Source organism: Peromyscus leucopus, chromosome 4 (assembly GCF_004664715.2).
Source record: "Peromyscus leucopus breed LL Stock chromosome 4, UCI_PerLeu_2.1, whole genome shotgun sequence".
NCBI classification, from domain to species: Eukaryota; Metazoa; Chordata; class Mammalia; order Rodentia; family Cricetidae; genus Peromyscus; species Peromyscus leucopus.
The window spans coordinates 147,968,732-148,039,763 of NC_051066.1; the positions used below are offsets into that span (position 1 = coordinate 147,968,732).

Here is a 71,032-nt window from a genome sequence, read left to right on the forward strand (position 1 = left end):
GGCTCCAGCCCTTGCTCTGTGGCTCTGTGACTCTGTGCCCCAACAGTCCAGGAGGAAACTCTGGACACGAGCCAGTCATGTTCCCTCCCGGAGGCCATCAGTGGCCGGGCTGTACCCACAGTGCATGCTGTGGAGGAAAGATCTCTGACTCTCTGGTCTGGGCCAATCCAAGCTGAGGTTTTCTGACTCTCTGGCCTACTAGGGAGAGGGGTGCACTTGCTTGGAGTCTTTTACAATCTCTTAGCAAAGTTATGTGAATTCTAGAACCTCCCTTTTCCCAGGGGCGGGAGATTGGAAATTGGGAGTTTTCTAGGCTGCTTTCCTGTTGCTGAGATTAACACAGACTAAAAGCAGCTGAGGGAGGGTCTAGTTTTGCTCACAGGTTACAGTCCATTATGGAAGGAAGCCAAGGCAGGACGCTGGAGGACGGAAACTGAAGCAGAGACCATGGAGGACACTGCTTACTGGCTTGGTTCCTCTGGCTGGCTCACTTTCCTTATACACCCCAGAGTCACCTATCCAGAGGGGGTACTGTGCACAGTGCTCTAGGCCTCCCACCATCTGAAATCCAGAAAGTTCCCTGTAGGTGTGTTCGTAAGCTAATCTGAAGGAGACAGTTCTTCAACTGAGGTTACTCATTCCCAGCTGACAACCAGGATCATCACCACAGACAGTACCCTAGTCCGTTGTCTTCAGGATTTCACTTTTCTCCTGCATGCCAAATCCTCATCTTATTTTTCTGTTTCTCTCCTTTCCCCTCTCCCCTCCCTTTGTTTCTTCTTTCCTTCCTTCCATCCTTCTCCCTCTCTCCTCTCTCCTTTTGAAACAGGATCCCATCTATCCCAGGCTGGTCTCAAACTTGCTATGGAGTGGGAGACTTCTGCTCCTTCTGCATCCACCTCCCCAGTGCTGGGATTACAGACCTGCATCACCTCCCCGGGCTCACCTGGGACTGGAGTGGGCATGGGGCTTAAGGCGTGCTGGCAAACACTAGACCAGTCAGCTGCACCCTGCCTTGGCTGTGTCTTGTCCTCATCTCTGGACTATTATCTGTGTTTACCCTGTGCCTCCTTTTTCTCCTTTTCAGCGACTCTGCCGAGTCTCCGTCCCCTACCCTCCAGCTCCCTTTGCCTTTTCTCTCTCGTCTTGTCCACTCGTCTCCTTTTGTCACCAGCCAAGAGCAAAGACGGTCAGGTGGGCACGAACCTAAGGTTCCTGGTGAGCATCCGGACAGGTGGTGGCATCTCAAAGACAGGAAAGCAGTGGCCTGAGGGTTCCTGTCACAAGAGCAGGTTAGCAGAGGCTGCGGGACACAAGGGCTCAGAGTCAGCTGCAGGAGGGACCAAGTGGCTCTCCCATGGTTCTGGAACATTCCCTCAACTCAAATCTTGGAGCATTAGTAAGGGAGCAGATGCAGTGTGGACACACGAGAGCAATGCAAGGGGAAACTGAGGCAGGAACTGCTGGCTGCAGCCGGATACACTTGACTCACCTAAGACTTCATCTGAAACTGCAAGAGACGTTTCCATGGCTTGTATTTCGAAAAACTGTGGTAGAATTCCTCCAGATAAAAGCGACCATTTTTAGGTCAACAATATGGAATCCATCTTCTTCTTTTCTTAGTATATGTATATGATTGTGGGTCGTGTTTACTGGTTCCAAAATGTTTCTATCACTCCAACTATAAACTCCGTTTCAAGAGCAATCACTCTCAAGCCTCCAGTCCACTCCAGCCCCTGAGACTGCTTCCCATCTTATAGAATTTCCTGCTGTCTTTTCTTTGCCTGGGGTGGTTTTCAGCCCAGGGCCTCACACAAACAAATGCTCTACCTCTGAGTTACAGTCCTAGCCTTCTTTTTCCTTTTTTAAAAAGAATTACACAGGGTTTTACTAACTTGCCCGGCAGGTCTTGAACCTGTAATCCTCCTGCCTTCGCTTCCTGAGTATCTGTGAATACAGGCCTGAAACATCATGTCCGACTCCTGTTCTAGATACTTCTTGTAAATGGAATTTATACAGTTGTGTGTGTGTGTGTGTGTGTGTGTGTGTGTGTGTGTGTGCAGGTTTCCATGACCCATGTGTGGAGGTCAGAGGACAATCTCTGATGTGGGATTTCCTCTTCTACCTTGTTTGACACAGGGTCTCATAGTCACCCCGCCTAGCCTCCCCCCACCCCCCCACCCCCCACCCCTCTTCATATCAGTATCATCCAGGCTAGCTGGCCCACAAGCTTCTGGAATTCTTCTGTCTTTTCTGTTCATCTTAATAGAAGCGCTGTAATTACAGGTATGTGCTACCCCGCCTGGCTTTATATGGGTTCTGGGGATCTGAATTCGGGTCCTCTCACCTGTGAGGCAAAGCTCTTTACTCCTTAGCTGTGTCCCCAGTCACCCGTGTATGCTCATCCACGACAGAACCCTGTATTGGTTTCCTTGCTTGTGGTGGAATTGCCTCCTGTCACGTTCCAAAGTTTTACTTTACTTTCTGCCCCACTTTTTTTTCTTTTTTGGAGCCTACTCAGTTTGAGTGTGGAACATTCCGGGATGTGCATGAGAGGTTTAATATCTCGGGCATCCAAGAAACACCGGACCAGAATCTCCACTTCCCTGTTGCTGGAGGTAGATGTAGAAAATTTGGAGGCATGTTTTATTGGTTCATATGACTCTCTAAACTATAATTAGTGGGAGTATGTTACAGTTTCCCAGCAGCAACTAACTAAAAAAATCACTGCAATTAAAACAAATTTGATTGAAAAAACAAAAACAAAAACAAACAAACAAACAAAAACACCAGTGTGCTCTGGAACTCATTCTTGCTGTTGCAGGCAGTTGAGTGGAAATCAAGTTTTTTGTTTTTTTTGGGGTTTTTTTTTTTTTTTGTATGTTTTTTGGGTTTTTTTTTTTTTTTTTTTTTTTGGTTTTTTGAGACAGGGTTTCTCTGTGTAGTTTTGTGCCTTTCCTGGGACTCACTTGGTAGCCCAGGCTGGCCTCGAACTCACAGAGATCAGCCTGGCTCTGCCTCCTGAGTGCTGGGATTAAAGGCGTGCGCCCCACCGCCCGGCTGAAATCAAGTATGTTGAGGTGCAGCAGCAGCGGTCCCTGCCACAGTCTGCATCTCCTCTCCCGGGGAATCACTTGTCACAGTCCCCATCTCATATTTCTTAGGGGAATTTCCCAAAGGAAGCCACTCAACCCCTTCCCTTGTCCCAGAGTGAGTTTCTGTGACATACAAACCAAGGCATTATCCACAGGCCTTAGACAGAGGAGAGAGAAAAAAAAGTCCCTGAACGTCCCAGTTGTCAAGGATGTGGCGCCCACATGCCCTTGAGTGATGCCACAGAAGCTTCACCACCGCCTCACTCTCCCCACACTGAAGATGTGTGAATTACCCAGTCTCAGAGGCACAGGGTGAAGCCAAATCCTTTACTGAATAAAGCTGAGAGCCACGTGGAAATGAACAGGGAGCCCCTGACAGCGGGGCTGAGCAGACAAGGCACTGTTAGTGATGGGATCCTAAGAGGAGGGATTATGACCAGGAACTGGACATGGTTCGAGGGAAGGCATCCCAGGATTCACAGTTGGGAAGACCTAAGGCCTTGGAGTGCTCGCTCAGAGCAGTGACCAGAAGCCATTCTGGAGGATCCAGCGGGTACACAGAGCTTGGAGCAGAAGCCGAATCCTGACGGTTTTCCCAGCATGTCCTCTGTTCAGGTGGAAGATCCTGTTGAGAACACAGATACAAGTTAGAGCTGAGAATCTTGGGTTCAGTTTACCTCTGGAGCCCGAGTTATGTCTCTACATCCTTTCATGAGAGGAGATTCAAAGCAGGGTTTGTTGATGGGAGTTGGTTGGATGTGAGCAAGCATCTAGGGATGAAAATATGATGAAACCTGTTATTTTGTATGCCCACTCAAAAGAATATTAAAACAAAAGTCAGTTTGTTCTTTCAAGGAAAGATGGACAGAGTCAGATCACCGGCGAAAGAAAGTGAAGAAGAAGGTGATGGCCCGGGACGGTTCCCTGGTCACCGTGCCCAGGTGGGGCTGGACACGCTGGTCATTTTGCAGTTGATCTTTGGGACCCTTCTCCATTCCCCTTCACCCCTCCTAAATCCCTTCTTGTTTGCTAGCTCCCCATGCCTTCTTCAGTTTCCAGAGGGCCACAGTCTCGGGTCCATTTGCCCCCTACCCCCCCCCCCCACTGCTCCGGATCAGATCAGTTACGTCAGGTCTGAGAAGGACAGGCCAGCCCACACCCACACCTCCCAGGACAGCTCTGGTGAGGATTTTAGATGGGGCCCCCAAGACTCACTTCTTTTTTTGCAGACGTTCTGGCATATTCTTTGGGATTGGAAGTTGTTATTGTTTCCCTGACAGCCACCATAGATGAAGAGTTGGCACGTGCTGTTTTCCTTATTATACCACCAACGGGGGAAATAAGCCAAACAGTAGCCAGAGTCTTTTGGCAGGCTACATATATCTGCAGAGAGAGCCCAGGGTTGAGAACTCAAGAGTGCAATCCGGAACAAAACAATGTCATCCCTTTCTCCGAAAGCCACTTGCATGAATTTAGAACAGAATTCTTTTCCCTCTCACACTCTAGGGGTTCGGCATCATGAACATATTGCATGTACTTGCTGGGAGATGCTGTGGTGAGTATCTGCATCCCTGGAGGTAGGATCTTTTCCGGTGGCTATGGTTTGAACATGAAATGTCCCTCACAGGCTTGCATTTTGAGTGCTTGTCACCAACTAGGGATGATATTTTGGGAGGCTGTGGGACCTGTTAGGAGGTGAAGTCTAGCTGGAGGAAGTAGGTTGCTAGGGGAGGGCTTTTTAAGGTTATAGCTTAGCCCTGCTTCCTTGTCTGAAGCCACCACGCACTTCTGACACCACAAACTCCGCCATGCTGTTTTCATAGTGATGTACCGAGGCCCTTCAAAGCCACAAGCCAAAAGAAACCATTTGGACATTGGTTGTTTCTGTTGGGCATTTTGTCATAGCAAGGCAAAAGAATTACTACACAGGTGACATCCTCCCCTGTCCTGTTTCTGGGGGTACTAAGAATGGACTGGGGACTTCATGCATGCTAGGCAAGCACTCTGTTATTGAACTGGACCTTCAGTCTACAGATACAATCAACTAAGGTGGTTGCATATTGGAGCACCAAGGGCCTCTGATCCAATATGGCTGGGGCTCTTTGAAAAAGGAGTAAGTTTGGACAGAGATGCACACACCAGGGGGGAGGCTGTGTGCACTTGAGAGTAGAGATCAGAATGCTGTATCTACAGACCAAGGGATGCCACAGATTGCCAGCAAGCCACCAGATATTAGTAGAGACATGTGTAATCAAGTTCTCATTCATGAGCCAGGGAGACGGCTCAACAAATGAAGGCACTTCCTGTGTAAGCCCGAGGACCTGAGTTCAGTCTCAGAACCCATGAAAAGGTGGAAGGAGACAAGAGACTCCACAAAAGTTTCCTCTGACCTCCCTGGAACCCCACAGTCACCTAACCTCTTCCTTTGAGCCTGGGGAACTGTCAGAAAACACATTACGATCACTGAAGCCAGCGGTCCATGACACTTTCTTCCAGGGGTGCTAACAGACTCACACAGGCTCCAGATGACCCACAGGCTCCTTGACCATGAGGCCCCACAGCAGCTGCTTCCCACCTCCTCACAGTTCACCTCTCTGCCGGGCTCTTCAAGCCCCAGTCTCCATTGAGGCAGCCTCTGATTCCTCCTCCTGCCTTCATCCCTGGCTCCTCCAATCCATCTGCCATGGAGACCACCAGGGAGGAAGAGCTAATGGATTTGAAGACAAACCGATCATGTCATTCCACAGGGTAGACCTCAGCTTCATTACAAGGTCCTTCCGTGACTCACAGTGTCCTTCATCTCCTGGCTCCTATGCCTGGCTCTGGTCTCTTCTGCCATGGAATCCTTTTAAGCCCCATGCTATGGCGATTTTCAGTTCGGCACACCATGCTACACAACACCACCCTACCAGTGCACAGCCAGACACACCATTGCTTGCTAGCAGAATGCCTATTCTTTGTTCAAAACCTTTCTCAAAAATCAGTTCCCTGTGATGTCTCTCTTAACTCCACTCTGTATCCCACATCATGGCCATTGCCTGAATCAAAGCCTGCATTTCCCTACCTTATTTCTGAAGCTTGTGTGTTCATTTATCATCTTTAAAAAAACACCTCCAGTCTTGTTCCTGGGATGGTGGATTTTCAGTGTGCAGGGATTGTGCCTGACTTCATTTTGGGGTTCAGATGTCTAGCAGGTGGCCTGGCATGGTACAGAGCTTTATGGTGTGTTAAAGGGGAAGGAGGACGTACCCTGACATGAACCGAATAACTCATTCCCTGAGCACTTACCATTTGCTGAATGCTTTCAGAGACTAAGAAGACACTTGATCACCCTTGTTCAGTTCTCAGGCCAGTTAAACTAATGGGCCTCAGGTGACTCTGCCCTGTGCCTGGCCTTGCTCTGAGCACTCTAAGGGAGTGAACAGAGCCATTAACCCAGGTCCTTTTGTCGTGTGAAGAAGTGGAAGCACAGAGAAAGAATGTTAATTTGTTCAAGATTTTTAAAAAGAGGTAGCGGGTACCTGTTCCATCCACGACCTCGAGGTACTAGGCCCTAGCACATGGCCTCAGGGCTAGCTTAAGACCCAAGAGGCACATACTCCTCACTCTCTTCTCCCCCTCATGGGCTTGCATGGTGTAGGTTGACTCAAGCAGCAGAAGCAGCATGGGACTAGCCATCACCCTTCCAGGATTCTGCGACGATTTCACCTATCCTGTTTAGTGAGTTGTTCTCCCCAGTTTATGTCATAATAAACTCCCTAACACCCTTACCCAGACTCCCTTGGATTTCTCATTATGCTAAAAACCGGACCTGAGATCCGAATTTAGGAAGTCTGGAGTCAGACCCCTGACATGTCATCTTGTCTGTCAGCTCTGTTGTCCTGTCACATCCCACATTCCTCAATACTTTTCAAGTGCCACCCACTCCTTCCTTCACTGAGCTATGTCCAGGTGAATCCATCACTTCCCTTCTCCTGGAAATCCTCTCACACATTCAGTCCCCCTAGTAACCCCCTTGCACTCTGGAGGGTCACACATGTGGGTCATTTCATCGCCTGCTTCTAAAGGTCTTCAAGTCCATGGTTCTTAGGATTAAGATGAGAGTCTTTCTTCGGGCCCATCAGACTATATGATCTGAGCACACTGAGGGCCTTTTCCAATGACTGGCATCATGCTCACTCTCTACCTCCCTGGGATCCCCCACTGAGGTCTTTGCAAGACATTCCCTCCCTGGTGAGCCTTTCCAGCCTCCCTTCCACTCTGACCCTTTATTCTGAACTCAGCTCTGAGTGTGGTTACCTCGAGACTTCACGGTGCCCTGACCACAGTGAACAGGCTGGGTGCTAGAACAGGCACTGAGGTCTGGATATGGCTGACATGTGTTCCCCTCAAGGCTCATGTTTTGGAGTCTTGGTCCACAAGGTTGTGGTACCTTCAAGAGATGAGATCTGTTGGGAGACTCCTAGATCAACTGGAACATGTCCTCCAAAATGGATGGTAGGACCCTAAGCCCCTCTTGGTTTCTGGTGATCATGTGACCCCTCCCGCCCATCATCTCCTATGGGGTCCATGCTGGTACCTACCCATGATGTGTGGTCCCAGCCTCAAAAACTGACCTAAATAAGCCCTTCTCCTTCATAATTAACCTCTCTCATATATTTTATTAGCACAAAATGAACTTTAAAAATGGATATCAGAAACACTTAGTAACTCTTTCTAAATAAATGAAGAATCTCGGATAGCCTTTTGGGAGTTCAGAGAGGCAGGGACGGAGATGAGATTGCAGCTCTGATCTGGAATGTCAGGGCAGGTTTCCTAATACAAAGTCAGATTCATCTGGGCAGAGAGGCAATTGCTCAGCAGTGAAAAGCTAAGAAAGATAAATCACCTTGCTTGTCACAGACAATGTGAGCATATGTTAGGATGAGGACGGCCACTTGGGGACTCAGAAAATCATGGTGGTGAAAAACAGTCAAGAAATGGTCTGATTCAATCCCACCCATGCACTCGTCATTTATTTGGGGGAAACTGAGGCTCATATATTACCCACTAGGATAAGGACATTACTACCACACACCTTTTCAGGAGCTGTACTAACTCTAAGGTGCAGGAGCCCAAATCCAGCAGTCTCACCTAAACAGCACCCCTCAGTGAGCCGGGGCAATGGCAGCCCAGGTGGGCAGGGGAGGAGACGGGCAGAAGGCGTGTGGTGTTCCGAAGCCTTTCATATTACCTTGTTGGGGGTCTAAACATTTCTTCCCACAGTTGAAAAGGCAGCACTTCTGTTTCCCCTGGCAATCTCTGTCCCTGGTACACAGGTTCATTTCTTTGTGTTCACAGTGTTCTCTGAATCGGGGGCATCTCCCTAAGGAAGAAGCAGTCTTTGAGTCTTGGGGGCCTTCAGTTTAGGGAGTCAAGGGAAGCGTGTGTTCAAGTTTGTTCACCCTGAAGGAATCCTTTTCCTCACTCCTGTTTCCCACACTACCCTGTCCTCTAAGCTCTTCAGCCACCCCCAACTCTCTACCTTCTTATCTCCATCCTTGGTCTACCCCCAGCTGCTGAAGCAACAGTTTTCAGTCACTGGAGACACCTGTTGGCCATGGGAACTGTCTTGTGCTTTGTGGGACCCTTAGCAGCAACCTTAGCTTCTAGGCACTAGATATCCTCAGCATCTCCTTCATATGGTAACAACCTGAACTGTCTCAAGACACTGGGAAGGCCGCTTTGGGATCCAAAGCCTAGAGCCTGGTTTAGGCTGCTCTATAGTCAGTCTTGCGGTAGCCTTGTTTGTGATTTCCTCTGGAGGGCGACATTGTACAGTGATTCCTCTCCCAGCCACAGCTGGGTTTCGGAATCAAGTTTCAGAGAGGCTACATGAAATTTAAATATTTTGCTCAAGATCACCAGGCTACCCTTATTCGACCCACCAACTCTGACCCCAGAGCTCCCGACAAAGGGGCCTGCCTCACTTGAGGGGTGAGGGGTCTTCCTATAAATGCTGGATCTATGATTCTTCTCTACCTCCCCCAGGAAGATAGTTCTTCAAAGGGACTTCAAGGAGTGTTTCCCTAGACCCTTGTCCTTGTAGTAACACAAAGGACATCAGACCTAAGTGTCTCCCTCCTCGCTCAAACCACATCCAGGGAGAAGACACAGAAAGGCAACCTAAACCTGAGGAACTGTTCCTTGTCTCTTCCTCCCAGCAAACTTCCCTTTCTCCCAGACAAAAGCAGAAAACCAGTACTTACTGGGAAACAGAAAGTCAGTTAGACTAGGTCCCCGGACATTTGCAAACAGGCCAAATAACACGAGGATGCTCACAAATCCAGAAAACTTCATTCTGGTGAGGGGCTAGACTGGCTGGTGGTTCTAGAACAAGGAAATGTCTGGCTGCCTTAGCCCAGCTGATTCTCTCAACCTTGGCTGTAGCGCTGGAGGAGAGCCAGTCACCTACTATCTTGCTGGGCACACCAAGTTCCTGAGATCATAAGCGGAGCTAATGACATTCACAGCCCACATCTATGGAGAAAGCTCACATCTTACTATGCCCTTGCTGCCTGGACTACACAGGGCTAGCCTTCTGGTCAACCAGAGTACTGAGCAAAGAGTACTCTATACTGTCCCATGCCGCATTAAGAGTAAATGCCACCCTCTTATGTCTTCATGTTGGTGACTCAAAGTTAATGTGGAATGCCCTCTATCCCATTCATTTACCCCTTTCTAAAACATCCGTACCAATAAGCACACCCTTCTGTTCGTCTCTGACAGTGTCTATTGTCTTGGTATCTCTTCATGTCAGTATCTAACATTTACTCCTATGGGAGACCCACAGTCTCTGTGTTCCCTTCTCCCTCTCCTACAGTTTCTTCCCACCATTTTCTCCTTTATCATCTCTTTGGGCCTTTTTTTTTAACTAAGGCCAAAGAGTAAAGATGTTGCCACAGAGAGCAGGGCATTGGGGGAAATCAGGCTGATATCAGAGGCTTTTGATAGTATTTGCCACAGTGTTGTTGAATGTTACAGACCACAGGGGGCCTCCACTGTGTGACACAGACTCTGTTGCCTGAGAAGACACTGAAATGAAGTCACAGATCTGAGTGACAACAGCTGAATCAAGGTCAACAACACTTCAGAGCTGCTGGGTTCAAAGTGTGCCATCAGAAAAAGAAGGGTGCAGACCTGAGCAGCCCTCTCAGAAGGCATGAATCCATAGCACCAGATGTTCAACCCAGGCTAGAAGGGAGAGAGACATTCTGCAAAGGGCAATGTTAACAAAAAGGGTTTCTGCTTTCTTTGGCTGGGTTGTTAACATATTGTGTAGGTCATTGTCCTGAACTTGTTTCACATGACAGACCTGTTGTATGGATGACCCCTATATCATTCCTAGTGCACCTAACGGAATTCCTAACTTGCACATCTGTTCTCCCAAATAGGTTCTGAGATTCATGAACCAGGTCAATGTCCAGCAACTGGTCCTTAACATGAGGAGGTTCAGAATAAACTCTCAGCATGTTTTTCTGTTTGAGCAAGACAGGCAGGGCAAGGTAGGTATGGAAGTCAACATATGGGTGGGTGGTGTCTAGTAGAGTGATAGATGGGAGGAGATAGTTGGATGAGTAGAAAGAGAGGTGAGAGAAACGTTCGGGTATTTGGATGCCTGAGTGCATGGATTATGGATGGCTGGTTGGATGAAAAGTTCAGTGAAGTAGATTGAACAGAATATAAAGTTGGTCAGCTTTTTGTTGCTGTGACAAAATAGTTAACATACTCAACTTAAGAGAAGGGAAATTTGAGTTTGTGAGATGGCTCAGTGAATAAAAGTCCTTGCTGCTAGGCCTGATGACATGAAATTGATCCCCAGGACCCATGTGGTAGAAAGAAAGAACTGATTCTTGAATATTGCCCTCTGGATTCCACATGTATCTGTGGGATGTGTGCACACACACGCACAAACACACATTCTAAATAAGGCATTTGTCATTTTAAAAAAAGAACATTTTATGTTGACTGTTTCAGTTTATAGTTGTTTAGACTCATTCTTTTGGACCTGTCTGGAGGCAGACCATCATGGTGGGGAATGTGTGGTAGACCTTCACCCCCACTTCCTTTTCATGGCAGCTGGGAAGCAGGAAGAAAGGAACAATAGCCTGAGTATGTCCCTACAGGGAATGCTTCCAGTAGACTTATTCCTCCGACTAGAGTCCCATCTCCTAAGGCTTCCCAATAGTGTCAAGTGACCAAAGCTTCCTTCAGCATGCTAGCTTGTAGGAGACATTTAAGGTCCTACACATAATAGTTAGTAGTAGGATGGGTAGGACTGCTGATAGAGATGATTTGATTGGAAGTTTGGCTTGTGGGTTGATAAAAGGATTGAGAATGGGTGGATGTAAAAATTGATGAATAACTAGGCTGATGTATGAGAGAGTTGGGGGGGGAGGAAAATAATAGGTAGATGATTAAAGGTTGAGCTTGGGGACCTGGGTAGATGGTGGCCAAGTGAGAAAGAGGATGGAATGGGTAGTGGGCAGATGAGTGGTTGGAAGCATGACTGTATGAGTCAAAACATTAACCAAAGTTCAAGATGTGAATTTATATGATGCTGTTCGAATCTTAGATGATCTTATAATAAAAAACCTAGAGCCAGATATATGAGTGAAAGCTGAAAGGTCAGAGAAGCAGAGCAAGCCACAGCCAGCCTCACATCGACAACTCCTCAGCCAATCCTGTTTCCTTAGACTGAGTCCTCACCCAAAAGGGTCTCAGCTGAACTACCTTAGTTTCTGTCTCCTCATGCCTTATATACTGTTCTCTGCCCAGCAATGTCACTTGTGGAATTAAAGGTGTGTGCCACCACTGCCTCATGCTGACAGATCTCTGCCTGACCTCTATGTCTAATCCAGTGGCTGGCTTTGTCCTCTGATCCTCAGGCAAGCTTTATTAAGGTACACAATAGATCTCCACAATATGTAGTAATAATATATTTGGAATATACAGAAAAACGGGTCAATTTTAGGAAAACATGCAAGATTGAAATTCACAAATGAAGAGGCAGAGAAAATGGACAGATTATAAGATGAAGAATTGAGCAGCAGGAAGCCAGACCCAGTGGCATGGGAGCACGGACACGACAAGCATCAAGTTCATGTGTCAGACAGTGATAGGGGCAGAATCCACGAGGAAGCTTCGGGGCTTTGGGTGCAGGAGGTAGTGGGCTCCACAGTGAAGTGTAAGGAGAGTTAGAACATCCAGAAAATGCAGGGTCTCCATCTCTCAGGCAGCTGTTAGGAGACATGTCTCTGCACTGCTGCTGATGTGAGACTAGGAGCCCAGTGTGGCTGTTTCTGTGCATTCAGAACCTTTTTAAAGCTTCCTCAGGTCTTATGTGAATCCACACCAGACAATGGGCGCCATATATAAATGAAGCTTTTCTATGTCCTGCCCCACCTGCAGATGCTTCCAAATAACCACTCCGAGGCTTATAGTATTGTAAATGTTGGGCCAGTAGCTCAGACTTATTACTAACTAGCTCTTGCACTTAAGTTAACCCATAATTTTTATTTATGTTTAGCCACATGGGTTGGTACCTGTTCTCAGTACGACATTCTCATCTTGCTTCCTCTGTGTCTGGCAACTCCAACTCTGCCCTTCTCCTTCCCAGCATTCTTAGTTTGGTTGCCCCACCTATACTTCCTGCCTGGCTACTGGCCAATCAGCGTTTTATTAAACCAATTCGAGTGACAAATCTTTATAGTGTTCAAGAGGATTATTCCACAGCAGTGACCAGTGAGTTGGAAAGTCCCAGGGCCACTTGGACAGGCACACCCTGCGTGGCAGTGACAAAGCCTAAGATGTCACATCCACAGTCGAAGGAACGTCAAGAGAAGTGGCTGCCAGACAGTTGTGTGCCAACTGTGTGGATGACCATCAGCACCTCATGCCAAGGGTGATTCAAAAGATGAAAGGGTTTCTCTTATCCATTAGGGAAGTAATTCTTCCTGGTTGCTGTCCAGGCTGAGAGCGGAAATCTGAAGAAGAAAAAAAAAAAAGAGGGAATTCAGTCTTTTAAGTAAATTTTCTCTCTGTCCCCCTCTCTCGACTTTTGTTTGTTTTGTGTTTTGAGACAAGATCTCACTATGTATCTCCAGCTGGGCTGGATCTTGCTATGTAGACCAGGCTGTCCTGGAACTCATAGAGATTGAGTCTTGGACTAAAGGCGCACGCCGCCACACTGTGTTTAAGTGACGTTTCTTGTATTAGTGTCGTTAGTGTTATGACTGAATGCCGGACAGAAAGCCTCAGTGTGGAGAGGTTTGCTCTGGCTCACTGTGGGAGGCTTTCTTTCCATCAGTACAGGGAGCATGGTGGAACGGGTCAGTCTGTGGTGGCCAGCCAGGGTGACAGAGACTGTTCACTGGGCAGGTCGGGAAGCAGAGATCAAGGCCAGAACCAAAAGCTGGACTATTCTCCTCCCTGAGGGACCCTACTTCCACAGTCTCCCAAGACAGCGCCACCAAGTGAGGAACAAGCATTCAAAACACCAGCCTTTGGGGGTGTACTGGCTAGTTTTATGTCAGCTGGACAATTCTAGAGCCATTTGGGGAGAGGGATTCTCACTGAGAAAATGCCTCCATAAGGAGGGCCTGGAGGCAAGCTGTAGTGCATTTCTTAATTAGTGGTTGATGTAGGAGGGCCCAGCCCACTGTGGGTGATGCCACCCCCAGGCAGGTTTTCTGGGCATATAGAAGAAAACAGGCTGATCAAGCCAGTGAGCAGCACTCAGCCATGGCCAATGCTTCAGCTCCTGCCTCCAGGTTTCTTCATTGAGTTCCTGCCCCTGACTTCTCTTTGATGATGGACTGTGATGTGGAACTCTAGTAGAAAAAAACCATTCCTCCCTGACTTGCTTTTGGTCATGCTGTTTTATCATGGCAGAGGAAACACAGGACAGGAGTTCATTTCCAGTTCAAACTCTGTCATCTGTGAATGAAGAAACGAGGAGTGGCCAGCTTATGGCAGATTTTACTTGCCTCTGGATCCTGCTTCTTTTATGTTTTACTTCCAGAAAGTGAAATGGAAAGAAAATACCATAGCAGAGTGTTTTAGACCCAAAGTCCACATGCTTAGTATTTGTCCTGTCTTCCTTGGACCAAGCCAGGGCCGCTAGGCATCAGAGTCTTCATACTGCATGGGTATCTACAGGCTGGCAGAATCCAGAAAGGTTTCAGGGTCTTTATTTTCCTCGGGTTTATTTTACATGCAAGGGCATAGGTTAGATTTTAAGACATGGCATTGAGTGAGAGATAGATAGATAGATAGATAGATAGATAGATAGATAGATAGATAGATGATAGATAACTTTGTATAAGAACTTTGAAAAAATCCTATTTTTATTTGTTTTCTATTTTTAATTACATTTGTTTATTTATTTACTGTGTGTGTGTGTCCCATTCTATGTGTGTGGAGGTCAGAAAACAGCCATCAGGAGTTGGTTCTCTCCTTCCATCCTGTGGGTCCCAGGGATCAATCTCAGGTCATCCTGGAATCAGGCACCTTTACACTGAGCCATCTTTCCCCAGCCTGGTTTCTGTTTTGTTTTGAAACAAGGTCTCCCTGGATTCTCAGTCTTCCTAGATGGCCTGGAACTTGCAATGCACACCAGGCTGGCCCAGTCTTGTATCAATCCTCCTGCCTCAGCCTTCTGAGTGTCAGGATGTGTGTGCCATCAAGCCCAGTATGGAAGGCTCTTGTGTGTATTTTTTCCTGGTAACTAGGATATGGTTGTGTATTTCATGTATATGTGCTTGTGAGCATGTATGTGTGCACGTACATGTACATGCAAGAACATGTGTGTGCAGGTACAGCTATGTGTGCTGGTGCTTATGTACATGTGTGCACACATGTATGGAGGCCAGATGTAAAGTTTGGGTGTTTGTTCCTCAGGTACATCTGCCTTGTTTTTGAGACAGGGTCTTTCATTGACCTGGATCTCAATGATTAGGCCAGCCACTGATCCCCATAGATCCTTCTCTGTCTCCCCAGCTCTGGGATCATAAGAACATTCTTCCACACCCAGAAATTTTACATAGGTTCTGGGGATCAAGTGTAGGACCTGATGCTTGCAGAGCATGTTTGGTCCCCACCACCCACAGCAGGCAGCTCGCACCCAGGGAATCTGATGCCCTCTGCTGCACACACACACACACACACACACACACACACACACACACCCCTATACACTCACATATCCTTACACATAAATAAAAGTAAAACTTAAATTAAATATATATGTATTTAAATCACAGCAAGCCTATCAGTATTGCCATAATTGACAACATCATTTGTCAGGGTAGTTGGACAAGACAGAAGCGACAGCTTTATATTACGCTACTCATAATTCATCATTCTGACAATGGTACTTTGTCCCACTCACCGTTCAGAATTTGGGTTCCAAGCACTTCAGTCCACAGCGTGTGCAGCACTTCTCATTCAGGGGACAGTCATTGTCCTTTAAACACTTGGGCTTATCAATCTTCGAACACGTCATGGGCTTACTTGGGCAAAAGCCTGTTTTGACTTTGTGAAGTAAAAGAGAACACTTGACTTTGAAATATTTGAAATAATCTGACACAAATTTAGAAACCCAGATAATGTTTTATTCTTTCCTTACTTGTGTGTGTGTGTGTGTGTGTGTGTGTGTGTGTGTGTGTGTGGTGTGTGTGTGTGCATGCACAGATGTGCTTGCCTGTGCAGGTATGAGTGGAGGTCAGATGTTGACATTAAAATGTCTTTCCTCAATCAACCAATTCACTACCTTTTTTTTTTTAAGATAAAATCTCTCACTGAACCTGAAACTTCTCACTTCAGTTCTACTGGCTGGCCACTGAGCTCCTGGGATGCCCCTGTCTCCATCTGGCAGCATCAGATCACAGCTTTTACAAGGGTTTGGGGGACCCACACTCAGGTCCTTATGCTTGCACAGGTCCCCTCAACCCAGGTTTTATTCTAACTAAACCTCTCCCCTTTACAGTTAAGAAGAGAGGGCTGGGCGGGGGTTGCACACGCCTTTAATCCCAGCACTCGGGAGGCAGAGCCAGGAGATCTCTGTGAGTTTGAGGCCAACCTGGTCTACAGAGGTCCAGGACAGGCTCCAAAACTACACAGAGAAATCCTGTTTTGAAAAACCAAAAGAAGAAGGAGGAGGAGAAGAAGGAGGAGGAGGAGGAGGAGGAGGAGGAGGAGGAGGAGAAGGAGAAGGAGAAGGAGAAGGAGAAGGAGAAGGAGAAAGAGAAGGAGAAGGGAGAAGGGAGAAGGGAGAAGGAGGAGGAGGAGGAGGAGAAGAAGAAGAAAAAGAAGAAGAAGAAGAAGAAGAAGAAGAAGAAGAAGAAGAAGAAGAAGAAGAAGAAGAAGAAGAAGAAGAAGAAGAAGAAGAAGAAGGGGAGAATGGACAAGGCAGAGTGTCAACTCTCTGGGACTAATAACTTCAAGATCAAAAAAGGTCTTGTGCAATTAAGTAGACGGATAAGATTTCCCCCTCCCCTGTATAATGAGTGGACTTGAGTTACAGATCCCAGAGCAGTAGAGGTGGAGGGAGTCTCAGAACTCCTTTATCTTATGAACAGTGGGGATGGGGCACTATCCAGCACTCAAAGCCTTGCAGAAAGGCAGGGGAACAGTCGAAGTCAGTCAAAGCCTCCTGGCTCTTGCCAGTGACTTTAATGCACCCCCAGACTTAGAAGTCAGGGGCAGGCATCCACTTCAAAAGTGTTTACAATCTTCCTCTCCTACAGGATGCAGGTTTTTAGGGGGAATATACCTAAAGGATTTGTGGTGTGTGTGTGTGTGTGTGTGTGTGTGTGTGTGTGTACACCTGTGCACACATGCTCACACTTACCACTGGACCATCAATTTGCAGTCACCAAAGGATGAAGACTCAGAATAAGCAAGTTTTTTTTTTTTTTTTTTTTTTTTTTTTGAGGAAAAACAGAATAATTGCACTCACAAGAGGTCTGGAAAAACACTACATGGGTCCAGAGGCCAGGAGGTCAACATGAGAATACAATCGGGCTTTTTAAAGAAAGCCTCCTGAGATACCGCAACGATTAGGGCAAGAGACATCTGAAGCTCAGGGGACTTCTCCACCTCCCAGCCAGGTGCTGATGTAGTACTCAGGAGGCTGAGGCAGGAGGATGGTTAAGTTTGAGGTTGGCTTGACCCTATTATAGTGAGATCCAGGCCACCCTAGACTACCTTCTCACCCACTTCACGGGGTATCATGACACCATGGCATATGCCCAGTAGACCCCGGGAGGCTTGTCCAGTCCTTACCCAGCCAGGCCCTGGCACAAACGAAGCCACACTTGGACTCACAGCACTTCTCCTTCTCCAGGCAATCCATGTCGTTCTTACAGGCGGCCGGGCACTCCATTCGCATTTGGAAAGGGAAGAGTGGGCATTGTCCTTTCTTCACTGGAACAAGAGCCGAGGTGAGTTTGCAGCACCCCAGCACCCCATTGACCTGCAGTGAGCTTCTCCTCCTCCTCGGGGTAATATGGCTGCACCTTGGTTCAGCTTGCCCTGACCATGCCCAGTAGGCTGAGGAGGAACAAAAACATAAGGTTCACCATGCCATAGAGTGGGCTTCATGTCGGGAGCCCTCGCACTAAAGCCCCGGTCCTGCCACTCAGTTGGCCCAGTGTGAAATAGAGGCAGTTGTGTGACATCCACACAAGCTGTCGTCTTCGGGTTTGTGATGTACATGCTGTCACTTTGCCTGTGGTAGATTGTGAGTTTCTGCAGCAATGAATGTAAAAACATCCTCTCTCCTCACTGTCAGGCTGTCAAGGGCTCCAGATATTGGGTGAAAGATGCCCTTTGAGTTATAATGGGGAGAAAAAAACATGCATATCTCCCTGGGTAGCATGAAAGGACTTCCTTCCTTCCTTCCTTCCTTCCTTCCTTCCTTCCTTCCTTCCTTCCTTCCTTCCTTCTTTCTTTTCTTTCTTTTTCTCAGGTCAGATTCAGATTTGAAATTTAAAAAAAAAAAGTTGTTCTTGCTTTTGTTTCAGTTTTAGTGTTTTGAGACAAAGTCACGTGTAGCCCCAGGCTGGTCTTGAACTCACTGTGTAGCCAAGGCCAGCCTTGAATTCTTAATCCTCCTGCCTCTACCTCATGAGTACTGGGATTACAGAGTTCGAACAAACAAAGAAAAACAAAGTGTTGATGATAGAATGTTTGTCAACCTGCCTCACAAAACTTAAGGTAGAAATACAGTGCCAATAAGTTGATCAAATCTATTCCAAGGCTGACACATGCATATTGAAGATCCACAGTTTCTGTACATGCCATGCCTTTTATATCTTTGATGGCACAGAATCCTGCCAACAATTCAGCAAGCTGTTTGCTCTTCCTGAATCACGAAGGCAAAGAAACTTGCAGCAGACAGAGGAAAGTAATATCCTAATCCACATTATTTGGTGCATAAGCCCCATAGCACATTGGCTCCCAATGTTATTGGTACTGATCATTGTACTGAAGAAGAAATCTGTAGGCTTTACCTTCACCATGCTCTCCCAGGTCTACACTTATTCCCTGGGGTTTTGGAATGGACCTATCTATGCTTCCTCCTAAGGTGGTTCCTCATGATGATGCTCAACAGGTTGATATGATGAGAAACATCTCCCTCCAAAGAGTTAGACCTGGGCTTCAGGTTCCACAGACCAACGTTTATGAGCATGTTTTGTGTATTGTCTCATTTGGGGGGATTAGTGGAGACTTCAAGAATAGAGAAATCATGGGTAGCTGGAGTATAAAATCAAGAGCTGGAAGAATAGGATTAAGCCCCTAAATAAATAAAAGGCCAAGGAGAATCAGTGTGTTCAAGAGAGTGGTATGAAAACCCACCTTTGGGAAGAGAAAGTCCGAGGCAGGTACCCAATTGCCCAAAAGAGAGGAAGGGGCTAGACTCCTGGATTAATCAGGGTTACTTGGAAGCTAGAGAGCTTTGGCAGTAAGTTCAAGGAGTTTAGGTGTTTATCTGTAGACAACAGAAGACTAGGTAGAAGGAAGACATCAAGATGGACTGTTTGGAGAGTCACCTTGTCTGAACGAGAGGTGGCTTGGAACAGGAAGGGCCGTGCCTTCTCCTTGCCATGCTCTGACCCCAAGACTTCCTTGTGTAGGCATGGCAACGTGAATGGCGAGAGGGGGGAGCCCACAGGAACACTTCAAGACATGGCCTGACTTCCAGAAGCCCCCTATCTGCTTACTTTCCCTCATTTCCCAGCCTCACAATTCTTACATTGTCTTGGTTTCTAGTCACGACAACTCCTTTAGGTAAATACTGTTAACTTCCCCATTTTATATTCCCAGCCAAAAATCATGAAGGCAAGCTCCTGGCCAACAGCTTTTCAACCAGCAAGTGATAGAGCTAGGGTTTGGATCCAAGGCAGCTCAGCCTCAACTGAGGCTGTAACTATACTGGTATAACGTTAGTAGTTAAGCAAGGACCTCGGACTACTAGGGACATGGGTCTTACCAAGCAAAGTGCAGGCATTCTTGCAGTCTGTCTTGCTGAGGAAGTTGTTGGCATTCCCACGACAGCCACTGTATGTGAAGGGTCTGCAAAAGTACTTCTCAGAGTCAAAGTACCAGCGAGTCAGGTTGTCCTGGCAGTCTCCTGTGTCTGAGGGTAACATGCAGGGCTCTGGGGTGAGGAAGCAAGGCAGCCGTGTAAGGCATGGGCATGAAAAGAGGGGCTCAGGCTGCACCCACGAGCCTTCCTCATCATCTGTAGCCTTACTGTTCTGCTCAAGAATAAGCCAGTGAAAAAGACATAGATGGAAGGAGGAGATGGCTCACTGAGTTACGGTGTTCCTCACCAACCCTGACGACCTGAGTTGGAGCTCCAGGAAGGAAGGAACCAACTCCTGCAAGTTGTCTGCTAACTTCCACAAAGATGCCATGGCAGGCAGCCTTCCCAATAAAACAAAAATAAACAGATGGAGCGATTTTTCTTTTAATCCTCAGCCCCCTTATTTTATGTGTGTTGAGTGTTCTGCTTTCAGTTATGTAGATGTACCATGTGTGCAGTACCCGCGGCGGCCAGCAGAGGGAGTCAGAGCTCCTGGAATTGAACACGCAGCCTCTGCAAGAGCAACAAGGGCTTCAGCTGCTGAGCCATCTCTCCAGATGCCCAGATTTTCTTTTTAAAAGATGTAGACTTGATTCCAAGCACCCACGTGGTGGCTCACAACTTCATCACTCCAGGTCCAGGGGATCTGACACCCTCTTCTGACCTCGACAGGCACCAGGAAGACGTGGTACATATACGTGTGTGCAGGCAAGACAACCACACACAAAACATAAGCAAATCTTCTAAAAAGACATGTTCTAGTCCCAGCTCCACAGCAAAGGCTTGATGCCGAGCAGCTCCTTTGAGCATCGCGGATTTCCTGTGGAGCACCTTGCAAACAGCATGCAAAGCCACTCGGCTGCAGATCTTTCTTCCGAATACCTTGAGCTTTGAGAGGGCAAGTTATCCTCATTCTAAATGCCCTCTTTAGAGATAAGGACCACCATTTAGATATAAGAGCTGTAGATGTTCAGCCACAGAATTAACCTGGTTTTGGACACTATCCAATTTAAGGCTAACCTCACTTCTCTAGCCCTATCTGAATTACCCAACCCACGCCCAAAGCCTCTAATAGACTCAAACAGATCTTCACTGAGATAGATGCCTCATGGCTGTCTATGACAAGCATTCTCTGTGACAGTCACGAGCAACGAACCCAACTTGTTCAACAAGTGCATTTGTGGTAGTCTCAGGCAGAAAGAAGAAAAAGCTGATCTCATATGGCTTTGAGTTAACAGAGAGCTTGGGGTTTTGTTGGGGTTTTTTGTTTTTTGTTTTTGTTTGTTTGTTTGTTTGATTGTTTGGTTTTTGGACAGGGTTTCTCTGTGTAGCTTTGGTGCCTGTCCTGAATCTTGCTCTGTAGACCAGGCTGACCTTGAACTCACAGAGATCCTCCTGGTTCTGACTCCCGAGTGTTGGGATTAAAGGCGTGTACCACTGCCGCTCGGCAAGTTTGGGTTCTTAAACACTTCCATACAGCAGGTACATTGGTCTCTTCACCTACCCAAGTCCTGCTTCCATGTCTCTTTTCATGCCCCCTGTGTAATTTTAATTTTGGGGTATGAAAAGCCATAACTATCTATCTATGTATCTATCTATGTATCTATCTATGTATCTATCTATGTATCTATCTATCTATCTATCTATCTATCTATTATTTTGCCTTTTTGAGACAGAGTCTCTCTATGTAGACTAGGGTGTTGTGGAATTCAAAGAGACCCACCTGCCTTTGCCTCCTAAGTGCTAGAATTAAAGATGAGCACTACTATGCCTGGCCCTTATCTTAATATATTAATTAGATATTCATAAAATTAAGGAAGGAAGGAAGGAATCTCTATTAAATGCTTGGGGTCTGTATGTTGGGGTTTCTAGGAAGCCCTTTTAAAGGCCAAAGGGTCTAAAATGATTCAAGCACCTGGGTTAATGGATGCTTCATTTATCAAACAATAATTAGAATGAAGTTTGATTGCAAACAATGGCTTTCACACCTAGTGGACATAGAAAAGGCACTGGTTATTGGTGAATGATTGAATATCATACAAAAGAAGTCTAGCATCAGTATTAACTAACTGGTGTCCACTACACCTGAACTCATGACTTGGACTTAAATGCAGAAAGTTAAATTACAGAATGAGAAAGGCATAAACACTTAGATGGTCCTGCTCTCTAAGAGGATTGTTTGGCTGGTTCTGGACACAGCAAGAAGTAGGAAACCTCAAAAAGCACTCTGCCTCCCACCTGGATGTCAGTACCTTCATAAGGATCTATGCACTTCTTCCCACAGGCAGACGGACAACACTTGAGATGCGCCTCACAGTTGAAGTCTGTTTTGCACGAGGTTAGAACCCCATCTCTGCATTCCATACTTCTCCTGGGGCACTCTCCCACTTTGTCTGCAAGAAAGAATCATCCACGCTCACACCCTTGAGCATTTCAGCTCCTTTCCTCCATGCAAAGGCGAGCTGTGACGATCTCAGCCCTTTTCATCTGTCCCCGACTCTCCGTTCTTCCCTTGCTTATACTTAGGGGCCACATCTGTCTCTCTCCATACTTGGTTCCTTTTTATGGAGCTGAATCAGGAGTTTGTGCTCAGGTAACTGAAGGAAAGCCACCTTGGATTTCAATACACGTAACTAGGTGGAGACAGACAAAGGTGTCTGTCTTAAACGAACTAGTTATTGCCTTGTGAGCTGATGACTTTAATGGTTAAAGTCCCCCGCCCCCAGCTCCACAGTCTGCAGGGGAGATTAATAAGGAGTAGAGGACACATAATGGAAAGAAGAACCAGGAGTCCTGACTTTGGTCCCTGGCATCTTGTGTGAACTCAGGACCAGTCTGCATTCAGTTACAGGGCTTTCTAAGTTAGTTAGCTCTAAGAGAGAAAGAAATGGTGTGTGGGGGAGGGGAAGGAAGTATCATCATCAGACAGATCTGGTCTTGCCAGCTTGGTGCCAACATTAACCAGACAAATAATATTTGAAAAATACTTTTCGTTGTCTGAGTCCTACGTTTCCGTCTATAAGATGAGAATGCTGATCCCTAACTTAGAGTCTGCTCATAGGAATTTAGTGGATATTGCCCATGATACACTCACTGGGTCAAATCTGAGTAGTAATGCGGTTGCTTCCTCCCTTTTAGGTGCATGGTATGACTTCTGGCTTCATGGTTTATGATGTCCAGAATTCTAAAGTTGTGCCTCAATACCCATGTCCTCTTGTTTTGGGATCAAGAACTAATCTAGGCATGCTATGGGGGGGGGGGGGCTTTGTAGGTGCAATCCAAGTCCTAAATCATTTAACCTTAAGACACAGAGGTAACCCAACTGGCCACACCCAACCAACAGGGTCTCTTCAGAGCAGGATTTTCTGGCTGGCAGAGAAGTTAGAGCTACTCCAACATGTTCACTCAGCAGCTTTGACCTCGGCAGCAGAGGGCCGAGCAGCAGGAGGTGAGGGTGGCCTTTCGGAGCAGACTAGAGAGATGAGAGCCCCGGCCCTGAAACTGTAAGGAAATGATTATATTACAAGTGGTCTGAGAAGAGGACCCACAGTCCCAGGGGGGAACAGCAGCCCTCACTGGCACCACACTCTCAGCTTGGTGAGAATCTAAGAACCCAGATTCATCATGCCACATTTCCGACCTCCAGATAGAGGTCCCATAGCAGGAGGTGGTTAATACAGGGCTCCAGGGCTCTAAATTGAGCACCTATCATCAAGATTTAATCAAAGAGGTGAGATTTTCTTGGGTTTTGGAACTATGCCACTTTAGGTGAGAAGGCCAACATGTCAGTGCCATTGGGTCACAGAATTATGTCAGGTGGGATGACACAGTGAATCAGGTGGGGTCTGGAATTTACAGGACTCACTTCAGGAGCCGCCACCATGCTTTCTGCCCTTCACACAACTCTTGACATACCCAGCAAGGATGGCCCGTAGCTAAGGGTGGTTCTCATCTGGAGTGTACCTTTGTGCATCATTCAGAACATATGGACTATGAACTACACCAGAATTTCTAGAAAGTACGGCCTAGATGGTCCTGTTTTTTAGAGATATCCTATACAGTGCTGAAGCAGGCATCTGGATGCTACGTGTAAGCACAAGAAAAGCTAAACAAATAACATGGAATCACCTTACAGTGGTCAAGGGGCATAGCCAGAGAACCTTCGAGATTACGAAGTCCAAGCTCCACCTTACTAGTGTTGACTCCAGCCCTCCTCCGGCTTCCCGGGGACCTCTGTGTGGCTTTGCTATCGTCTGTTTTCCCTGCTTTTCTTAGCTAGCCCTCCCTGGATGGTTCTTCTTAGTCACTTACCTTGTGTGCACACGCTCAAGGACTCTTGCACATTTCCTAGTCTCAGCTGTCTCCTGAACTTCCTGGACTCTTCCTGGCTTAGCACAGCCATTCCCATGGTTCTGACTGGTTCTGGTATCTTTCCCAGGCCCACCCTTTGTCCTGAACTGAAGACCTCCGTTTCCAGTTATCTGAGGAGAAACTATTCAAGCAGCTCGCAAGAGCCTGGGTTTCAGTGTGTTTAGCACAGAACCGGTGTCTGGAAGGCCCAAAGCGCACTCTGCACTCCTTCCAATTCAGTTCTGAAACACTGGTGGAGAAGGGGCTTACCTCTACTCCCTCAACCCAGATTCCGATCCATTCAGGATTTGGGTCAGTTCTGTTTCTTCAATCTCTCCCCACCCCCCGCCCCCCCTTGGCTGCCCCTTCCTTGGAGTAACACTCGGCCTCTTGCCATGGTTCACCACCACTGTTGCGATAGCATCCTCTCCGGCTCTCTTTCATCAGACTCATGCCTAATGACTGTACCCACAAAAATCTGAAGACACACACTGAGGAAATCTAGGGAAATAATTTGTGGTAAACAGGTGGAGGAGGCCACGGAGTGGTAAACAGAGGTAGCTCTGGTACACTGAACCAGCCATTGCCAACCAAGACTAGCCTTTGCCTCATTCCAGCCCTCGGTCCCCAAAACCACTTCCCAGGGAGAATGACCCACGTTTGATTTTGGCACTGTGCCATGTGGAAGTCTGCTCCAAAGAGAGGAAGAGAAGCAACAGGAGAGCTCCACTCCTCCAGAAGCCGGTGGAGCCATGGAGGGGAAGATGCCTGTGTGAGCGAGGAGCAGGGGCCTGAGTCAGGCACATCTGGAGGGAAGCGCCGCAGTCCATGCAGAGAGTGTTCCCAGGCCGGGTCATTTCATGGATGAGGAAACAGAGCCAGAAGTGAGAAGGGATCTGTCTGAGGTAGCAAGTGAAGATGGGCCTGGAACAGTCACCTCAGGACTTTCTGTGGCACACTTGGCCGCGGCGCTGCACCTAGTCCTTCTTGGTCGCCTTCCCGCTGTCTTGTTCTTGGGTAATGGGTCACACTTGAGTCATCACAGGGCTTCCTTTGGAATAGTTTCCAGGCGGCTTTCCTGTGCTCATGTCTGAAGCAACTTCAGACACAATTCAGGGCCTTTGCTTTGCTCCACTGAGGACGGGGGAGCTAGCATGAGGTTGTCTGGAGACATGGGCAGGCAGTACAGGATTTTGGTGCCTCAGATTAGTACAGGTTTGAGCATGTGCGAGACACACACACATACACACACACATACAGACATGCACACACATGACACATACACACACAGATACACAGACACACACACAGTCATACAGACACACACAGATACACAGACACACACACACAGACATATAGACACACAGACACACACACACACACACATACAGACACACACACAGACATGCCCCAAATGACCTCCAGTTAACAAAGAAATTCCCCTTATTCTTTCTGGCCCCACACAACTCTAGAATTTTATGATTTGTCTAGACAGCTTGACAAACCAATAATCCCCTTTCATGTTGTTGGAGGGCTTCTCTCCAGGTTCCACCAAGCCCCACAGTCCCACAATCCACGTATAAAATAATCACTCAGATGTTTATATAATTTATAAACTATATGGCCGTGGCAGGCTTCTTGCTAACTGTTCTTTTATCTTAAATTAACCCATTTTTATAAATCTATACCTTGCCACGTGGCTGGTGGCTTACCGGCGTCTTTACATGCTGCTTGTCCTGGCAGTGGCTGCAGTGTCTCTCCCTCCTTCTTCCTGTTTCCCCAATTCTCCTCTCTCCTTGTCCCGCCTATACTTCCTGTCTGGTCACTGGCCATCAGTGTTTTATTTATATAGAGCGATATCCACAGCACTTTCAAGTGACAGCTTCATCATGCTTCTTCTTGTCCCATGTGCTGCCGGCCGTAGGACAATGTAACGGAGTCCAGCTGCTATCACAAAAGCCACTACTTGGAAAGGTCAAGGACTTTTCCAAAGGTCAAGCCATGGCTTAAGAAGTCTGGGTGATATTTTTAGCTTTTGTATATGTTAGCTGGTTCCTACAATGATTTCCTTGTCTGCTATCTATGTGTGCTTCCAAGAACTCCTAACAGTGTATTTATCCAAAATAATCTATCAAGCATCCAAGGCCAAATGATCTCCTGAACTAAGGTAACAACACCCTTATGGAAACAACACCTGTCTCCTAGGTTAGGCAGATAGCTTTATTTCTTGTGCAATTTAAGCTGAGACCCTCTTTTCTTATAAAGCCTTAGTGATATACATACTAACATTATAGACTCCTAACATTTACCTCACCACCCCTAGGAACATAGTTTGAGCACATAAATTCCCTTTGTCTGATAGATTAACCGACCTTAGCTCTTAGTTGACCTCCTCCTTTACCCCTCCCTTTTGGGTTGTAAAAGAGAGTCTGATGGTCACTGCCTGAGGAAAACTCCTGTCTGCCTTTATGACCCTGTACGAATTCAAGCCTGCTGACCTTGCTTTGGTTAGAGCAATGCTATTGCATGGGTGTATAACTGTAAACCTCAGAGACTGGGAGAGGATTTTGAGGATTTTGACTGGAGAGGATTTCTACTGGAGAACTAGAAGAATGAGGTGGAAGATGAGGAAGAGCCAGATGGGGAAGAGCTAGGTGGGTAAGAACAAGATGAGAAAGACCAAGATGGGGCAGAACCAAGATGAGAGAATTAAGATAAAACTTAGAAGGGCCAGCAGATAAAGGTAGAGAGAAATCAGGCAAGAAAGGAGCTAGGCATGAGAACAGAACTGTAGCTGTGTAGACAGGATTTTATTCCAGAAGAATAAAGTAGACGGACAAAGAGCTTGGTGTACTTAGATTCATTTCCCAAAAATAATTCTCGCCGTTCATAGTTTCTCTTCTGGGCCCCTGGGAAGAAGATTATTAAGGCTGGTCCTTAATAATATTTGAGACCCATGTGTATTTTGAAATGTTTAGTGTAGGAGATGGGGAGCATGTCACAGTGCGCATGTGGTGGTTAGTGGGCAACTTTGGGGAGTCTGTTCTCTCTCCCCACTGTGAGCTCCAGGGGCAGAACTCAGGGCTCCCACAGGTGCCTTTTTTTTTTTTTCAAGATGAGAGGACCCAATAATGTCTATAGCTTATTCCAGGTAAACACATTTCAGAAACAGTGAGGAGGCGGGGAAGGGGAACGGGGATGTCTTGATACCACAGATGTCCATGTGAGTCTCGCCTGCAGAGTTTCAGAGCCTGCAGAGCCAAGACCATGCTCTGACCTCAGAGGTCTTTCCCCGGAGCTCCTGAAGCAACTGTATGATGATTTGCAGAAGTTGCTGCCACCTTCTCTGTCTGTAAAAGAATTCTGACGCCCCACCGCACCCTGCAGCTGTACAGCAGCACCCAGATTCTCCAGTAATGAGAATGTTAACTCCAAGTCAGGAGTCGTGATTTGGGCCCTGTCCTTGGTCACTTATAGCTATAGCATAACTTACATCCTCAGTTTTCCTCATCTAGAAAATGGGAAAATACAATTAGCATGGCAGCCTTGTTGTTGTGGGAATGCAGATGAAACACTGAAAATTTGATGCATCAATATAGAATCAAGATAGAATGGTATAAAAGCTTGTGCTTGGAGTTAGACCTGAGTTTTTCTAGGCTCAGCCTGCTACCAGCTGTGTGGTCTCAGCTTGGTCATTTAGCTTCACTGAACCCTCATTTTTTATTTAAAAAAAAAAAAAAGCAAAAACAATACCACCTACCCACCACACAGTAACTGGCGTGCCCTGATACAAGTAGCAGTAGCGAATGTCAAAAGTCTTGCCTCCCCGGTTAGCTTAAGTTCTCCAGTCAGAGACTGCAGGCCTCCTCAGAAGGCTGAGGCCATATGCTTAAGCAATTCTTTTGGTTAAAAATTTCACCCATTTATGTCTGTCAATCCAGTCTTGAGAATTAATTGATCAGATTAGCCTGTAGCCAGTCATTAGGAGAGTTCCTAGGATAAGCGTGATGGGAGACAGATCTATCTTTCATCTTCCCAAACCCGTCTATCCTATGGAACATAGTTATATCACTGTGGAACATAGATTACTATGGATACAAGGAATGTGGGTATATTAAAATTATTTGTCGTTTACTTAACTAGTCATTCTCTGTGTGTTTTGTGGAGGGCAGGGTGGGTAAATTTGACAACTTTACCACAGAATGAGTCTGTTTTAAATCAAAGGGATTCGTTTGCCAACATGCTGTCGGGGTGGGCAGGAAAGATAACTCAACAGAGTGCTGGGTGCTCCTCCAGAGGACCTGGGTCCAATTCCCTCCAGTCATGAATCTGCTTCTAATTATCTAGATCTCCAGTCCCAGGAGATCTGGACTCCTCTCCTGGCCTCTTCTGGTACCACCCATGCACGTAGTACACAGACATTCAGTCACAGAGGCAAAACTCTCCTATACATAAAAAAATAAAAAATAAAGTTAAGAAAGATGCTGTGAGACCTGGGTTTGTTGGGGACAGGCAGACACTGTTGAAGAGCTTCCCGGTGAAAAACTAGAGTAAACCAGAGCCCCAGACACGACGGTGTTATAACACAGAATAAAACCGGGCGGGGTGTCGCTCAGTCGACAGAGGACTTGCCTAGCATCATAAAGCCCTGGGTCTAATCCCCAACCCCACATAAACCTGATGTGACGACCTCAATCTATCTGTCATCCCAGCTCTCTGGAGGTGAAGGCAGGGGGATCAGGATTCCAAGTCTAAAGAGTTAGTCTAGCCTGGGCTACATGAGACCCTGTCACAAAAAAGGGTAGGGGACAATAACAGTGGGGCATGAACAGACTTAAAGTCCCAGTCCTGCTATGAACTCACTGTTTCAATATGGCCTAGTTTTGCTTCTACCGCTCATTTGAAAAATGGATTTGGCAAGATTGTTTCTGTTCATGCTAGGGTACACGCAGCCTAGAGACACAGGAAGATCTGCCGGACAGCACACACGCACAGAAGGACTTGAGGACATTTCGTGTGGACTCCTAAAGTCCGGATTTCTTCCTGAAGTTAATGGCCCTGCAATCTGCGGGGGGTGGGGGGGTCTTCTTCTAATTTTACTGTGATTATGATTACGATTGGATGGGGGTGCACGCCACAGCATGTGGGGGCATCAGAGGACAACTATGTACGATTGGTGTTCTCCTTCCTCAATACATGGGTTTGGAGGATTCAGCTTAGGTTATGAGGCTTGGGTGACAAAAGCCTCCACCTTTGAGCCATCTCCCTGGCGCCTCTTCTTTCATGAAATCATTCTTAAAAACCATGTCTCAAGCCAGGTGTGGTGGTGCACACACTCCGGAGGCAGAGGCAGACAGATCTCTGAGTTTGAGGCCAGCTTGATCTACATAGTGAGTTCCAGGACAGCCAGGGCTACACAGTGAAATCTTGTCTCAAAAAAACAAACAAACAAACAAACAAAACAACAATGACAAAAACATGTCTCTACCTCTCATATGTTTCTAAAGTATGGAAAGTTCCAGGTTCCACACAAAAGGACAGTTCAAAGCTCTTCCCCTGAGGATGTGGTCCATGGAAGCAAAGCAAAGACAAGATGGGTAAAAATTGCCACAACTGTCTTGGAGGTAGAGGGTTTGCCCTGCAAGCGTGAGTACACAGTTCAAGCTCCAGAACCTACAGGGGTAGGAAGTCAGGTACATATTTGTAAACCCAGACAGGGGGAGGAAGAGACAGGGGATCCTGTCCAGGGCAGCCTGACCAGTTAGCCTAGCCTGGTTGGCAAGTCCAGACCAGAGAATGACCTGTTCAAAAAAAATAAAGATGGTTGTCACCTGAGGAACAGCACCCAAGATTGTCCTCTGACTTCCAACCTGTGCACACACAGGGACACACACAGGGGGAGGGGAATAAAGACTGTGAGGTTCAGAATTTGTCTCACTCAGGGGACAAGCCTATGACATGCCACTGCACCTTTGGCTGTCCAGCCTAGAATTAGGATTCCAAGTGAAGAGAAAGTGTCTGGAATGCCATCGATAAACTTACTTTTTAAGTCCTTCATAGAGTTTCCATGATACATGTCTTTTAGTTTTCAGTGTTTAGGATAATATTGTTCTGTAGCATGGTTTCAGTTAGATGTAGTTCACCTTTCTTTTTCTTAGGGTTCTCATTTCTCAATATTTGCTTTCTTTTTTTATTGTGACATATCTCTTCCTTTTGGAACATCTTACACATTACCTTTTCAATTTTAAATTTTACTGGACAAATGACAATTACACATTTTTATGGGGTAGAAGGGTATGTGAGGAGTGTACATTGTAAAAACACAGATAATAGTCCAGAAATAAGGACAAGACACAGCCAAGGCAGGACGCAGCTGATTGGTCTAGTGTTTACCCAGCATGTCTGAAGCTCCCAGCCCCGCTCCAGGCCCAAGTGAACTCGGTGAGGTGATGCAGGTCTGTAATTTTAGCACTGGGGAGGTGGATGCAGAAGGAGCAGAAGTCTCCCACTCCATAGCAAGGTCTCAACCAGCCTGGGATAGATGAAATCCTGTTTCAAGAAAGAAAGAGGGTTGAAGCGAGGGAAGAAAGAAAAGGAGGAAAGAATGGAGGGAATGTAGCCGTTGGACATTGATCCATAAAGACCTGAAAAACCTTAAAAAAGATTCTGATCACACAGAAATCGAGTCAAGAGCAGCTTCCTAGTTCATGTCTCTCATGTGGGCTGCAGTAGAGAGACGCTGCGGCATTCAAGCTTGGGCACAGCGTGGCAGATTCCCGACATGATCAGAGGTGTCTCTAATCTGGCAATGCACTGCATGATGGATTTAGCTTTTGATAGTACAGACCCCCCCAAAAAAAGTTTCTGGGCTGTACACTGCTTGGTGGAGGCATAGACCCACTGTTTCCCAGAGTTGGTGGTGAGCATAGCTTCCAGGCTGGTGGTAAACGTACCTCCACCATGTGGAAAAAACGTGCAGGGTAGAACCATTAGCCAAAACCGCAGCTTTGGATCCTAGCCATGCAGCTTAACAGTTTAAAAACTCCCCTGGTCAGAAAAGGATTACAGATACACAACAGGACAGATTCAGATGGGAAAAAATGTCTAAACAGTGTACAGTGTATGTACAAATGTATGTAGGCTTGGAAGAGAGAGGAAAAGAAATACAGGCAGTTATATAAAGAAATAAGTAGTAGTTTTAAAAAATAAAGTCTTTAAAGAGACAGTAAAAGTAATATAAAAGAAATAAGCCACATAAAGATGAAAAATACATAGAGAGTCTAGAATATGTTTATTATTGTGTTTTCTTGGAGGATTTTTTTTTTTTACTGTTAATGAGATAGCTGCAGAAAAATATTTCATTGTAAAGGCTGTCTGGATCTCTGTGAGTTCAAGGCCACATTGGAAATAGCCAAGCATGGTGACACGCCTTTAATCCCAGAAAGCCAGCCTTTAATCCCAGGGAGTGGTGGTAGAAAGCAAAAAGATATATAAGGCGTGAGGACCGGAAACTAGATGATTTTGGCTGGTTAAGCTTTCAGGCTTTGGAGCAACACAGTTCAGCTGAGATCCATTCCGGATGAGGACTCAGAGGCCTCCAGTCTGGGGAAACAGGACCAGCTGAGGAACTGGCGAGGTGAGATAGCTGTGGCTTGTTCTGTCTCTCTGATCTACCAGCATGGACCCCAATAACTGGCCTTGGGTTTGATTTTATTAATAAGAACTTTGAAGATTCCTGCTACAAGGCTGCTAAGTTAAATCAACATACATATTTTTTGGGGGGTTTTTCGAGACAGGGTTTCTCTGTGTAGCTTTGCGCCTTTCCTGGGACTCACTTGGTAGCCCAGGCTGGCCTCGAACTCACAGAGATCCGCCTGGCTCTGCCTCCCGAGTGCTGGGACTAAAGGCGTGCGCCACCACCGCCCGGCCATCAACATACATATTTTAAAGACATCTTGACTTCAAAATTTGGATCTAAGGATATGTTGCTTTGGAAAAGAGGTTCTGTTTTTATTTTCACAGGAAACAAGAGGCTGTGGATTCATTCTGTGTTAAGAAAAATCAGGTTTGATTCAGCAAGACCCCCTGAAAAATTTCCAATGGGAACAGATGGTCCATATGATCCAACATTTCAGAACACCTCTGTTGCAGTTTCCTCTGAGTTCTGCATCCAGAAAGGCTTCAAGGTTGCTGGCTGAGATGATCCAGCTTCACAAACTACTCCAGTCCAGGACTTGACCATAATCCTAAATTTTCTCAGGGTCTCCATAAGATTACCAGCAACCCCAATCATCAGGAAATTGTCTAGAGAACTACACCCACATTCCCAAAAATAAATTATGGATATTTGTCATATGTTTAGGGGCGTTGATTACAAGTTGTAATGGATAACGATCAGAAAGAAAGCTGAACAAACAGATTAGATTCAGGGATCGTGTTCAGAAAAGAAAAGGGGATATAGAAATGATAGAATAAAAGGGTAGATTATTGAATCTACTTTAATCCAAAAACAACTATTAATCTTACCTATTTTATATTAATACAGATTTTGGTTTATTGATACAAATTTAAAGTTAATTTTGTTAACTATATATATTCATTTTAAGGCATTATGTTTATGCAACTCATTTAAATTGTAATATAATTAAGAAATACAAATTAATAGTCATCTATGATAATCAAATTGATAGTCATGTTAGCTAAGTTTTCTAGTATACATAGATATATTTTAATTAGGTAGGTAATCTTCAAACACTTCAAAGACCTACAGAATAAGGTATTTAAAATGTTTTAAAAACTTTGACTTTTCTGGACATTGAGACATGTCTGCTCCTGGCAGCACCAATCTACTTCAGAGAAAATGATGGGCATCAAACAAATTCCATATGGAGTTTGTTTTCTTTGTGGCAAAAGTTAGCCATTTGGGCAAGAAACTGCTCTTGCCTGGACTGATTGACAGTATGTTGTATAAACTAGACATACAGGACCCATAGGAAGATGACCTCTGAATTTTGTCAAAGCAAGGCAAGATGGTCCTTTTCTGCTTCACAGAGGAGACTGCCAGACATTCAGCAGGACGTGGGGAGAAGTAACTGATGAACCTTGCTGATAGGCAAGACAATCCTTCAAATTTTCTGCTTCAATGAAGTCTATCAGAGACTCTAGGCCTGTAGGCTGAAGATGGATGCCCCAATGTTGCAGAGGAACTTTGGATTACTGTCCAGGCTCTAGATATCTCGATCATTTCTAGAAACTTGGAAGTTGCTTACAATTTACTTCCTGTTTACTTGGGTAATATTATATCCTTCTGGGGTCTTTGATGGAGTTGAAGACTAGATAGTCACAATTAGTTTTCTTTACTTATTATAAAAGGCAAATTAGATATAAAACTTTAGACTCCCAAATATAGATTAGATGATAGCACATTTTCCTGAATTTTACCAATTACAAATAGACTAGATATTGTAAGTGTAATTCTTGATTGATAATTCTGTTTTGTTATATATAACTTTACTATGTTAAATTTAAACCTTCCTTTTTGATTAGATAGAAAAGGGGAAGGGCTCTCTGTATGCTGTGAATATGTGTTGCTCCTATTGGCTAATAAATAACCTGCTTCGGCCTATGGCAAGGCAGTTTAGAGGCAAGTGGGAAATCCAAGCAGAGAGACAGAAAGGAGAAAGACAGAGTGGGAGAGACACCAGCCTGCCATTCAAGGAGTAACAAGATGCCAGCAGATCAGTAATGTCACAGCCATGTGGCAACACATAGATTAATAGAAATGGGTTGAGTTAAGTTATAAGAACTAGTTAGCAAGAAGACTGAGCCATTGGCCACACAGTTTGTAATTAATATAAGCCTCTGTGTGTTTACTTGGGACCAAGCAGTCATGGGACCAGGTGAGACACAGGAAAACTTCCAGCTACAAGGGAAGAAGGGAGGGTGGGAGAAAAGGAGGCAAAAAAAAAGCACTGAAGAAGAGAAGAATCACAGAGAAAAAGGACTAGGATATTCCCAAACCCCAATTTGCCCCTGGGAAAAGGAAGGTTCTAGAATTCACATAACTTTGCTAAGAGATTCCAGAAGACCCCAAGTAAGTGCACCCCTCTAAGTAAACCAGAGAGCCAGAGAACCTCAGCTTGCAGTGCCCAGACCAGAGAGTCAGAGATCTTTCCTCCACAGCATGCACTGTGGGTACAGCTCGGCCACTGATGGCCTCCGGGAGGGAACATGACTGGCTCCTGTCCAGAGTTGCTTCCTGGACTGTTGGGGCACAGAGCCACAGAGCCACAGAGCAAGGACCGGAGCCACTGACCAGCTCCTCCTGCTTTAACGCCTCCAGCCAGGCTACTGCTTCCTAAAATGAGACTCTGGGGAATTCTGACATTCCTGGTCCCTTTCATCTTCCTATGGGGCATCTGGGAACCTGAGCTGGCAGAGGGGTTCTTAATAAGTAAGTACTGGGGTGCAGTTCTTAGCATGGGGAGAAGAAACTTCCTGGGGTTAATCAGCAAGACATACTGCAGAGGAGAGTGTTTCCCCGGGTGGGAGTGAGATGTTTGGGATCACTGTTTCCCACCATCTTGCAAAGATGCCTGGGGTGAACACAGGGTGCTGGGTCTGTGGTAGTTGACTCTGCACCATAATAAGGAATTCTTCCTGGAGGTACTGGGACTAGTGTACATTAAATGGACACTGGGGATTAAACAGCCCAAGGGATTTCCACTGAAGGATGAGCCTTTCCCTAGCACCACCCCATCAGCCTCCTCACCTGCCCACTGCAGTTCCCCAAAGTTTTCCTGTATCCACACAGGACCTTACCTGTGTGCTAAAGAACAGCCTCCAGGGGCCCTTTGAATGGTGATGCATGGGGATTTCATCCTTGCCAGCTGAAACACGTTGAGCACTTGAAGGTAGCGGGGCAAGTGAGTGCTTAGGAGGCCCCGTGACAGGCACAGATTCTGGGTCTACTCCTGCTGACCTGTGTGAGCCTCCCCAAGTCCACAGCGCCTCCCCACGCTCTGGGTGCCTCTGTTCACTGTGTGGAGCACTGACAGGACTTACTTGGAACTGTGCAGTGAGGAGCAGGGGGAAGGCCAAGTGCTCCCTAAGTCCTCCGTTAGTATCACTCACTGTTCTTTTAGCCCAGGCATCTTGACCCAGGCTTTTCAAACTTTGTTCCAGCAGCCTTCAGGACAACAATCTGGGCAAGCAGTGAGAGCTACAGGGGCCAACCAAGGACAAAGCCAAAGGATCAGAACAGTCCCCAAGGAGCGGGTCCCTCTCTGGGGGATCCTGTAGGTGGTGGAGAGAGGGCTAGGGAAGGTCCCAGGGATTGGGAGCTGAGTCATCACAGGTGGAGATGAGGCCAGTGCTGGGGAAAGCCTGAGTCGCTGAGGGTTACCTCCTCCCATGACAGATGAGGGGCAAACATGCTTCCTCAGCTCTGCAGTGGCGCCTAGAACTGGGAAGAACGTATCTCCTTCAACACCTCACTCGACCACCCCTCCTCCTCTTATAGGATGTCCCAAATTTAAAGTACATTGTGCATTTGAAGAAAAAAATGAGTGTACGAGGCACAGAGACTGTCGAAGAAGGGAAAAGTGCTGCATGTTCGCCTGCGCAAAACGATGCTTGGACCACAAAGGTACCTGCCTGGTCCACTGGACCACTCCCGCCCTCCTATGCTGGTCCTGCTGCGCCTTCTGGGTCACCACCCTGCCCTCCTATGCTGGTCCTGCCGTGCCTTCTGGGTCACCACCCTGCCCTCCTATGCTGGTCCTGCCGAGCCTTCTGGGTCACCACCCTGCCCTCCTATGCTGGTCCTGCCATGCCTTCTGGGTCACCATCCTGCCCTCCTATGCTGGTCCCGCTGTGCCTTCTGGGTCACCACCCTGCCCTCCTATGCTGGTCCTGCCGTGCCTTCTCCTGAATCATTAAGGATTAGTTTGACCAAGATTCTCATGACATCTGATTGATGCAGATTTTGACAGTGCTGGACAGGGAAAATTCCCTTTTTCATTTTTCTTCGATTTCAGTATATGAAGGGAACAATATGGCTTTTTCTTTAAAAAAAAGATTATTTTTATGTGTATGAATGTTTTGCCTGCATGTATGTATGTATGCACACCAAATACATACAGTGCCCATGGATGAGAGAAGAGGGCATCATATTCCCTGGAACTGGTGATATAAATGGTTGTGAGCTGCCATGTGGGTGCTGGGAACTGAACCCAGGTCCTCTGAAAAGGCAGTAAGTGCTCTTAATGAGCCGTTCACCGAGTGTGGCCTTTCCATTTTGAACTTCAGTCACCCCTTTTAAAAGATGGATATTGTTACTGAGTCATGTGACCCCTGGCTACTCTCTCAAGTGCTGTTCTGAGATGCCAAGTAGCCAGCAAAGTCTCAGCAAACGGCAATGGCGTGTCTGGTTGCAGGATGGGCATGAGGCAGGTGTCCTGCGATTCCTGACTTGTTTGTCCAGCCTCAGACTGACACAAACCCAGGGTACCGCCCTTCATTGCTGTAGCCTTTCCTACTCTTTCCTCTCTGCTCAGATCCTTGAGCTCTACAAAAGGCCATCAAAACTATCCACCCATTTTATCAATCAACAGATATTTACGGGTGCTCGCGACACCCACGATGGACTCCACCTGCTCACTGTGGCCACGAAAGCTTTTCCCGGGAAAGGTATATAGGACTTGGAATCTGAAGGATAGGTAGTATGCAGGCAAACACAGGGAGGAGTAGCCTTCCAGACACCAGCAAGTGCTCACGGGAAGGCCCTGTCAGGAGACATGTGACCAGGCCTGGAAACACTGGCAAGTGAAGAAAGTGAAGCTGGAGGAGGGAAGGCATCCGGAGGTCTGGACTTGATCCTCCCTGTGGTCCTAACCCCTGACTGTGCTCTGCTTGGGTGCTGGTTGCTGAGTCAGGGAATTGCTCGTAGGCCAGGCTGACCTCGACCTTGACATCCTCCTGCCTCAGCCTTCTGATGTTGGGGGTTCCAAGCATGCACCACCACAGCTGGTGGGTTGTCTACATTTAACTCCCTCACCAGCTGTGTGACATCAGGAGACTCACTTCTCCTCTGCAGTCTCCTGTCCCTACCTGCACAGGGAGAACCGTAGGAGGACGACCACACGAGAGGAGAAGCTAACTGCGTCAACTGCTAAACCCACGGCAACGCTTTAATAGCAAAGATGTGTGGCTGTGACGGTGTTTACAGTGGGAAATCAGCTGCTCAGTCGATGCTCAAATCTGGGATCTTCCTTCCTTCTCACTCTCCCTCCCCCCTCTTCCTCCCCCTCTCTCTTTCTTCCTTTCTCTTTCTTTCTTTCTTCCTTCCTTCCTTTCTTTCTTTCTTCCTCCCCCTTCTCTTTCTTCCTTTCTTTCTCTCTTTCTTCCTTTCTGAGAACATTCCTGAAATATCCATTCCTTGCCAAATAATCTGCTCAGAACTGCTGTTCCAAGCTAAGGCACAGCCATTGCCCATGAAGAGCTCATGTTCTCCAGCACTCAGAAAATATGGATAAAGTCATGATAAATCTTCATCACAGACATAAAACAGATGCATGAACATCAAGGGCTAAAGAATAGACCCTGGAGACATCAGAAAGGCATTGGCGCCTGGGAGTGTTTCAATATTGGAGACAGGGTCTTCTGAATAGCTCAGGGCAGCCTTGAAATCACTGCAATCCTCCTACCTCAGCTTCCCAAGTGCTAGGATGTCAGGCAAATGCCACCATACCTGGCTAGTGGAAGGGTTTTGAAGGATGAATAGGAGTGTGCCTTGTTAGGAAGAGCAGCTCGAGGTTGAGCCCTGTGAAGGCGTGCAGACGGGAGAACAGGGTGACGTCCACGCATGAGTTTGAAAGGATGAGTGTTAGGAGCAGCAAAAGAGAGAAGCTGTGGAGAGGGAAGACATGGACTTTCAGGCTGGGGGGCAACTTTGTCCTGAGCTAGTGGGTCAGTTACTCTGGAACCTGATGTCCAGTAGACTGGAGATGTTTGAACTTAGATGGTGGCCATTCCTGGCAGAAGGAAGAAAGGAGGTCCATTCATGAGGCAAAATCATCAAGAAGTCGTTGTTCAGATGCTGCAGAGAGAGTGAAAGAACTGTGTGCAATGGCTGCTTCTGTTCCTGTGACGGTCCTGTCCTGACAAGCAAAGTGGTACTCTGTGTTATCATCATGCCGATGAGGGAGCCAGGACCAAAGAGGCTGAAGTGGGTGGTCAGATCTCCCACTGAGCTGGAAGCACAGCTCTGAGCTGGACAAGGAGCAGTGGACAGAGGAAAGGGATGGGATTGTCCCCTAGGAGACAAGCATCCAAATATCTGTCTCCCATGATTTCCCCACAGATGTATGCCGTCTGCCAAAGAATATAGGTTCCTGCAGGGGTAACGTGCCACGCTGGTGGTATAATAAAGAAACTGGGTCCTGTACTGAATTCATGTATGGTGGTTGCCAGGGGAACCTTAACAACTTCCCAACTGAAAGTGTCTGTACATCCATCTGTAAAGTATCACGTAAGTGTTAAAATTCTGCAACCTGCATTTTTACTAAGTCTAAACAGCTATCTGGACATCAATCAAGAACCCTAATAACTTCCAGACTGAAGGTATCTGTAGTTGTCTGTAAAAAGAAATGTAAGTGTTAGAGGTCCCCAACCTGGGGGTGCAAATGGAAGGACCTGGGGAGGAGAGGACAGGAGGGAGGTGGTCGCCAAAGGGAAGGACCTGGGGAGGAGAGGACAGGAGGGAGGCGGTCGCCAAAGGGAAGGACCTGGGGAGGAGAGGACAGGAGGGAGGCGGTCGCCAAATGGAAGGACCTGGGGAAGAGAGGACAGGAGGGAGGCGCTAGGCAAGGGGAAGCCTGAAAGTCTGAGGTGAGTCGTGGGAATAGAAAAGACACAGGAGAGGGGAGCTCCTGGACCAACTCAGAGGAGCAGCATGTGAGCTACCATGCTCACCACCCTGGAACAACAGGTCTAAAGTGGAAAATCAGAAGTCTTGATGGGTCACTCTGAGCACAGCACTCACATCACCTCTGGTTTCCCTGCTGGCCCGAGGATGTGAAAATGATCCCATACCTTTCCATTAGCTGAAAGATCTGCTTCCCAAGGTGACTGCAGCCAAGCAGCTCCATCCTTACCTTTGTGTCTTGCAGGCAGATCTTCCTGGATGTGATAAGGTTGAGCTGGAAGAAGCTCCAGGTCTTGGCTCCTAATCCGAGACTTTCTTCTGTGAGCCCAGCAGATGCTCTGGATTGGCTGACACTGGCCAAGTCTTAGCCACTAAGACTTTGGCTGTTCCCAAAACAGAACCCCAGAACTTGCTTATTCCCTTTCCCCCACCCCAGCTTCTCTTCAGATGTAATCCCTTTCATCCTTGGACCCCTTCTCAGTGTAAGACCCCATCACCTCATCTTTCAGTGTTCTCATTCATTCCTTTGAAGGCTCTAGTTCTTCCTAATAAAGGATCCTGTGAGTTCTGATGTCTCAGAGTCTGAATAACTCATCTGCTGTCTGCACTGAACATCGTTCACAGGCCTCTGTATGCTAATGTCCCTATCTGTTCATAGGCCTCTGCAGGCAGATGTCCCCATCTGTTTACATCCCTCTGCATGCAGATGTCCCCATCTGTTTACATCCCTCTGTATGCAGATTTCCTCATCTGTTTACATCCCTCTGCATGCAGATATCCCCATCTGTTTATATCCCTCTGTATGCACATGTCCCCATCTGTTCACAGCCCTCTGTATGCAGATGTTCACATCTGTCCATAATCATCCATATTCAGATGTTCAAATCTATTCACTGTCCTCTGTATGCAGATGTTCATGTATGTTCACAGGCTTCTGTCTACAGATGTTCATGTCTGTTCACAGGCCTCTGTATATCAGAATTTTCCCAGGGGCCTGCCCTGAGAAAATCCTTCCTAGAGTCCTAGGGAAGACACTACATCAGGCATGGGGTTATCTGAGTGAAAAGAATCTGTGTACACCATGCTCTTTGTCCATTTACTTTATTTCTTTAAGACAAAATTCTGTCTATACAGCTTCAGCTCTGTCCCCACTCAGCTCCTCTCTGTACCTACTTTTTCTGTCCTCTCATAGTCCTAACTAAGCTCTTCTGCTATCAATCTAATCTTCATCTCCCATTCCTCCGTCTCCCATGTTTTCTTCCTCTCTTCCTCTCCTGACCTCATTCAAGTCCACCTACAATCTACAAAAACTGTTCCTTGCTCTTCTCTCCTCCGGCCATGCCACATTCGCCCTACCATCCACAGGAAACTTTGCCTTGCTCTCTTCTCTCTAGTCACAGGACTTTGGCTGATCCAGGAGTTCCGCTCCAGTCTTTACTGCACCTGGTTATGCAAAAAGCCCTATTGTCCTGAGCTCTGCAATGCCTCTAGGCCTGAAGGAAAGGGATGGTTTGAGCTTTATCTGCACAAGACACAAAGCTATATATCTACAGTCCACCTACCTCCTAAGCTCTGTAGAGGTGTTACCTAATAGATCAGCAGGTCTGAGAAGCTTATATTGTTTGCCATATGGCCTAGTAGTATGTGAGTACACAAGAAATTTATAGCAGAAGACAGCTAATATAGTAAAAATTGAATAACACCAAATATTCCCTGATAAATGGCTTCCCTCTAGAAGGATCCCTTGACCTTTCTAGATATAGCTTTATTATATACAGCTGAATCTCTATAATATATTCTTGCGGCTTGCATCATCTATATGCAGATGTCCATGTCCATTCACAGGTCTCTATATGCAGTCCCCATCTGTTCACAGTCCTCTGTTTGCAGATGTTCATGTCTGTTCACAGGCCTTTGTATGCAGATGTTCATGTCTGTTCACAGGCCTCTCTGTATGCAGATGTTCATGTCTATTCATAGGCCTCTCTGTATGCAGGTGTTCATGTCTGTTCACAGGCCTTTGTATGCAGATGTTCATGTCTGTTCACAGTTCTCTGTATGCAAATGTTCATGTCTGTGCACAGGCCTTCGTATGCAGATGTTCATGTCTGTTCACAGGCCTTTGTATGCAGATGTTCATGTCTGTTCACAGTCCTCTGTATGTAAATGTTCATGTCTGTTCACAGGCCTTTGTATGCAGATGTTCATGTCTGTTTACAGTCCTCTGTACGCAGATGTTCATGTCTGTTCACAGTCCTCTGTATGCAGATGTTCATGTCTATTCACAGGCCTTTGTATGCAGTTCATGTCTGTTCACAGTCCTCTGTATGTAAATGTTCATGTCTGTTCACAGGCCTTTGTATACAGATGTTCATGTCTGTTTACAGTCCTCTGTACGCAGATGTTCATGTCTGTTCACAGTCCTCTGTATGCAGATGTTCATGTCTGTTCACAATCCTCTGTATGCAGATGTTCATGTCTGTTCACAGTCCCCTGTACGCAGATGTCCCCACCTGCTCTTGATCCTCTGTATGCTATAGATGTAACCGTCTTATTAAATAAGAAACACAGAACCAATGCAAAGAAGAAAGCCAAGAGGTCAGAGCTCAGAGCCTTACCCATGTGCCACAGCTAGCCTCTTCAGCCAAGAGAGCTACTTCCTGTGTTTTTGTCTTTATATAGACTTTCTGTTCTGCCTTCTCATTGGTTGTAAACCCAACCACATGACCACCTCGTCACGGCCTGTCTGCACAGACCTCCAGGTCGTCTATGGTTGGTATTGAGATTAAAGGCCTGTGTCTCCAATGCTGGCTGTATCCTTGAACACACAGATAGCTACCTAGCTCTGCCTACCAAGTGCTGGGATTAAAGGCGTGCACCACCACCGCCCAGCTTTTGCTATGGCTCTAATAGCTCTGACCCCCGGGCAACTTTATTTATTAACATACAAATCACATTTTAGTACAAATAAAATATCACTATAGTATGCAGTTTCAGATAACAACAGGTTATGAATCTTTGAGTAACAAAAAAAGGAGGAGTGTGAAAATCATGACAATTATAAATCAGGGAAAATGTGTCTATCATAAGATGCTGAAGAACTAAATAGAGGAAGAACCAGTATCGCTAAAACTGGAGGCTCATTTGAAAAATCTTTAGAAATATGGTAGAAAAATATTTCAAATAAGAACAGAATTCACAATCAACTTTTATAGGACTTATTGCTCCTTCTTTCCCCTATGTGTGTCCCAGAAATTGAACTTAATGTGTCAAGCTCAGTGGCCAGCAATTTTTACCTGCTAAGCCATCTTGCAGGCTCTGAGGGGCTGGTTTTCTATTTCAAACGTTGTTTCTCATATTCATAGAAACTTTCCAGACACTTTTTTTTCTGGTTCAATACATTTAAAAAGTTGCCTCCTTCCACTCTCGTGTCCTCCCGGAGCCAGGGAGGTGAGCTCCAGAAGGCAACCTCTACCTCATGCCTCAGTGTCAAAGGAGCTGGTGCAGTATGCAGTGGGATTATTCCGTGCGGCCATTGTTACACCAGGGCTGCCAGGAGCAACTTTCTGCACTAAGCATCTTACTAGTCCCCAACTAAATATGTCACTAATTCAACTTCCTTCTGTGTGGATGTTCAAAATGCTGTCATCCATTCTAATCCACCTGACCCCAGAGACATGTGATATCAGAGTGGAAAAGGAGGGCAGTTTGGCTGGCAGTGGTTAGAACATCTTAGATGTTATCATTGTTTAAGCACAATAACAAAGGTCATTTCCATAATCATTCAGTCTGCTCAAGGAGGGCTCTGAGGCTGCGATGAACCAGCCTGCCTCCATCTTAAGCTTAAAAGACATCTTATAGTAAAAACAAATTGTTGATTCCTCTTTATTATTATACCTCTGTTTCTCAAGGATTAGGCTAAGCTCCACCTGTAACCTTAACTACTAATGGTTCTGTAGTGCCTGATCCAGGAAATGGCAACCATGTCTTTGTTTCAAAAAGTTATTTATAACCATCTTGCAACCCTACCTTTATTTCAAAAGGTTGTTATGACTACCTTGTTACTACCACCTTGCAATCATGTCTTTGTTTCAGGAGGTTGTTACGACTAACTTGTTATGCTTATGTTCTGCTCCTATAACCCCACCTATATTTCCCACCAAAGCCTCCATTTGGAAACCCCCTACCCCTGAACTATTAAAACCTTATCTTTCCCATAGCCATGATGATTTGGATCAGAGGTCTTTCTCCTCAAACCTTTGGGGTTAACAGCCGAAGCTCCCCTTTGTGGTGAATCTGCATTTGTGGTGGCTCACTGAGTTGCTTTCTGGGGCTGTAGTAAAGATACAGTTGCACAGTGTGTGCCAGGACTCCCAAACCGAGGCTCATGGGCGAGTCGAGGAAGCAAAGAGGAGCTGAAGAGGAATGGAGGAGAAAGCCAGGTGAAGGAAGAAATGGTCCAAGACAGCATGACAGTTGGAAAGCAGGGAATCAACATTCTCCCGTGCGCCTCTTATCCACAAGTGGAGTCTAGACCCCTTCACTGACGTGGAAGTATGCTCTGCTCTGACCAATAAAATAAAGCAAAAATGGTGCCATGTGACGTCCCAGGCAGGCAGAGTTCCACTTCCTCTGAGTCCTGGGGATGAGGGTGAAGGACTTGGGTGATGAGCGGCTGGGAGCAGGTGTCACAGGTGCAATCTAGTCCCATGGGAAACAGCTCATGGGGGCTCTGATTGGCAGCCCTGAATAAGCCCCAAACGATGGGCCACCAAGTAAGCTGCTCAATACAGTAACTTCTCAGATGAGGTGAAAAATCCCATGAAGAGAGTGCCAGGTGGATTCCACCAAATCACTAGAAAAAAAAAAGTCCCAAATACGAGACACTACCTCAGACAAGGTGGGAGAGACACAGACGCTGTCCTCCAGCTTCCAATAAGCATGTTTGAGTCTGCAACCACCACATGCAAACTCATGAACATACACGCAACGATTAAAAAAAATTATTCTTGTAATTTTGTACAACTTAAAGATTTTATACATTTATGCCATGTATCTTGGATGTGTCCATTCCTTCTCCTCTCCCCCCACCCACATTCCTCGCCCCCAAACAATATTCCATTTCTATCCAAACTCTGTGGGTTTTGTTAGTAACCTACAAATTCCGATTAGTTCTGCCCATATGTACCCCTGTATGTGGTCATACACATGGGGCATGGGCAACCTACCCAAAGCCACTAACCACACAAAGAAAAGTGGCTTTCCCTACCTCAGGAGCCACTAATTGTCATTAGCTCCTCGGCTGGGGGTGAGACATCAGGACCCAGTCCCTGCTTCATGTTAGAATTTTTAACTCTCTTGATCTTGTGATGGTCTGTGTGGGTAACCACAGGTATGATGTGTTTGTGTGTGTAACAGTCACATAACCTCCTGAAACCTGCCTTTCATAGCTCTCCCCCACTCCCTAGTCCTCTCTACCACACTGCTCCCTGAGCCTTGGGGGTGGGTTGGGGGGTGGGGTTGGGGGGTGGGGTTGGGGTGGGGTGGGGTGGGGTGGAGGCTTGGTATAGACGTTCTGTCTATGCCTAGCTCTGACTGTCACTTATTCTCGGCTTTGTCAACAGCTATGAGCTTCTGCGTTGAACCACAATCCACTGCAAGAAGAATCTTCTCTGTCCCAAGCTGAGAGCAGCACAAATCGATGGGTATAAATACAAATAGTTAGGGTGCTGGAGAGATGGTTTCACAGTTAAAATCACTTGCTGCTCTTGAAAAGGACCTGTGTTTGGATCCCAGCGGCCACATAGAAGCTCATGACTGTCCACAACTCCAGGTCCAGGGCTCTGAAGCCCTCTTCTGGCTTCTGTGGGCACCAGGCACATATGTAGTGCCCATATATACATTCAGGCAAAACATTCACACACATAAAATAAACATTAATAAATATTTTTAAAATGTACATTTAAAATGCAGTTTGACAGCTTAGTCATTTAGTAGGTTCCCCCCTCTTCCAGGGCCTATGATCTCCCTAGTCAGGGGCTTTTAAGTCTACAGTACCAGATATGGCATCCTTCCTGCTTAGCAGGCCTCATATCCAATCAGATGGCTGGTTTTGAGGGCTGGTTACCCCTATAACCTTCATGCCACTAATGCCCCAGTGAACACATCTAGTCTGACAAATCCATACTGTAGCATGCAGGGTCCAGTGATGGGTAAGATGTCTTTTCCCCACCACTTTCTGACGTTATAAAAGCTAGACAGCAGGGAGAGCTTCTTGGTCAGATCAAGATTAATTTCCCTATGTCATGCATCCAAAGTAAATGGTACTCTGGGTAGTAGGATCTTACCATCTCACTATGGTGGGTGAACAAAGGTGATGGGAGCAGCCCATGCTTGGTTCTGGTGTTCTCATACATAAGATTTATCATGTTGAATTATGTTCCTAATAGTCCTATTTTCTTCCAGCATTTATCAGGATGGGATGTTGGGCTTTATCAAATAATTTTTCTGCATCTATTTAGATGATCATGAGACTTCTGGGCTTGAGTCTATCTAGGTGATATATTATTCCTATTAGTTTATATATATTGAACCATCCTTGCAGCCCAGGAATGAAGGCCACATAGTCATTGCTGATGTACTATTGAATTCAGTTCATAAGTGTTTTATTAATAATATTGCATCTATGTTTATCAATGAAATTGGCTTTTAATTTTCTTTGGGTTTTTTTGTGATATATATTTTTTATTTTACAATATCATTCAGTTCTACATATCAGCCATGCGTTCCCCTATTCTCCCCCTTCCCACGCCCTCCCCTTACCCCCAGCCCACCCTCCATTCCCACCTCCTCCAGGACAAGTCCTCCCCCGAGGACTGTGATCAACTTGGTAGACTCAGTCCAGGGAGGTCCAGTCCCTTCCTCCCAGACTAAGCCAAGTGTCCCTGCATAAGTTCCAGGTTTCAGACAGCCAACTCATGCAATGAGCACAGGACTTGGTCCCACTGCCTAGATGCCTCCCAAACTGATCAAGCCAATCAACTGTCTCACCTATTCAGAGGGCCTGATCCAGCTGGGAGCCCCTCAGCCTTTGGTTCATAGTTCATGTGTTTCCATTCATTTGGCTATTTTTTTTTCAATAATTGATTAAAACTGAAATTTATTATATGCCACAGTCGTCCTAGGGACCTCCATGCTATATATATAGCCTCTATGGTTCTATGGGTTGTGGTCTGATTGTTCTTTATTTTATATCTAGAATCCACCAATGAGTGAGTACATACCATAACTGTCTTTCTGGGTTTAGGTTACCTCACTCAGGATGATTTTTTCTAGTTCCATCCATTTGCCTGCAAATTTCATGCTTTCATTGTTTTTCTCTGCTGAGTAGTACTCCATTGTATATATGTACCACATTTTTTTCATCCATTCTTCCGTTGATGGGCATCTAGGTTGTTTCCAGGTTCTGGCTATTACAAATAGTGCTGCTATGAACATAGCTGAGCATGTATCTTTATGGTATAAATCAGCATTCCTCGGGTAGATGCCCAAGAGTGGGATGGCTGGATCTTGAGGTAGTTCGATTCCTAATTTTCTGAGAAACCGCCATACTGATTTCCACAGTGGTTGTACAAGTTTACATTCCCACCAACAGTGGAGGAGTGTTCCCTTTGCTCCACATCCTCTCCAACATTGGTTGTCATTGGTGTTTTTGATCGTAGCCATTCTAACAGGTGTAAGGTGGTATCTCAGAGTCGTTTTGATTTGCATTTCTCTGATGATTAAGGATGTTGAGCATTTCTTTAAATGTCTTTCAGCCATTTGTAGTTCTTGTTTTGTGAATTCTCTGTTTAGCTCTTTAGCCCATTTTTTAATTGGACTGTTCAGTGCTTTGATGTCTAGTTTCTTGAGTTCTTTATATACTGTGGCGATCAATCCTCTGTCAGATGTGGGGTTGGTGAAGATCTTTTCCCAATCTGTTGGCTGTCTTTTTGTCTTATTGACTGTGTCTTTTGCCCTGCAAAAGCTTCTCAGTTTCGAGAGGTCCCATTTATTAATGGTTGTGCTCAGGGTCTGTGCTGTTGGTGTTTTATTTAGGAAATGGTCTCCGGTGCCAATGCGTTCAAGAGTACTTCCTATTTTCTTTTCTATTAAGTTTAGTGTAACTGGATTTATGTTTAGGTCTTTGATCCACTTGGACTTGAGTTTTGTGCATGGTGACAGATATGGATCTATTTGTAATCTTTTACATATTGACATCCAGTTATGCCAGCACCATTTGTTGAAGATACTTCCTTTGTTCCATTGTATAGTTTTGGCTCCTTTGTCAAAAACCAGGTGTTCATATGTGCATGGATTAATGTCAGGGTCTTCAATTCGATTCCATTGGTCCGTATGTCGGTTTTTATACCAGTACCAAGCTGTTTTTATTACTATAGCTCTATAGTAGAGTTTGAGGTCCCGGATGGTGATGCCTCCAAGGGTTGCTTTATCGTATAGGATTCTTTTAGCTATCCTGGGTCTTTTGTTTTTCCATATAAAGTTGAGTATTTTTCTTTCCAAGTCTGTGAAGAATTGTGTTGGGATTTTGATGGGGATTGCATTGAATCTGTAGATTGCTTTTGGTAAGATTGCCATTTTTACTATGTTAATCCTACCTATCCATGAGCATGGGAGATCCTTCCATTTTCTGATATCTTCTTCAATTTCTTTCTTTAGAGATTTAAAGTTCTTATCAAAAAGGTCTTTCACTTGTTTAGTTAGTGTTATCCCAAGGTATTTTATATTATTTGTGGCTATTGTAAAGGGTGATGTTTCTCTGACTTCTTTCTCAGCCCTTTTATCATTTGTGTATAGGAGGGCTACTGATTTTTTTGAGTTGATCTTGTATCCTGCCACTTTACTGAAGGAGTTTATCAGCTGTAGAAGTTCCCTGGTAGAGTTTTTGGGGTCACTTATGTATACTATCATATCATCTGCAAATAGTGAAAGTTTGACTTCTTCCTTGCCAATTTGTATCCCTTTGATCTCCTTTTGTTGTCTTATTGCTCTAGCTAGAACTTCTAGTACTATATTGAATAAATATGGGGAGAGTGGACAGCCTTGTCTTGTTCCTGAATTTAGTGGTATCGCTTTGAGTTTCTCTCCATTTAATTTGATGTTTGCTGTTGGCTTGCTATAAATTGCTTTTATTATGTTTAGAAATGTTCCTTGTATTCCTAATCTTTCTAAGACCTTTATCATGAAGGGGTGTTGGATTTTGTCAAAGACTTTTTCAGCATCTAAGGAGATGATCATGTGGTTTTTTTCTTTCAGTTTGTTTATATGGTGTATTACATTGACTGATTTCCGTATGTTGAACCATCCTTGCATCCCTGGGATGAATCCTACTTGGTCGTGATGGATGATTGTTTTGATGTATTCTTGGATTCGGTTTGCCAATATTTTGTTGAGTATTTTTGCATCAATGTTCATGAGGGAGATTGGTCTGTAGTTCTCTTTCTTTGTTGCATCTTTGTGTGGTTTGGGTATCAGGGTAATTGTAGCCTCATAAAAAGAGTTTGGTAGTGTTCCTTCTGTTTCTATTGTGTGGAACACTTTGAAGAGGATTGGTATTAGTTCTTCTTTGAAAGTCTGGTAGAATTCTGCACTGAAACCATCTGGTCCTGGGCTTTTTTTTGGTTGGGAGACTTTTGATGACTGTTTCTATTTCTTTAGGGGTTATTGGTCTATTTAAATGGTTTATCTGGTCTTGATTTAATTTTGGTATGTGGTATTTATCCAGAAAATTGTCCATTTCTTCCTGGTTTTCCATTTTTGTGGAGTACAGGTTTTTGAAGTATGATCTGATGATTCTCTGGATTTCCTCATTGTCTGTTGTTATGTCTCCCTTTTCATTTCTGATTTTGTGAATTTGGGTGCTCTCTCTTTGCCTTTTGGTTAATTTGGCTAGTGGTTTGTCTATCTTGTTGATTTTTTCAAAGAACCAACTCTTTGTTTCATTGATTTTTTGTATTGTTCTCTTGTTTTCTATTTCGTTGATTTCAGCCCTCAATTTGATTATTTCCTGGCGTCTATTTCTCCTGGGTGAGTTTGTTTCTTTTTGTTCTAGAGCTTTCAGTTGTGCTGTTAATTCATTGGTATGGGATTGCTCCATCTTCTTTATGTGTGCATTTAGAGCTATGAATTTTCCTCTTAGCACTGCTTTCATAGTGTCCCATAAGTTTGGGTATGTTGTACTTTCATTTTCATTGAATTCTAGGAACTCTTTAATTTCTGTCTTTATTTCTTCCTTGACCCATTGATGTTTCAGGTGGGCATTATTCAGTTTCCATGAGTTTGTGGGTTTTCTATAATTTTTGTTGTTATTGAGTTCTAACTTTAAGGCATGGTGGTCTGATAAGATACAGGAGGTTATTCCAATTTTTTTGTATCTGTTGAGATTTGTTTTGTGTCCAAGCATGTGGTCAATTTTTTAGAAGGTTCCATGGGGTGCTGAGAAGAAGGTATATTCTTTTGTGTTAGGATGGAATATTCTGTAGATATCTATTAGGTCCATTTGAGTCATAACATCTGTTAGGTCCTTTATTTCTTTGTTAAGTTTCAGCCTGGTAGATCTATCTTTTGGTGAGAGTGGTGTGTTAAAATCTCCCACTACTAATGTGTGGGGTTTGATGTGCGTTTTAAACTCTAGTAGTGTTTCTTTTATGAATGTGGGTACTTTTGTATTTGGAGCATAAATGTTTAGAATCGAGACTTCATCTTGGTGGATTTTTCCCGTGATGAATATGTAATGTCCATCCTGGTCTCTTTTGATTGATTTTAGTTTGAAGTCTATTTTATTAGATATTAGGATAGCTACACCAGCTTGTTTCTTAGGTCCATTTGCTTGGAAAACCTTTTCCCAGCCCTTTACTCAGAGGTAGTGTCTGTCTTTGGAGTTAAGGTGTGTTTCTTGTATGCAGCATATGGATGGGTCCTGTTTTCTTATCCATTCTGTTAGCCTGTGTCTTTTTATAGGTGAGTTGAGACCATTGATATTGATGGATATTAATGACCAGTGATTGTTAATTCCTGTTATTTTTTTGGTTGTGTTGTGTTGTCCTTCTGTGGTGTATGTTGGTGTAGGATTATCTATTGCTTGATTTTTCATGGATGTGTTTAACTTCTTTGGGTTGAATTTTCCCTTCTAGTGCTTTCTGTAGGGCTGTGTTTGTGGACAGGTATTGATTAAATCTGGTTTTATCCTGGAATATTTTGTTTACTCCGCCTATGGTGATTGAGAGTTTTGCTGGGTATAATAGTCTGGGTTGGCATCCGTGGTCTCTTAGTGTCTGCATGAGGTTTGTCCATGATCTTCTAGCTTTCATAGTCTCTATTGAGTAGTCTGGTGTTATTCTGATGGGTTTGCCTTTATATGTTACTTGGTCCTTTTCCTTTGCAGCTCTTAATATTTTTTCTTTATTCTGTGTGTTTAGTGTTTTGATTATTATGTGGCGAGGGGACTTTTTTTTTTTTTGGATCCAGCCTATTCGGTGTTCTGTAAGCTTCTTGTATCTTCATAGGTATTTCTTTCTTTAGGTTAGGAAAGTTTTCTTCTATGATTTTGTTGAATATATTTTCTGTGCCTTTGAGTTGGTATTCTTCTCCTTCTTCTATCCCTATTATTCTTAGGTTTGGTCTTTTCATGGTGTCCCAAATTTCCTGGACGTTTTGTGTTAGGACATTTTTGTCTTTATTGTTTTCTTTGACTGATGAATCTATTTTCTCTATCGTGTCTTCAGCGTCAGAGATTCTCTGTTCCATCTCTTGCAATAGGTTGGTTATGCTTGTTTCTGTAGTTCCTGTTCGTTTAGTCAGGATTTCTATTTCCAGCATTCCATCAACATGTGTTTTCTTTATTGTCTCAAATTCATTTTTCAGATCTTGGAATGTTTCTTTCATCTGTTTAATTGCTTTTTCTTGGCTTGATTTGATTTCTTCCCATTTTTTGTTCGTTTTTTCTTCCATTTCTTTAAGGGAGTTTTTTATTTCCTCTTTAATGGAGTTTTTCATTTCCTCTTTTTTTTTTTTTTTTTTTTTTTTTTTTTTTTGGTTTTTCGAGACAGGATTTCTCTGTGTAGCTTTGCGCCTTTCCTGGAACTCACTTGGTAGCCCAGGCTGGCCTCGAACTCACAGAGATCCGCCTGCCTCTGCCTCCGAGTGCTGGGATTAAAGGCGTGCGCCACCACCGCCCGGCTTCATTTCCTCTTTAAGGGAAGTTTTCATTTCCTCTTTAAGGGAGTTTTTTATTTCCTCTTTAAGGAAAGTTTTTATTTCCTCTTTAAGGGAGTTTTTCATTTCCTCTTTAAGGAAAGTTTTTATTTCCTCATTGAGGGAATGTTTTATTTCTTCTTTAAGGGCCTCTATCATCTTCTTAAAGTCATTTTTAGGGTTGATCTCTTCTGTTTCTTCTGTCATGGTATGTTTAGGTCTTGCAGGTGTAGAATCACTAGGTTCTGATGTTGCCATATAGGTCTTTATGTTGTTGCCTGTATTTTTGCACTGGCATCTACTCATCTCTTCCTCTGTGCGGTGCAGGTGGTGTCTGTGTCTGAGAGTGCCTCTCTTGTTCTAATTTTTAGTCTTGGTTTAGTAGTGGTTCTTGGTTAAATTGGTGCTATTGGGCTATTTCTTCAGGGGCAGCTGATTTTGATCGGTGAGTTATATACTTATGATTCTCGTGATCTGGTTTGGTGTCTGGGTAGCGCCTTCTTCTGTGTTCCCAGGTCACGTTTTGTTCATTTGTCAGCTGATCTTGTTTCTTCAGACTTTAAACTGTAGGCATCTGAATCCTCTCCCAGATGGGTTTCAGCTGAGCAGGGTAGTCTCACCAACACCTCCAAGTTGTTGGGTTTCACAGGATCAGCAGCTGGGCCCTGGGTTGTCCTCAGAAGGAGTGTTCAGATTCGTTCTGGTTCTGACCCACGGAGATAGCTTCTTCCCCAGATGTTGGGGTTAGGGGCGTCCCTGTTCCAAGCTGCGTCTGCTTGTCTCTGTCCCTGGGCCTGTCTACCTCTGCGGTCCGCCGCCGGGCCTGTATGTCCCTGTCAGCTGCCGCTGGGTCTGTCTGCCTCTGGGGGCTGCCACCGGGCCTGAATGTCTCTGCCGGCTGCAGCCGGGACTGAATGTCCCTGTCGGCCACTGCCGCCGGGCCGTTTACCTCAGCGGGCCGCCGCTGGGCCCGTCTACCTCTGTGGGCTGCTGTTGGGCCTGAATGTCTCCGCCGGCTGCCGCTGGGTCTGAATATCCCTGTCGGCTGCTGCCGCTGGACCCGTCTACCTCCACGGGCCGCCGCCACAGACCTACCTGCGTCTGCTTGTCTCCGCCGCCGGGCCTGTCTACCTCTGTGGGCTGCCGCCGGGCCTGAATGTCCCTGTTGGCCGCTGCCGCCGGGCCCGTTTACCTCAGCGGACCGCCGCTGGGCCCCTCTACCTCTGTGGGCCGCCGCTGGGCCTGAATGTCTCTGCCGGCTGCCGCTGGGTCTGAATATCCTTGTCCTCTTTGGGTTTTTTTTTTTTTTTTTTTTTTTTTTTTTTTTTTGGTTTTTTTGTTTTGTTTTGTTTTGTTTTGTTTTGTTTTGTTTTTGTTGGTTGTGTCTTTCTGATTTTGGAGTCAGGGTAATACTTAATTTGTAAAAAGAAGCCAGTAGCATTCTTTCACTTACTGATGTATTGTTGTTTTATCTCTGGCCCAATGGCTGAGCCTTAATTTTTAACTCTGCAGTTACTGGCCTGCTTCTCTGGCCTGTGGGGATTCTGTTCCAGCAGGCACTGGCTTTGCTGCTGCCACTAAAGGTAGCTTTAACCAAATCTCTATTATTCCGTTTACAAATAAGACTCAAGTTTCAAAGGCTGGGGTGAAAACCTACTAGCTCAAAGAGGTTGAGCAGCATGGAGCTAACCTTCTCTCCTTGCTGGCATCTCCGAAAGAGAGTGTCCTTCCACTCCACCAAACAAAAAAGCCTTGCCACTTCAAATCCCTCCCCACTACTTCCAGTGCATCTCTCTATCTCTTCCAGATGCCCTCTGATGCTCTATGATTATTTTCTGTCAACTAGTTGCTAACTCAGCCTCCCGACCCAAGGTTAATTTTATTTAACAAATACAAACTCAAGGTTCACAGTGTGATCGCATATCCCCCAACAACATATGAAACCCTTTGAAAGTCCAGCTGTTACTTCTTTACAGAATTAGAGTAAAAACATCTGGGCTTGGACTTTTTTTCCCATTGAGAGACCTTTTATTATCAATTCAATATAATTACTTGTTTTGAATATGTTTAAGGTATTTGTATCATCTGAGCCTAATTTTAATAAGTAATAATATGTCTAGAAATTGATCCATTTCCTTCTAGATTTTCCAGTGTATTAAAACACAAATTTTCAAAGTATGACCCAGTGATATGCGTTTCATTGGTAACGGTTGTAATGTCTCCTTTCTCACCTCTAATTCTATTAATTTGGATCTTCTTTCACTTCCTTTTGTTTAGTTTGGTTAATGTTTTCTCAATATTGTTTATAATGTCAAGATCTGATTCTGTGTCTCATTAATCCTTTTGTATTTTTATTTCTATATCATTATTTTCTGCCCCAATATTCACTATTTCTTTCCATCTAGTGATTTTAGGGTTGACTTGGTCTTATTTTTCTAAGATCTTGAAGTGTGTCATCAAGCTATTTACTTGAAATTTCTGGTATATGGTGTGTGTGTGTGTGTGTGTGTGTGTGTGTGTGTGTGTGTGTGTGTATGCATGTGTATGGAGTTTAGAGATCAACCTTGGATATCACCCCAAAGATACCATTTACCTTGGTTTTTCAAAGTGGATTTCTCACTGGCCTGGAACTCATGAAGGAAGCTAGACTGACAGGCCAGTAAGTTCCAGGGATCTGCCCATCTCTACCTTCCTAGGGGATTACAAGACAAGCCCTCGCTACCATGCCTGTCATTGTATGTGGGTGATAAGTGTCAGACTCAGGTTTTTGTCCTTACATGACAAGCACTTTCCCAACAGACCTATCTCACCAGCACCTTGAGATACATGTATACATTCATATATATAAATGTAGGCACTTGTAGCTATGGATGTTTCTTTTACAAATACTTTAATCACGTCCCAGAAGTCCCGTCTGTTTTGTTGTTGTTGTTTTTGTTTTTGCTTTGCTTTGAGACAAGATGTCTATGTAGCTCTTGCTGGTCTGGAACTTACTTTGGAGCCCAGGCTGTCCTTGAACTCACCGAGATCCTCCTGCCTCTGCCTGGGACTAAAGGAATGTAACACCATGCCTGGCTTCTGCTTTCCTTTCATACTAGGGATTTTCATTTTTTCCTATTGATGTTCTGATGATCAACTCATCATGAAACTGTGTTCTCAAAGTGCACTGGGGTCACAGTGGTGCCCATAGCTGCCTTCAGGAGTGGGTTATTCAGTCTTCATGAGTGTTTACACTTACCATAGTTTCTTTGCTATTGATTTCTAGTTTTATTCCATCATGATCAGATAGAATGTGAAAAGGTATTCAAATTTCCTTTCTTCCTTCCTTCCTTCTTTCCTTTTTTCCTTCCTTCCTTCCTTTTTCCTTCATCCCTTTCTCTCTCTCTCTCTCTCTCTCTCTCTCTCTCTCTCTCTCTTTCTTTTGTTTTTTAAAGACAAGATTTCTCTGTGTATCCCTGTCTATCCTAGAACTTGTTCTGTAGACTAATCTGACGTCAAACTTAGAGATCCATCTGCCTTTGCCTCCTGAGTGCAAAGACTAAAGGTATACACCATCACACCCAGCTTCAATTTCTTATATGTATTAAAGCTTGCTTTGTGTCTATTTTAGAGAAAGTTCTATGTACTGCAGAGAAGAATATGTATTCTGAAGTATTTGGATGGGATATTCTAGAGCATCTGCTAAGTACATTTGCTCTACAGTACCATTTAACCCTTATGTTACTTTGTTGATTTTGTAACTGAATTTTGTAACCTGTCAACTACTGAGAATGAATTATTACAGTTGCCCACAGTTAATGTGTTGAGGTCAGTCTTCACATCTAGTACTGTTTGTCTAAAGAAATTGCACACACCAGTGTATGATCCAGATGTGTTTAAGGTTGTGCTATTTGATGGATTGTCTCCTTATCTAGTATGAAGTGGCCTTCTTTGTTTCTTCTAAGTTTGGTTTGAAGTCTGCTTTGTCAAGGATTGGTACAGCCACACCTGTCTGCTCCTCAGTTTCAGTTGCTTGGGACACCTTCCATTCTCTCCCCAAAGGCTGTGCTTATTTTTGCCAGTCAAGTGCATTTCCTGCTGACAACAGGAGATGGGTCCCATTTTTAAAGCCAATCTGCTAGGGTGTGTCTTTTGATTGGAGAACCGAGACCATTAGAATCCAGTTATTAACAGGTCATGTGGTGCATGCCTGTAATGACTGTATGTGGGAGGCAGAGGAAAGAAGATCATTCCAAGTTCAAAGACAGCATGAGCAACAGTGATTATTTTAAATTTATTCATTTTTACCTCTTTATGTGCATTGGCATTTTGCCGTGGGTGTCAGGTACCCTGGAACAAGAGCTACAGACAGTTGAGAGCTGCCATATGGGTGCTGGGAATTGAACTCAGGTCCTCTGGGAAGACCAGTCAATGCTCTTAGCCACTGAGCCATCTCTCCAATTCCAAAACAGTGATTTTTTTTTCCAGGACTCAGTTAGGGCTATATATTGGGACCTTATCTTAAAAAAACAAAAACAAACTAAGAATTTAGTTATTAGCCAAAGGTGGTTTAACAAATGTGACTTCATAGCATGCTCTATGCTAGTTATGCTGTTATTTTCTAATTACCAGTGATTGTAGGTGATAATAACTCATTTGAAGTGAATTTCTATGCCCTTAGCAGTTAGACACTGTTGCTGTTAGAGCGTGGGTTTGTTTCTTCTCAGTGAGTGGGACTGGGGACCAGGGCATCAAGAGTCTGCTGCTGGTCAATAACAAGACTCCCAAACAACACAGGAAGAGATACCAAGACCAATAGGCAGGCAGAGCACAACACAAGAAACAGGAAAATACCAAGGCAGCATTACTCCTCCAAAAGTCCATAACCTCTTAGCTGCTGAATTAAAGATGTTGAAACCGGTAAGAGGATGGACAGTTACTAAATGGAGCTGCAGAGATGGGTAAGTGGGAAAGGGCACTTGCTAAGCAGGCTTGAAGACCTGGGTTCTGATCCCTGGCACCCATGTGAAAGCCGGGGTGTCCCTGCTTGCTGTGGCACACCTCTTACCCCAGTACTGAGGTAGGGTGAAGACAGGAGGATTGCTGGAATTTGCTGGCTACCAGCCTAGCTGAAAAATCTGTACACTCCAGGTTTGGTGAAATAATCAGTGTCCTCAGAAATGACACAAAAGAGCGCATGACTTCAGTTCATGGCCTGGAGAGGGAAATCAGCAGCACACAAGACAAAGTCAGCGACGTGGATGAGCAAGTCAGCAACTCTCACATACAGTGTGTGCTTGCCCAGACACGTGCACATACACATGAATGCAAAACAAACCTTTAAAAAGTCCAGTCTGGCAATATTTACCTGTTAATTGACATTTACAGTTATTAATGACATATGAAGATTCATTTCAATAATCTTAAGCTCTTTAAGAATCTTACTGAATTATTCAAAGATTCTGTGCTTGCAAATTCACCTGCTCACTAAAATTATCTGTCACTCTGGTACCAATGTTTTGGCAGTCAGCTAGGGATGTATTCAGAGTGGCAAACAAATCTCCCAATGCTTAGTTTACATCTGCTGATACTTCATTGGCCAAAGTTAGTGAGGCAGAGCTACCCATTCCTTCCACGGGTTCCAGAAATCAAAGGACAAAGTGTAGTCCTCTTGTGGAATGAATAATTGTGACAATCAATAATATATATATATATAAACATATAATTGTGTGTGTATGCATGTGCATGAGAAAATACCACTGCCTATCCTGATTGAGATGACTCTACCCTGGGACATACTCCCTATAGATGACCAGTTCATTAGAGTTTCATGGCCTCATTAGACCATCCCTGGAAATCAGCGCCCTTTTTGGTCTGCTTAGCTTAGTTCATGACACCCTGCTCTGGGAAAGTCTTCAGCATGTACTTGGCTGTTGTTCCTCACAGTGGGCCATCTTGGCAGCCATACATTCTCAGTCTTCTTGGGCTCTGTCACTCCATACCTGCCTGCACAGCCTTTGGACCTTGCTGAGGTTCAATTGCATTTCCTGGTCCTGCTCTCACCCACACACCCTGACAGGCACCCTCCTTCAGCTACCACACTCCTCCTCTGGTGTGAAGAACTTTCTGTCCAGAGCTCAGCTTCTTCCCTAGGCTGCTCTTCTACATGAACACCTTCCTCACACGAGCTCATCCTGTGCCAGGTTGTCCCCTTTGTCCCCCACCTCAGGTGAATGCTTTTCTCCTTGTCCTCAGGACAACTTGCCCTAGGCGCTGTTTCCTGCCCATGCACTGGGCATTCTCCATATCTGACTGATTCTGCTCCAGCCGCCCGCCTACACAGATACACTCTGAGCAGTCCCAGGCCTGACGCCTACATTGGGCCGCTGGTGCCCATCTCCCTGGGGCAGAAACCTACCTTGATCTGCCCTATCTAATGGCTTTAGGGTTGGCTAGTTCTGTATCTGAAGAAATTAAAAAGGCAAAAAGCCATTTCTGAGAACATATGTGAAAAATAATGCTAAAATATTCATTAAAGATTAATGTTCAACCGAACAAATGTATGAAGCGTTCACCCACTAAACTATCACGGAGGTCAAAAGAAAGAAAAAGAAATAGTTCCGCACCTGAAACGACTTGTAGCCTTCCAGATCTCATCTTCTCACATCCTCCTAAAGATTCTTACAATAACTCATAATAATATAATAACCTCTTTGATCTTTTCTTCATATATTCAAAATAAATATTACGCGCACACACACACACACACACACACACACACACACACACACACACATGTTTTTTGACAGACAGGCTTTCACTATGTAGTTCTGACTGCCCTGACTTCACTCTGTAGACCAGGCTGGCCTCGAACTCACAGAGATCCGCCTGGCTCTGCCTCCAGAGTGCTGCTGGGATTAAAGGTGTGCACCACCATGTTCGGCTAGCCATACCTTTTTTTTATTATCATCATCTTCTTCTGTTCTGTGTAAACAGAGTCACTTGGAAAATATTCTTTTGTTTCTGTATGCATCATTTTTATTCCTGTGCCTTGTATTGTATATTGATACCCACAATATCTCTATTCTGCCATCTAGATTGTTTAGTTATTTTCACATGTGCATATGAGTGTGCAGGCAAGCATGTGTGTATGCATGTTTGCATGTGCAAGTGAACAGGTGTGAGAGTCTGTGTGCTTATGGAGGCCAGAGGTTGACACTGATGTCCTCCTCAGTCATTCTCCACCTTATATACTGAACAGGGTATCTCAGTCTATCCTCACCAATTCATCTAGGCTAACTATGCAGCTTGATCCACAGATCCATCATCTCTGCCTCCAAAGCACTGGGATCACAAGCAGGACACCCCACCCCACCCGGCGTTTGTATGAGTGCTGGGGGTTCACACTCCAGTCTTCACACTTGCTCAGCCAGTGTCTCACCTCGAAGTCATCTCCCAGTCCCAGGCTGCTTACGTTCCTTCCCTACCCCAAATTCTTGAATTCCGTGAGCGTGCGTGCGTGCGTGCATGCGTGCGTGCATGCGTGTGTGCGTGCATGCGTGTGTGCGTGTGTGCGTGTGTGCGTGTGTGTTACACAGGTGGGGTTCTTGCAGGTTTTTGCAGCGGAGTCCAGGATAGGTAGGTCAGACGCACGGTTTTTGTATCTTCAGTTTCTGGATGCCAAACTGTCTCCTGAAGTGTTTATGAGTTTGCTGGCTGCGGCTGACAGTTGGAGGTTCTATTGTTCCATTTCTACAGCATCTGTCAGGATCTTTTCGTGTTTACCATCCTTGTAAGAGTATAGACACAGCCCAGAGTGGTAGTGCATGCCTTTAATCCCAGCACTTGGAAAGCAGAGGTAGGCAGATCTCTGTAAGTTCAAGGCCAGCCTAGTCTACATAGCAAGTTCTAAGCCAGCAGGGGCTACATAGAAAAACCTTGCCTCAAAAAAAGTATACACATAGATAATTATGGATGTAATTTGAATTTTTAATATCAATGAAGCTAAGTCCCTTCTCTTATCTCTACCATGGAGATATTTTCCCATAATTTCCTATTCAAACTTTTTCTTGCCTTTTCTGGGTTTGCCGAACTTTTCCTTGCCAACTTTTGGATCTAGCCTTTGGCAGTTGTTAAGCATTATAAAAATTTCCAGCCAGGTGGTGGTGGCACACCTTTATCCAGCGCTTAGGAGGCAGAGGCAGGTGGATCTCTGGAGTTCAAGGCCAGCCTGGTCTACAAAGAAAGTTCCAGAACAGCCAAGACTACACAGCAAAAACCTGTTTCCAAAAATAAAAAAATCAAGAGGAATCTTCCAAGACTTTTATTGGCTTATTGTTTTTATATTATTTTATATACTTATATTATTTATATGTACAACATATTTACATAGTATTTTTGTAGTATTTTTTCAGTGTTTTATTTCTTTTTGGCATTGGATGCCAAACCAGGGAACATGCATAGTGGACAAGCTGTGAGCCATGGGGACCATCTCCAGGCTTGAATAATTTGTTTTGTTTTAAATCTGTCTACCTTCCCTACCCCAAATTCTCAAATCTTCTTTTAACTACATGTCTTCAACACATTTAGTTTTTAATTATTCCTCTAGTGGGGTTTGTTTGTGGCCCATCTCTCAAGGACAGCTGACGCGAAGGCCTGTTTATTCTAACTCTCGACCGTTTCCCCCAGGGTGTCCCAAGCCAAGTGAATAGATACAAACATTTTAGAAATATCCTGATGTCTCCAGGTTCCCACTACTGTTCTACCGAGGACGCTTCTGTCAGTCAGCTAGGTTTGTCTTTGGTTTTTGTTTTGTTTTTAACATGGGGGTACACTGTATTTTTAGGTAATCTATTTGGCACTTTTTCGGGTATTTTTAACATTTTGCGTTCTCTTCCACCTCAGCTACGGTATTAACGTTCCCTTTAATCTATGCTCGTTCCATGCGGATGATATTGATCTTTGGTGTTTTATTAAAATGCTTTTATAGCTGGCAAAATTTTTAGATATGCATATTGTATGTCTCAGATTGGATACCTGAACCCACATCAAGGTGGAGAAACGCACGTCCTGGGGGGAAAGCACTCCTGGTGGCCAGGCTTCTGCAGCAGGCACCTTGGCCAGATGGGCCAACACACCAGCCTCTGTCACCATGTCACTGAGAACTTTAATGTCCAGTACCAAAAAATTCCAAGTGCTTTTATTTCTTGGTCATTGGAATTTCTTCCTCTGAGAGTTGTTCGCCCTCCAACCTTCATGCGCATAAACAACAAACAAAGAGAGAAGTGTTTGGACTGGAGAGGTGGCTCAGTGGTTGAGGGCACCGGCTGTTCTTCCAGAGGACCCGGGTTCAGTTCCTGGGACCCACATGGCAGCTCACAGCTGTCTGTGGCTCCAGTTCCACGGGATCTGATGCCCTCACACAGACACACACACAGGCAAGGCACTAATGCACATAGAATAAAAATAAATAAGTAAAAGAGCAGTGCTTTAATTTTTAGCCAATGAATTTTTCTAGATATTTAATTTTACTGTTAGTAAATAATCATGCCATGACCAGTTTGGTTTAAATATTTTACACTACTGATTGAGACAGTCTTCAAAATGCCTATACACTGATTTTTTTTTGTCTTTTTGTTGTTGTTGTTGTTGTTGTTACTGAAGAAATACACAAAAATTGTCCTGCCGTAATGGCAAATCAGGTAACGAGCCCAGCAGCTCTCGACCTTCCTAATGCTGTGACCCTTTAATACAGTTCCTCATGGTGTGGTGACCTCAACCATAAAATTATTTTCATTGCTACTTCATAACTGTAACTTTGCTACTGATACGAATCATATCACAAATATCTGTGTCTTTCGATGGTCTTAGGTGATCCCTGTGAAAGGGTCATTCAGTTCCCAAAGGGCTCACACCCACATGTCGAGAACTATGCTTTAGACCATTCCAATCGGTAAAGCTAAAGTCAGATCACCTGGGGGACTCCCAACCCACGACTTTGAATACTAATCTCCTGAAGTGACTCAGGCTCTGAAGCGAGACAGCCACAGGCTTCTACTGTTCCCTGGTTCTCCGGAGGGGATGAGAGCATCGCCACCAGCCTTTCCCTCAGTGACTTCTTAACTGCTCGACAGAAAAACAACATGACCTTTGCCTGAAGCAACCACTCAAGCTGACCCAGTGCATCCCTCAGAGCACGGCCCCCAGTGCCCACATCAATGCCCTTTCTGCCCGGTACTCCTCCCCAGTCCAGTTCCTCACTCAATTCTCTGATACTATCCTTGCCTTGTGATGATGGACATCGTTCCAGAAACTCAAATACTGCACTCACTACATGGAGAGGAGTTTAGAGGAGGGTCTGCAGTCCGTTCATCACCAGCTGAGGGGACTCGTGTAGACTCAACCACCAGTTTGTGCCTATTTATCCTCATTTACTATTTTTGTTTGTTCATTTTTCAAGACAGGGTTTCTCCATGTAACAGCCCTGGCTGTCCTAGAACCCACCCTGTAGACCAGGCTAGCCTTGAACTCAGAGATCCACCTGCCTCTGCCCCCCAAGTGCTGGAATCAAAGGTGCACACCGCCACAGCCCAGCCTCCTTTATTATTTTTTAAATGATTTATTTATTGCTATCTTCTGTCTATAAATGTTTTGCCTGGATGTAGTGCAACATGTCCAGGTAGTGCTTAGGAGCCCAGAAGAGAGAGTTGGATTTCTTGAAACTGGAGTTAAAGATGGTTGTGAGCCTCCACATGGGTGCTAGGAATTGAACCTGGGTCTTCTGTGACAGTAGCTGAGTCATCTCTCCAGCACCTCTGCTATTTTTAACAAGACACTTGAGCTGTCCAGATTTATGAGTATAACAAGAATAAGGGGTTGGCAGATAAGGATGTGTAGTCCACGGCTTCGCATGCAGTTTGTCCTTCCACCTGACGGAAGGCTTCCTCTGTTGTTGGGTCAGGAGCAGGAGGAACAGGGTATCAATGCCTTTGGTTTAAATTGTCTTAATCCTCACCCGCACCCTTCACCAGCCCCCATTCTATGTTTATGACATTCACTCTGCTTCATACCAATTCCGTCTCATCCTTTGGGGTAAAACATCATTTCTTCTTCCAGAAGACTACCCTAATGCCACACCCCACAGAACTCCACCCCATATGTCAAGGCACTGACCCTTTGGTCCCTTCTTGACACACCCCTTTCTGACTTCCGCCTGTTTGAATCATATGACTTTATCCTTCCTTGGTCTACATACCAACAGTGACACCTCCACTCATGTGAAAAGGATTTGGATGCCATCGTCCATTTGTATGTTCTTGATCACCCTCTGAACATTGTTTATTCTTTCTGTAGCAGTTACTTACCTTTGAAAAGACCCTTGCAAACCCCCACATGATTACACAGATCATAGTGACAGATCAGGTATTATTTAAGAGGAGAACTTGCTTAGAATGACCAATGTCATCTTTCAGTTCTAAATCATTGGTGTTGCCATCTTTAAGTAAGATTCTGGACTAATTAAAAGCAGAAGTAGCTTGTGAGAACCTACGAGAATCAAGGACCTGAGATCATCTAAGAAAGGGGCACACCCAGGTATGGAGAATTCAGAGTGACAGTGTCCTCACTGGCAACAAAAGCAGCTTTCTCTAGTACGTTATGTCAACAAGCAGAGACAAATAGGCCTGGGGTTCTTGGTGACCTCTAAAGGGTGGAAAATAGGGGAAATCCAAACCAGGAGGCTGGAGCTGGGGACTGGGGAAGGGGTGGAGTCAGAGGAAGTAGTTGGGGTAGCAGATGGTCCTGGAACTATAATCAAAAGGAGGGTCTATGTTCCTGGAACAGCTGATTGGGAAAGGATGTAAGGTGGCTGCTGAAATAACTCCAGGAGGAGTCAGTAGGCAGAGGAGACATTGTTCTGGGCACTCCCCTTACCCTGACCCACACCTGATTCAAGAAGATGGTCTAACAGGAGGTCGTGTTGTGGCCTTCCAAGACTTCTCATGCAGCTTGGCTTCTCGGTGATGATTTATGGTACAACCATGAACATCACGTTGCTGGTTTTATGATTCGACTTTGCAGCCCCTGGAGGAGAGAGGAACAGACCCTTAGTAGTCAAAAGTGTAGAGAAACAGACTCTCTCAGCATACCGGGTCCTCCTAATTCCTGAGGCAGAAATGGGTTTTGTGGTTTAAGAGATGCCTATATATGGCTTCTCCTACAGAATGATAACCCAATGAGAACAGACATGGGTGTCAGATTTTCTGGGGCTTGGCAAAATCAGGTAGGTCTGCAAGTAGAGAGGGGGTGCCTGCGACCAGGATGAAGAAATAGGGATCAACAGATTGGATTGGATGTGTAAACTGGGAGGAACATTGTCACGCTCTCTGTCTTCCCACAGTACGAGTTCCGAGTGTCCAAGGTCTTTGTAAACTGGATGAAGGGAGAAGTGCTTTTCAGAACCTACCGGACTCCTCCAGGTGCGTGCAGACGTTGCCACGGAAGGCGTGACAACAGCGAAGCGAAGCTCCACCGTCCAAGTGCGCCCTGCAGGAAGGAGCTTTGGCACTTGGGTGCTGGTTGGACGCTTCAGGCAGGGCTGCAGTTTGGGTCTTGTTAAAACTGCGAAGGAATACATAAACAGCGATTCCCCCAACCAAGAGAATGTCTCACTATTGCCGGCACCCCCAGGGCTCAGGGACCCCTTCACCAGCCATTCTCCTTCCTCTCCCCACCCAACGACCTAGTCGTTCTTTTTGGTTCTCAGAGGAAAGATTCCCCCACCCACCCCTAGCACTCTTGTCTGTAACATTGTCCACATGGAATTTAAACTCACAAACCTAAGTCTAAATCTAGAACAAAGAGTCCTAACAAATCTAGTACTTCATTTTGCAGAGTGGGAGAATTGGGTCCCAAGACAGGAAGGCAACTGCCCTCTGGCCTTTGAGTTTTTAGTTCTTTCTATACTTGGACAGTCTGGATACTAATCCCTCATCAGAGGAGTAGCCCGGAGAGATTTCCTGCCAACCTCTGGACTCTTTCTGTGTTCTATCCCTCGTTCCCTTTGCTGTGCTGAAGCTTTATAATTTAAAGCCCTCTGTTGATTCTTTCCTTTATGTCCTGAACTACTGGAGTCCTCTTCAGAAGGCTGTTGTTGCCTTTGCCTGTGGCCTCAACTGTCTTCCCATGGTTTCCTTTAGACCAGGGGTTCTCAACCTTCCTAATGCTGTGACCCTTTAATACAGTTCCTCATGTTGTGTTGACCCCCAACCATAAAGTTATTTTTATTGCTACTTCATAATTGTAATTTTGCTACTTTTATGAATCATAATAAATATCTGATATGCAGGGTATCTGATATGAGAAGGGGTAGTTGACCCCTCAAAGGGTTTATGACCTACAGGTTAAGAACCACTGCTCTAGGAATTTCAAAGTATCATGTATTACAATAAACATTCCAAAGATGAATAATTCATTGAACAGAAGTAAGAATGACTAATAAGCACATGAAAAAATGTTGAGCATCTTTGGACATAAAGAAAATGCAAAATGATTCCTTCACACCCCAGCCAGAATGGCAAACATCAAGAGAACAAATAACAAATATTGTCAAGAATGATGAGGAAAGGGAAGGAGTCTTTAGAGCCTTTTAGTGAGAATGGGCATTGGTTCAGCCTCTATAGAAACTAGTAGAGACTCAAACCTAATAGAACTGCTGTAGCATCCCACCACATTATCCTTGGGAATATCTCCCAGGAATCAGAGCCACCATACAATAAAGATACTGTGTACCGTGTTTATGACAGCAGCATCCACAAGTCAATGTATAAAACTAGCCTAGGTTGCCCATCAATTAATAAATAAACTATGTAGATACACAATGGGATATTATCCATCCACAGAAAAGAATGAAATTACATCATTTAAGGAAAAGTTAATGGAAGTGGACATCATCACATTAAATAACAGAAGTCAGACTCAGACCAGCAGTGTCTGTTTTCTCTCATATGCAGAATATAGTTGTTTTGGAGACATGGAAGTAGGCGTGTCCTACTGGGGGACAGAGACACAGTAGGAGGGAGGGACAAATTGAAACCATGGGTCAGCTATCAGGATGCAATGGGGTCTCAGCATCACTTCTGTGTGGGAGCTCACAAGGGACTCAGTTTCCCAATTTGAATCTGAAGTCTATTCTGAGTCAATAGAGTTCAAACTTGTTTGCTCCATGGCTGTGAGAAAGTCCTGATTAGCCCATGGGAAGGAACACACTATCTAGCTAGACTCAGGCTGCTGATGCCAGCTGGAGGTACATCAAGATAGAAAAAGAAACTGCCTGCTCCTTGACGCAAGGCAGGCTAGATAGTGGATGAATGCCTGTGCTGTGCATTGTTCTACCTCTGTCCTTCAAGACTGTGTATAAGCTGGCTGTGAAATAAACTCAAGCACTGTCCAGCAATGACTGGCAGTCCTCCCAACTCTGTTCTGTCTTCTTCATTGTCTCTACAATCCGCACGTCTCCACCCAGCTACCCATTCGACTCACTGGTAGATCCCGACACTTCTGCAATGGTTTACATTGAAGCTCAAACCTAATCATGAGAAAAAAAATCAGACAAACCCAGACTAAGGAGAGACGACAACTAAGCCTCATGCATAATTCTCTATATAAGCCATTACTGTGCAGCGAGCAAAACCGAGTGGTGCCCGGGATTAAAATGTGTTACTTTCTTCTGCTGACTGTGGTCATCAAAAAGTATGATCTAATATATGGTGGGGGAGAAACGCTAAAGACTTGAGATCATGGGTTGTTATTTGGTAACTATCAAATGATTCTAAAAAGAAAAAAAAAGTTCTCTGTATTATGTTTACAACCTTCCAAAAGTTTGATAATGTTTCAAAATGGAGGGGGGTAGCAGGAACAATCAAAATATTTGAGACCATGTTCTGAGGATTGGTGGGGCTCAGACATGTAAAATGCTGGGTGTGGCATCCACCATATAGTTTCAATAAATTATTAAATAATACAGAAAGTTATTCTTTCTCTGGAGGTTCATGTGTTTAATATTTCCTACAATTTTTTTACCCCTTTGTTGCTTTTTATAGGCCCAAGGCCTCTCTCCAATGTTAGGCAAGTGTTCTACTAAGATACATCTTTAGCCCCTTTTTATTTTCTTTTGAGACAGTCCATTGTTAAGTGTCCCAGCTGGCCCTGAGTTTACCTGCAAAGCTGGGATTACAGACAAGTTCTGCCATGCCTGGCTTTTCATTTTAAACTGGTTTGGTTAAGTTTGGGTGTATAGGTCAGGGTTTCTCACCCTCAGCACAATTAGTTCTTTAGCCAGATAACATTGCTATGAAGGTCTACCTTTGCACTGCAGAACATCCACAGCATCACTGACACTGCAGAACATCCACAGCATCACTGGTACTGCAGAACATCCACAGCATCACTGGTACTGCAGAACATCCACAGCATCACTGGCACTGCAGAACATCCACAGCATCACTGGCACTGCAGAACATCCTACAGCATCACTGACACTGCAGAACATCCACAGCATCACTGGCATTGCAGAACATCCACAGCATCACTGGCACTGCAGAACATCCCACAGCATCACTGACACTGCAGAACATCCACAGCATCACTGGCACTGCAGAACATCCTACAGCATCACTGACACTGCAGAACATCCACAGCATCACTGGCATTGCAGAACATCCACAGCATCACTGGCACTGCAGAACATCCCACAGCATCACTGACACTGCAGAACATCCACAGCATCACTGGCACTACAGAACATCCCACAGCATCACTGGCACTGTAGAATATCCCACAGTGTCACTGACACTGCAGAACATCCCACAGCATCACTGGCACTGCAGAACATCATCACTGGCACTGCAGGACATTCACAGCATCACTGGCACTGCAGAACATCCACAGCATCACCGGCTTCTGCTCACTGGATATCAGCAGCACTCTTTGGTGTAAAAAACCAAACTAATTATTGTCTGTGAAGTGCCTGCCATAGAAACATGAGGCCCTGAGACCAGATACCCAGAACTGAAGTGAGAAAACCAGGCATGGCATAAGGTGGACAGTGGAGACAGCCAGATTCCTGGAGCTCACGGCCAATCTAGCTGCATCAGTGAGCTTCAGGTTCACTGAGGGACCCTACCTCAGAAAATAAAGGTGGGGAGTGGTCAAGAAAAGATAGCAGATGTCAGCCTCTGGCCTGCATGTGTACACACACACACACACACACACACACACACACACACACACACACACACTACTGAGTACATATAACATACACATACATGTGCACCCATGCATACACTAATGAGTACATAGCACACACATACGTGCACACACACATGTACTAGCAACTACACATGAATGCAAATGTCCACAGATACCAAGAGACATTGAGACCCCCAGATCTGGAGTTACGGGCAGTTTGAGCTGCCTGACGTGGATGCTGGGAACCTAACTTGGGTCCTCTGGAAGAACCACTGGTGCTCTTAACTGCAGAGCCACCTCTCTAGCCTCCTTCTGTATCTTTAGAGCTATTCATTCATTCATTCATTCACTCACATAATTTATAGGTAGATCCTGTTTACTGATCAGTTATTTTCGTTCTCTCTAAAGAACTCTTTTGGACATTTTCTGAAAAGCCTAAACACATTCTCCTAGAAGTCTTTATGTATCCTTGACTTTTAATGGACCTTGACTTTTGATGGACCTTGACTTTTGAGGGATTTTGACTTTGATGGACCTTGACTTTTGATGGACCATTTGCTGTGATACAGATCCCAGGTTGGTGGAATTTTTCCCCCTCAACACTTCAAATATCTCACTCTACTCTCGCATGATGACTGTAATTCTTTTTTGGAAAAGATTAACTTTATTACTTTTAATTGCATGGGTCTGTGCATGTGTGTGGGATACCCTCAGAGGCTAGAGCATCAGATCGCCCTGGAGCTGGAGTTACAGGTGGTTGCGAGGACCGAGACTGAACTCAGGTCCTCTCTGAGAGCAGTAGGTGCTTTTGACCTCTGGCACTGTTCTTACCTTTCTGCCTCTCTAAGAGAATGTGTTTATTTCATAAGCAATATAGGCAGCAAAGCCCAGACTGCATGACTTGGGAGAGGAGCACAGTTGCCCAGGTAAGGCAGCAGGGCGGGAAGGACACCAGGCATGGTAGAAAGAGAAGCCCCTCCTGGAAGCTCATGGTACCCATCTCAAAGGCAGGAGTGTTTCCTCAAATGACCAAATGCATCAGCTTCTTACTAGGAAAGGTGCTTGTTCCATCAGACAAATGATGTAAAAGATGGAGTTTTGGGTGTTTGTCCAGGAGCTTGGCTTTTTGTGAGCACATAAGTTACTGAACTTCTGAGTATTCATCAAATCCTGTTTTCTGCTCTTGGGATACAAGTGGACTGCAGTTCTCAATCTCATTTGTAAATAGTCAGAGTCACATGGTTCTACAGTTACCAGTAGATTGTAGACAAATGGTGAACTGAAACAAAAGACAAACTTCAATTCGAGACCCAGCCCCTAAAAGCCTTTTTATGAGGGGCTGGAGAGATGGCTTAGTTCTTAAGAGGTCACACCACTCTTCCAGAGCCCCAGAGTTTGACCTCCAGCACCATGTTAGGAGGCTTACAACTCCCTGAACTCTAACTCCACAGTATTTGACACCTCTGACCTCCACAGGCACATGTATACATGCATACATATTCATATACATACATATATACATATAATTTAAAATAAAATAAAAACTTCTTATAAATCTCCCTACTGCCTTACTTCTCCTATCTGCTGGCAGAAACCCATCAGATGAGGTCCTGGGAGATGACAGCCACAGATGGAAGATCCTTAATGGCAGCATACATGACTGACCACTGACTACCTTCTGAAAAAATGTATTATGAATGTTAATTGACTTAATTTACCAGCCACATAAATTTATTGTTGTTGCTGCTGCTGACCTTGAACTCACAATCTTCCTGCCTCAGACTCCCAACTGCTGGGACTACAAGTGTGCACCACCGTGCTTGGCAACTCCATGGAATTTTTACAAACCTCTTTGTATTTTTGCTACAGTAATTGGTTAATACACAGGAGAAGACAGACTTGTGTCTGTATCCATAATGGGATGGGAACAGCTGTTAGGACTGTCAACCTTTCTATCAAGAGAAATGCACATCTTAAGAAAAAAGTATGCAAGAACCACTGACCCTCATGCTGATATATCCATTTATTTGGCAAAATCTTAGACTTTCTCTGAGTGAAGATATCAAGGGGAGAGCAGAAAGACTCGCAGCTGGAGTGAGTGTCCCTATAGGAAGCAGGCAGCATTTCTCCCAGACACAGTCACGCTCCAACCTACACCAGCGGTGGACCACATAGAAACTAGCTAGAGTTTCATCAGTGTTTTAAAGGGTTCTCTGGAAGAGAAAAATTAGATGGTTAGACATCAGTATGCCCGGGAATAAATCCATATCCAAACAGCAATACCTCAAGCTCCAGAAAACAACAGAATGTCTCTGTTACATCAGGAGTTACCCTCAGAAATCAACTTTCTGAGCCACCAAGACAGCTTGGCATAGAGCACACATCACCAAGACCAAGCCTTATTACCCAACTTTGATCCTGAGGACCCAGATGATAGACGAAAACCAGCTCTCCCGAGTTGTCTCTGACCTCTACACACACAGTGACACATGTGAGTGTGCACACTCTAAATAAATAAACTTTAAAATAAATTAAAGCAGTTTCCCCAAAAGGTTTGCTGAGTGAGAAGACAGGTGGATACAAGGTCTTCTAGGGTCTGGCTGAGAAAAAGGAACCAGTTTGGGGTCTTTTAGACAAAGGAGGGACATATGAACTGGTGGGTGATGCTGTATGAGAAGCAAAGAAGCTGAGCGAGAGTTGGGGGAGAGGAGAACAACCCCATGTCAGTGTCTCGGTTTCTTCATGAATGGTAACCTACATTTAGAGATAGGAGGTTCTTGCTTTATCTGATTCTTTCTGTGGCTGGAATTTAGATGACTGCCATTTCCTGCAACTTGTAAATAGTGGGTTGAACAGTGTATGAGGAGCAGAACCCGAGCATGCCCACGCCCTCATCTTCTTAACCCAAGCCACTCACTCATTGTCCAAGCAGATGTTTCCGCAGTACGTCCAGCAGCACGTCTGGTTTGGTCTCAAACATCTCAGCACCCTCGTGCACCTTGATCCACAGAATGATTTTGGAGGCTGTACCCAGCACTGGTTGATTTCTTTGACGTTATCTGGAATTGAGATGCTAAAGGTTGGCAGGGTCTACTTACTCATAATGTGCAGCAGAAATCCTTTCAGACCTTCAGACTGAGCAAACCCTTCTGGAACTTGGATGCTTCATGCCAGGATGCATCTCTGCTGTCCATGAAAATCCCTCCAGTTCTAGCCAAAGATCATCCTTGTAATGACAGACATTCCTTCCTCCCAGGTGTCACCAGAGCACTGCGGGATCCTGGGTCCTAAAGCTCAGGCCAGGGTGCCTTCCCAAGGTACACCACCTGACCAAGTTTATACTGATAAAGCCTTAGACTTCAGAGCCTGGAACCTCATCGAGTTCTGAATTCTGTACCCAACTTGCAGAATAAGAAAACTGACAGTAACCTCAATTTCTGCTTCTTTATTTGCTTCCCATCAATAGCCATTGAAGTATACGCCGCCCTAAAATCACACTCTCAGTGTCCTGAAGCCTTTCTGCCCAGTTCCTCTGTTGCCTTCACTTCCTTATCA

The 71,032-nt window shown here is 45.1% G+C and overlaps 3 protein-coding genes across 4 annotated transcripts in view; all 3 read right to left on the reverse strand.

Annotated features, from left to right (window-relative positions):
• Positions 1–3,407: 3,407 nt before the first annotated feature.
• Positions 3,408–9,538, reverse strand: LOC114692686 (eppin). The gene is made up of 4 exons (XM_037204413.1): positions 9,344–9,538; positions 8,329–8,460; positions 4,311–4,478; positions 3,408–3,720 (listed from the first exon to the last, which is right to left on the reverse strand). The coding sequence occupies exons 1-4, from the start codon at positions 9,432–9,434 to the stop codon at positions 3,707–3,709; spliced, it is 405 nt and encodes a 134-aa protein (XP_037060308.1). The 5' UTR covers positions 9,435–9,538; the 3' UTR covers positions 3,408–3,706.
• Positions 9,539–15,528: 5,990 nt separating this feature from the next.
• Positions 15,529–25,249, reverse strand: Wfdc8 (WAP four-disulfide core domain 8). The gene is made up of 6 exons (XM_037204467.1): positions 25,195–25,249; positions 24,734–25,012; positions 21,978–22,118; positions 19,630–19,797; positions 17,421–17,561; positions 15,529–15,668 (listed from the first exon to the last, which is right to left on the reverse strand). Exons 1-6 carry the CDS (start codon positions 25,247–25,249, stop codon positions 15,529–15,531), a joined length of 924 nt encoding a protein of 307 aa, XP_037060362.1.
• A 44,281-nt stretch (positions 25,250–69,530) lies between these two features.
• Wfdc9 (WAP four-disulfide core domain 9) overlaps positions 69,531–71,032 on the reverse strand; it is a 7,730-nt gene continuing 6,228 nt past the window's right edge. For both annotated transcript variants that reach the window (XM_028868629.2, XM_037204414.1), the window contains exons 3-4: positions 70,395–70,536; positions 69,531–69,690 (exon numbers count right to left, since the gene is read on the reverse strand). In XM_028868629.2, the coding sequence (XP_028724462.2) occupies positions 69,660–69,690; positions 70,395–70,536 (173 nt within the window). In that variant the 3' untranslated portion in view covers positions 69,531–69,659. The remainder of the gene's footprint in view (positions 69,691–70,394; positions 70,537–71,032) is intronic.

Bases quoted from the DNA above. Each gene is read 5' to 3' on its own strand.
- LOC114692686 (XM_037204413.1), bottom strand. From the start codon at position 9,434: ATGAAGTTTTCTGGATTTGTGAGCATCCTCGTGTTATTTGGCCTGTTT. The intron at 8,461-9,343 runs GTAAGTACTGGT...CTTCTTCCTTAG, and splicing joins AACTGACTTTCTGTTTCCCA to GGAGATGCCCCCGATTCAGA. The intron at 4,479-8,328 runs GTAATATGAAAG...CTCTCTCTGCAG, and splicing joins ATGTTTAGACCCCCAACAAG to ATATATGTAGCCTGCCAAAA.
- Wfdc8 (XM_037204467.1), bottom strand. From the start codon at position 25,249: ATGTCTCCAGACAACCTCATGCTAGCTCCCCCGTCCTCAGTGGAGCAA. The intron at 25,013-25,194 runs GCCCTGAATTGT...GAAAGTCCTGAG, and splicing joins CTCAGTGGAGCAAAGCAAAG to GTGACTGTTCCAGGCCCATC. The intron at 22,119-24,733 runs GTGGGTCATTCT...TCTTTCTTGCAG, and splicing joins GCACAGTGCCAAAATCAAAC to ACAAAGTGGGAGAGTGCCCC.